This window comes from Lethenteron reissneri, chromosome 47 (assembly GCF_015708825.2).
Source record: "Lethenteron reissneri isolate LAM-NWPU_2019-01 chromosome 47, ASM1570882v1, whole genome shotgun sequence".
Classification (NCBI taxonomy): domain Eukaryota; kingdom Metazoa; phylum Chordata; class Hyperoartia; order Petromyzontiformes; family Petromyzontidae; genus Lethenteron; species Lethenteron reissneri.
In genome coordinates, this window is record NC_083825.1 from 6434019 (window position 1) to 6506107 (window position 72089).

At 50.6% G+C, this 72089-nt stretch overlaps 1 protein-coding gene across 3 annotated transcripts; it reads left to right on the forward strand.

The window, feature by feature from the left end:
• Positions 1-5008: 5008 nt before the first annotated feature.
• On the forward strand, positions 5009-28457 carry LOC133354472 (protein Dok-7-like). Of its 3 annotated transcripts, XM_061571322.1 has the most exons (9): positions 5009-5132; positions 9501-9546; positions 12039-12269; positions 13936-14136; positions 14962-15081; positions 17706-17816; positions 18298-19418; positions 22266-22395; positions 23782-28457. In XM_061571322.1, the coding sequence occupies exons 1-9, from the start codon at positions 5082-5084 to the stop codon at positions 23823-23825; spliced, it is 2055 nt and encodes a 684-aa protein (XP_061427306.1). In that variant the 5' UTR covers positions 5009-5081; the 3' UTR covers positions 23826-28457. The 3 variants fall into 3 exon arrangements, with proteins under 3 accessions (XP_061427306.1, XP_061427307.1, XP_061427308.1); XM_061571323.1 differs by lacking the exon at positions 14962-15081 and having other exon boundaries at positions 5012-5132; XM_061571324.1 differs by lacking the exons at positions 13936-14136; positions 14962-15081 and having other exon boundaries at positions 5012-5132.
• Positions 28458-72089: the final 43632 nt, after the last annotated feature.

Consider the following 72089-nt stretch of genomic DNA (forward strand, 5'->3'; position numbering starts at 1 on the left):
TGATAAGAGTTGGAGACCGATGAGAATTTTTATTTATTCTTTCTAATGAACCGTTTTTAAATTATGAGACTTCCTTTACCAGTGGCAAAATATAGTAATAGGTTTTTACCCTTTCAACTGGTACAAAAACTGACACCTTTATACAAGGGATCATGTTTGCAATAACCACAACACAAGCATTAAAAATGCAAACAAAAAGAAACAACTCTGATAATGATAAGCACTGTACTTGAAGTTGATTGATCCCTTGTATAAAGGTTTCAGTTTTTGTACCAGTTGAAAGGGTTAAAACCTATTACTACGTTTTTAAATTGGCACGCTGATTTAGGATGGTGAAAAACTATGAACGCGTGATGTTGATTCTAAATGTGGAGGGAAAAACCGGAGGACCCGGAGAAAAATCCCCGCGACTACGGCAAGAGAGACACGCAAACTCCAAATATACAGCAGCAGGCGTCAGGGTCGGGATCGAACCCACGACCTCCTGCATATCAGGCGAGGCAGTTAACATCTCGCCACCTTGACGGAGCCGGCCAGAAACTGTCACAGCTGTTCTACACAGGCGGCTCTGTTTCTCGTCTCAGATCAACGTGGTACGAGATGATTTGCCCACCAGCCAGCAAAACTTGTTTTTCTTTTTTCCAACATGAAATTACGTGATAACACAAAGTGAAAGTCAACAATGCACGTGAAGGATCTCATCACGTTTCGAATCTCAACGAGTAATTGCATACGGGGGGTGGTGAATCGGCATCACAAATGGTGAACACTGGTGGGATCGGTCACATATCTTCCCCCAACCCACCCCCTATGGGTTGGGGTGGGTTTCATCTAGCAGTGGATCGATCCTGGTTGCTGCTGAGGATCGTGATGATCGTGATGACGACGAAACGTGGGTGTATTGCGCCCCCACGAGGCGAGTTTGAACATTGACACATCTCATCATCCACAGTCAAATACTGTAATACGGATTTAGGATAGATTTTGTTATTCAGATCAATGTACGTTAAAACACATTCCTGCGGAGGGAGCTGGTAGGAACGTTGGGTTGCTCTGTCAATGGCCAGGATCAACGGCGGCGTGGTTTATTCCGCAAATATGCCCGACTGTGAGGGCGGGCACAAGCCGGCGTGAGTAGGTTAAACGTTGAGTTTTATAAGGGCACCACGGGGTGACCAGCCCCTCCCCACCCAGCCCCACCCCTCCCACCCCCCACCCAGCCCCACCCTTCCCACCCAGCCCCTCCCCACCCAGCCCCTCCCCACCCTCCCCACCCAGCCCCTCCCCACCCTCCCCTCCCTACCCAGCCCCTCCCCACCCAGCCCCTCCCTGCACGACGGACAGACGGACTGACACAATAATCCCCTGTGGGCTGGTGTAACCAGGAGGTTCCTACCAGTATCAAAACGTTTCCACAACCACGATGTTTAAATATAGATTATACTGTGCACAACATCTTCCGATAATTTGATACAGAGACATTCTTCTATCTAAATTGGGATCGAAGCTCACAGAAAATGGGTAAACCCAACACATTTGCAAATACCCATATCCTGAAAGGGTAAATAAAAAAGATGCAATAGGCCGACGTTTCTGGCAATGGACCTTCTTTATAGCAGAGAGACGGTCTCTCCGCCGAGTTTGTTTGTGTGACGTATGCTTCTGCACCACTGCCAACGCAGAACAATAAGTACAAGTTAAATTCCCCACTCCAAAATAATGATCTACGCGTTTGAACACAATTCCATTGTTGGGCACCGCTGCAGTACGTACTTCAGTCTCGTGCATTTGTACAACAGAGATGGAAATACTAGCGCTAATGATAATAATACTTCTGTAGGACTGTTACTGACGCGACAACTTCTTTGTCTTTCTCGTTCCTTTTATTCCGCATATAGTTCACATCTCCGACAGCATCGTTCAATGTTCCTCCGTTCGCTCACTCCGCTTCGCTTCGCTCTTTCTCTCTCTCTCCACTCAGGTCTCTTACTCTGCTGCTCGCTATGCTGTACTCGCTCCGTCCTTGCTACTCTGTCCGTACTCTATATCCACTCTGTCCGTACTCTATATCCACTCTGTCTGTACTCTATATCCACTCTGTCCGTACTCTATATCCACTGCTACCGTATACTGTATTCTGTTTTGTCCACTGCTACCTTGTACTATCCACTGCTACCTTACACTATACACTCTTATTCACTGCTACCTTATACTATACTTTCTTATCCACTGCTACCTTATACTATACACTCTTATTCACTGCTACCTTATACTATACTTTCTTATCCACTGCTACCTTACACTATACACTCTTATTCACTGCTACCTTATACTATACTTTCTTATCCACTGCTACCTTATACTATACACTCTTAGTCACTGCTACCTTATATTATACTTTCTTTTGCTCCGTCTCTGTCCCAGGCACCGTCTCCAGCTCCGACTCCAACACTCCCAAAAGACTCCCATTTCTCCGCTACGCTCTGTCTTTATCCCCGAACCAATCAGCCCCAATTAATTATGTCACCTCCCGCTTCGCTACTCGCCCCCAGGCCCCCAGCCTCACGTGATGTCACGTGATGTTGTTTTCGTAGACACATACTCTCTCGACCAATCACCGGCCTGCGTCCTCAGTTACCCTTAAAACCTGCGGCGTCTCTTAACGACCTCACCCCTTAATTAGCGCAATCAAACGCGCGTCATTTCAAGTCCTACACTTCTACTACAGATGGTAAAAAAAAGTTAAGAACGTTTTGATTTTCTTTTTTAAAATGTTGGAAAATATTATCCAAGACAAAAAGCGCGATTACCAATCAGCCATTCTACAGGGTCGCGCTTAACGGTGTCTCCATATACGGTCTACAATTATTTGTAAATATATAATAGTCGTGACCTGTGGCGGTGTAACTTTTTTAAAGCACACACACATAGAGAACCCCAGCCGTTCGGTGCCTTAACACGTTTTTTATTCTTAACCCATCGGCCTTTTGACATTCCAGACCAATATTCCCCACGCTGTTGTATTCTTGAATGATTGAGAACTCACATTCTCTGTCCTGTCTCTCTCCAAAGGACACCACCACCAATGCCACCACGCTCACAAAACACACACACCGAATGTAACTGGTATCGGCCAAACATTAGCAATAACTGATTCATCTCGTCAACCATCGTCACACGATTTTGGTTGGTCCATCGAACAAAGGCGACAGTCATCACGCGGCGCCTTCACGTGCGCTTCTGCGGCCGTCTGGAACGCTCTTCTCACTGGAGCTATGCACTTTTCAATCATCCAGATTGAAAACGAACTTCTTCAGAACAGATTTTTGTGTTCGGTTTTTGCTGTCCTTCCACCGCAACCGCCGATCCGCGTGGTTGGCTAACGCACGGTGCGAAAGAAGTTCAACGTCCATATAATACAATGCTGATGGGGACAACAACACAACTACACCTGTATACGATTGTTGAATTCGTCCCAAACGCTTCTCTTCTCACGTTTTCCTCTGTGGTGCATGGTCGCCATGTGCTCTTCCCCTTACATCAACAGCAGCCTGCTTCCTCAAATTGTCGGTACCAACGACGAATGCTCTTTGACATTGGCGGATCAATGCCAAAACGCCGTTGAAACGCACGCTGCACCACAATTACGGATTCAGTCTTGCTGAACTGCAGAACGCAAAACGCCCCTTGTGTGTTGTGGGGTCACCGTCTTGCGAATGACTGAGGCTAGGGGCTGTTTGTGCGCTGGGAGAGAAATTCTAGCGGTAATCATTTGAAACTCCATGCCCCGCTCTTTCAAGTAGTAAGAGTTTCATTCACGTGCGGTTCGTGGTTGGCAGAGATATAGCGATTTCAAATCGGGTCCATCTTTTTCAAACACCCTGTAATTATCTCCGTGGGTTTACACGAAGCAATATCGCCCCCTATTGCGGAAACAAAAAACCTGGCAGGATCGTCCCTGAAAACGTCTCAAGTGTTGCCTGCCTGGGTTAAACAGAGTTGTTAATAACTCTCTCTCTCTCTCCTACACTCTCTCTCTCTGTTGCGATCAGTGGAAACAAGAAGATGCTTGGTGTAGTCGGCACTTTGCTTCGTTCATCATTTCGTAATTTTTTTTATAACTTTGCTTTATGTAAACCCCCACCTCTCGCTCACTCTCTCGCTCTCTCTCTCTCCTTTTTTAAAAATCCTTTATATTAAGTTCACTTGCTTGCTTGCTTAGGACCGTGCAAATCTTTCGGTCGTTTTTTAACCCACTTCCCGTGATCCAATCGAGCTGACATTTTCCACACAGACTCGTTGTGCGTGACAATTAATGTTCGTGAAAAATATTTTCCAAAATGTTACACTTTTTAGGACAAAAATATTATATTTAAATACCAATTGCTTAATGCTGTCATGCAATCATCTGACCCATAGGTGGCAGCCATCTCAAGCCAGAGGACGAGAGGACTCTAGCCGCCACGCATATAAAGGATTTATAGTGAAAAACTTTGTTTTTACAGGTTATACTTGTTTCCTCTTTTATTACGATCAGTGGAAACAAGAAGATGCTCGGTGTAGTCGGCACTTTGCTTCGTTCATCATTTCGTAATTGTAAATTTTTAAATGTTTTTTTATAACTTTGCTTTATGTAAACCCCCACCTCTCGCTCCCTCTCTCTCTCTCCCTCTCTCCATCCCTCCCACCATCCCTCTCCTCTCTCTACACACCCCGCCGCCACCCTCTTGCGCTGTCACCAAAATACAACGCTGTTGCGGGACGAGAGAAAGAGTAACTGTGAACAGCTGTTTCCGGATCGAGTCGGGAGCGAAGTATGGATCGTGGAATGGGGGTCTCCGCGTGCGGTGATAGCGGCGGTGGTGGTGGTGGTGTGGGTGGGTGGGGCGTGAGACTGGCGTCGTGGTGAGGGGGTGAGGGGGCTAGGGTGAGGGGGTGAGGGGGCTGGGGTGAGGGGGTGAGGGGGGGTGGGAGGAGCTGTGACCGATATGAGATAGGAAGGAGCAGGCAGGCGGGAGGGAGGGGTGGGCGAGTGCTTTCGGTGGCGTTTGGGAGTGAGTGAGTAGCGGCAGAGAGATGGAATGGACCCGATCATCGCAGAGGGCCCTGTCCGCGTGAGAGACACCAAGAAGGTATGGACCAACATCATCACCAGCAGCAGCATCACCGACATGAACAACAACAACAACAAACGCCATTCGCCACTGAGTGGCGGTGACGACACCAGGGCGCTTGTGCCAGGCTATGTGCACGTTAAGAACTAACATCGCCACCAACATCGTCACCAACATCACCGTCAGGGTCAGCAGCATCGAAGTGGATTTTTGGCTCAGACATCGAACAAAGACCGCGGCGGTCATTGCGCTGCGCTTGCAGACGCGCTTCTGCGGCCGTCTGGAACGTTCTTCGTTCCACTGGAGCTGGGCACTTTTAAATCGTCATCTAGGTTGACAAAAAAAAATAGCACCGCTTTTTGTGTTTAGTTTGTTGTCCTTCCCCCGCATCTCCGATGATCGCGGTTGGCTACGTACGGTGCGAAAGAAGTTCAACGTAACATCATCAACAGCAGCGGGATCAATTGTCATCATCGTCATCATCGGTGGTAACATCGTGAACAGCACAGAGCGCTGATTGCTGTGTGTACTGGTGGCATGTGTGTATATTTGTGGTGTTCTACTGAATATACATTTGCCTGTAGCTGTGTGTTTGTGATGTTCTACTATATCCATTTGCCTGTAGCTGTGTGTTTGTGATGTTCTACTATATACATTTGCCTGTAGCTGTGTGTTTGTGATGTTCTACTATATTCATTTGCCTGTAGCTGTGTGTTTGTGATGTTCTACTATATCCATTTGCCTGTAGCTGTGTGTTTTTGATGTTCTACTATATCTATTTGCCTGTAGCTGTGTGTTTGTGATGTTCTACTATATCCATTTGCCTGTAGCTATGTGTTTGTGATGTTCTACTATATCCATTTGCCTGTAGATGTGTGTTTGTGATGTTCTACTATATCCATTTGCCTGTAGCTGTGTGTTTGTGATGTTTTACTATATCCATTTGCCTGTAGCTATGTGTTTGTGATGTTCTACTATATCAATTTGCCTGTAGCTGTGTGTTTGTGATGTTCTACTATATCCATTTGCCTGTAGCTGCGTGTTTGTGTTGTTCTACTATATCCATTTGCCTGTCGCTGTGTGTTTGTGATGTTCTACTATATCCATTTGCCTGTAGCTGTGTGTTTGTGATGTTCTACTATATCCATTTGCCTGTAGCTATGTGTTTGTGATGTTCTACTATATCAATTTGCCTGTAGCTGTGTGTTTGTGATGTTCTACTATATCCATTTGCCTGTAGCTGCGTGTTTGTGTTGTTCTACTATATCCATTTGCCTGTCGCTGTGTGTTTGTGATGTTCTACTATATCCATTTGCCTGTAGCTGTGTGTTTGTGATGTTCTACTATATCCATTTGTCTGTAGCTGTGTGTTTGTGATGTTCTACTATATCCATTTGCCTGTAGCTGTGTGTTTGTGATGTTCTACTATATCCATTTGCCTGTAGCTGTGTGTTTGTGATGTTCTACTATATCCATTTGCCTGTAGCTGCGTGTGTGGTGGCCCTGTGTGACGATGGTGGGTTTGTGTGTTCCGAGTCATTTATTTAAACATACAAAAAAAAAAACATGTTTACCGTGTGTGTGTGTCTGGACTAACGTTGATAGTGTATGTCAGTAGGCTACAGTAATGATTATTTTGGTTCAGGGTATATCGGGTTGTGTTATTGGTTCGTGTCGCCTGTTAATGATTGCTGTGTATATGCGCGCGTGCTTGTGCGTATCTTTGTATCACAGCCTCAATTGAGTTAACCAGTGCTATGTGTTAAAACATCGCCACTGGGGAGACAAAGGCGGCCGGGCGCGGTGTTAGGCCACCCACCCTCTCGTGTGCTGTTCCGGCCTTCATAGGTTGCTGCTCGCTAACAGCACTTGCCCCCAGTAGGCTGCTAAGGCTATTGGGGCGATCTTTGTCTTTGTATCGCTGGGCCTTTCTATGTGAATGTGTCTCAACATCTCAGTCTATCGGTCATCTCAGTCTGTCAGTCATCTCAGTCTGTCGGTCATCTCAGTCAGTCATCTCAGTCTGTCAGTCATCTCAGTCAGTCATCTCAGTCTGTCAGTCATCTCAGTCTGTCAGTCATCTCAGTCAGTCATCTCAGTTTGTCAGTCATCTCAGTCTATCGGTCATCTCAGTCATCTCAGTCTGTCAGTCATCTCAGTCTGTCATCTCATTCTGTCAGTCATCTCAGTCTGTCAGTCATCTCCGTCAGTCAGTCATCTCAGTCATCTCAGTCAGTCATCTCAGTCTGTCGGTCATCTCAGTCTGTCAGTCATCTCAGTCAGTCATCTCAGTCATCTCAGTCTGTCAGTCATCTCAGTCAGTCATCTCAGTCTGTCGGTCATCTCAGTCTGTCAGTCATCTCAGTCTGTCGGTCATCTCAGTCTGTCAGTCATCTCAGTCTGTCGGTCATCTCAGTCTGTCAGTCATCTCAGTCTGTCGGTCATCTCAGTCTGTCAGTCATCTCAGTCATCTCAGTCAGTCATCTCAGTCTGTCAGTCATCTCAGTCAGTCATCTCAGTCTGTCGGTCATCTCAGTCAGTCATCTCAGTCTGTCCGTCATCTTAGTCTGTCGGTCATCTCAGTCTGTCAGTCATCTCAGTCTGTCAGTCATCTCAGTCGGTCATCTCAGTCTGTCAGTCATCTCAGTCAGTCATCTCAGTCTGTCGGTCATATCAGTCTGTCAGTCATCTCAGTCTGTCAGTCATCTCAGTCTGTCAGTCATCTCAGTCGGTCATCTCAGTCTGTCATTCATCTCAGTCTGTCATTCATCTCAGTCTGTCAGTCATCTCAGTCTGTCGGTCATCTCAGTCATCTCAGTCTGTCAGTCATCTCAGTCTGTCATCTCAGTCTGTCAGTCATCTCAGTCTGTCAGTCATCTCAGTCAGTCATCTCAGTCATCTCAGTCTGCCAGTCATCTCAGTCAGTCATCTTAGTCTGCCGGTCATCTCAGTCTGTCAGTCATCTCAGTCTGTCAGTCATCTCAGTCGGTCAACCCATGCCACCTACCCGGTCTGTTTCGCGATTGCCTCGCCTGGCACATGTGTGTAGTGTGTGTGTATGTAGCGTGTGTGTGTGTTTGTCTTAGAGTCTGTGTTGTGTGTGTGTATTCGTGTCTATGTGTGTAGTGTGTGGGTGTCTGTCCTAGTATCTACGTGTGGAGTGTGTGTGTATTAGTGTCTGTGTGTAGTGTGTGTGTATCTCTAGGTAGGTGTTTGTGTGTGTGTGTCTTAGTGTATGTGTGTATAGTGTGTGTGTATCTCTAAGTAGGTGTTTGTGTGTGTGTGTGTCTTAGTGTCTGTGTGTGTAGTGTGTGTGTATCTCTAGGTAGGTGTTTGTGTGTGTGTCTTAGTGTCTGTGTGTGTAGTGTGTGTTTATCTCTAGGTAGGTGTTTGTGTGTGTGTCTTAGTGTCTGTGTGTAGTGTGTATCTCTAGGTAGGTGTTTGTGTGTGTGTCTTAGCGTCTGTGTGTGTAGTGTGTGTGTATCTCTAGGTAGGTGTTTGTGTGTGTGTGTGTCTTAGTGTCTGTGTGTGTAGTGTGTGTGTATCTCTAGGTAGGTGTTTGTGTGTGTGTGTGTCTTAGTGTCTGTGTGTGTAGTGTGTGTGTATCTCTAGGTAGGTGTTTGTGTGTGTGTCTTAGTGTCTGTGTGTGTAGTGTGTGTTTATCTCTAGGTAGGTGTTTGTGTGTGTGTCTTAGTGTCTGTGTGTGTAGTGTGTGTGTATCTCTAGGTAGGTGTTTGTGTGTGTGGGTGTCTGGCCAGGCGTTGGCGTGTGTGTGCCTACGTGTGGGTAAATGATTGTGCATCTTATTTTAACTGGATGTATGAGTTTGTGGTTGTGTGTGTAGAGGAATGTATATTGACGGGTGTCTATATCCGATTGGTTATGCCATTGTATAGTGACTGGGTGTGAGTTAAAATAGTTCTGTCAATGGATGTGCGTGTGCTTGTGTTTGTGTGTTTGTGTGTGTTTGTGTGTGTATGTTTGTGTGTGTTTGTGTGTTGGTGTGTGTTTGTGTGCGTGTGTTTGTGTGTTTGTGTGTGTGTATGTTTGTGTGTGTGTATGTTTGTGTGTGTTTGTGTGCGTGGGTTTGTGTGTGTTTGTGTGCGTGTGTTTGTGTGTGTTTGTGTGTGTGTTTGTTTGTGTTTGTGTGTGTGTTTGTGTCTGTGCTTGTGTGTGTGTTTGTTTCTGTGTTTGTGTCTGTCTGTGTGTGTGTGTTTGTGTGTGTCTGTCTGTGTGTGTGTGTCTTTGTACATGTGCTGTATGTAAATACAAGGTCTGTGATTTGTACCCAAATCCATGTTGTGTTGATCTTGTGTGGATGTTGTGTACACTGTTCGCTTGGTGCTGACTGCGCAATTGTGTCCCTCGTCTGTCATCTGAGCGTAGTGGAAGTCACGATGGGTGGTGCTGAGCAAACCTTCTCCTGTAGCAGGTGAGACACACACGCAAACATACACACACAAACACACGCTAACAAACACACACACGCAAACACACACAAACACACACACACAAACAAACACACACCAACACACACAAACAAACACACACAAACAAACACACACACACAAACACACACACACAAGCACACACACACAAACACACACACAAACACACACACAAACACACACACAAACACACACACACCAACACACACACAAACACACACACAAACACACACACACAAACACACACCAACACACACAAACACAAACACACACACAAACAAAGATAAAGACACAAACACACACACGCAAACGCACACACACGCACACACACACACACAAACACACAAACACGCAAACACACACACACACACAAACACACACACACAAACACACACACACAAACACACATAAACACACACACAAACACACACAAACACACACACACAAACACACACAAACAAGCGGTGGAGTGGCATGGCCATCAAGAGTGTGCAGGCGGTGCAACTGCACCTGGGTCCCCCAGGCCGGAGGGGGGGGGGTATGAAGCAGGGGTGGATGCTCGAGAGGGGGGGGGGAGGGTTACATTGGACAGGTACCCCCCCCCCCCCATTTAATTCAAAGATTCTCCGATTCTCCGTATAATCTTAACGGACTCTTTCGGCAAGTGCCGTTAGCGAGCACCTCTGTGAAGGCCGGCACGGCACATGAGTGGGTGGGTGGCCAACACTACGGCCGCCCGGATTTGTCTCCCTATTGCGACACCGTACCGGTACTAATTTGAGGCTGAGTCGACCTAGGCGAGGCTCGGGACAGGTTCAAATATGAGCCACTGTTATCGGTCGTGAGCGGGACTCGGGAAGTCGGGTCGGCCGGTTTTGTAGCGCGGCGCGCTAAACAATGCGCCACCGCTCCCCGTACACACAGGCACACACTGACACACACGTACATACACAGGTACAGACACAGACACCCAGTATTAGATCACTCTGCGGCAGTCAAACTAAGACCCCCTCGCTGTGTGTCGGGTCAACATTTTCCAGTGACTCCCAGTGTATTCATTTCTGCTGATGCTCGGACACGCACAGAATCCGACACACACACACATACAGACGAACAGTACATGTACATGCATACACACAGACTTGCTCACGGAGATACACGCCAGACAAATTAATACGTCCACACTCTCTCGCATACAAAAATCCCCCTTATAGCCTTAACAGATGGTCGTGGCAAGTGCTGTTAGCGAGTAGCACCTATGAAGGCCGGCACAGCACACGTGGGGGTGGGTGGCCAGCACCACGCCCGACCGCCTTTGTCTCCTGGGTGCTGACCTTTACACACCGCACCACCGTTCTCATTTGAGGCTGAGTCGACCAAGGGGAGGACCGGTTCGGATAGTCGTCATTGGTGTTTACCGTGAGCAGGAATCGAACTCGGGTCAGCAGGTCCGAGGTACGGCGCGCTAACCACTGCGCCACCGCTCCCCCCACGCACACACATGCACACAAACACACGGACACACGCAGGCGCGCACACGCACACAGGCACCCGGGATTAGATCGCACTGCGGCAGCACCGGTCATAGCTAAGACCCCCTCGCCGTGCGTCAGGTCAACACTTTCCAGTGACTCCCCACGTGTATTCATATCTGCCGATGCCCAGAATGTTCCCCACCCACCCCCGAGCGTGCACCGGACACAGCCAGAAGACCCGGAGGCACGGGATGAATCGAGGGCCTCATTAAGAGATTGCCCACGAGCGGCCCCTTAATTGCTCCAAGCTGATTAACACCCAGCATGCCAGCAAGCGATGCTCTGGGGAAAGTGATGCAACTGGGAGTTGTGGGAGTGTCTGTGTGTGTGTGTCTGTGTGTGTGGGGAGCGGTAGTGTAGCGGTTAGCGCTACGCTGCGCTACGAACCTGGCGACTCGGGTTCAATTCCCCGCTCACGGCCAACACCAGTGACGATTATCTGAACCGGTCCCGGGCCTCCCCTAGGTCGACTAAGCCTCAAATGAGTACCTAGTGCGATGCGTAAACATCGCCGCTAGGGAGACAAAGGCTGCCGGGCGTGGTGTTGGCCACCCACCCCCTCGTGTGCCGTGCCGGCCTTCATAGGTGCTCGCTAAATGTGATGTTGATTCTAAATGTGGAGGGAAAAACCGGAGGACCCGGAGAAAAATCCCTGCGACTACGGCAAGAGAGACACGCAAACTCCAAATATACAGCAGCAGGCGTCAGGGTCGGGATCGAACCCACGACCTCCTGCACACCAGGCGAGGTAGTCAACATCTCCTAGCCACCGTGACATGACCTGCCAGAGACTCCACCAGCTGTTCCACACAGGCGGCTCTATTTCTCATCTCAGCTCAACGTGACACGAGATGATTTGGCCCACCAGCCGGCCGCAACTTGTTTGATCTTTTCCTAACATCTCACCGCCGCGGTGGCGCCCGTCTGCGATGCCGTCGCAGACTGCCTGATGCTGCTCGCGTTCAAGAGCCGCTCCGAGAGGCTCAAGGGCGCACGGCCGCGGACCTGCGCTCGCCTCCAGGATGTGTGCGCCGTGAGCACTGGGCTGACGCTGCACAGCGCCGCTCACGTCCTCGCCGTCAGCTGCCCCTCGCTCTGCCTGCTGCTCGCCTTCGAGCGTCGCGACGTCATGAGCGCCTGGGACGCCCGGCTGCGCTACAGCCTGGGAGAGGGTGAGACGGCTCGGGGGGGGGGGGGGTGCGGGGGGGGCAGCGTGGGGGAGCGGCAGTCGTGGCGGTTGGCGCGCTACGACTACGGACCCGGCGACCCGAGGTCGATTCTCGCTCACGGTCAACGCCGGTGGCGATTTTCTGAACCCGTTTTGGGCCTCCCCTAAGTCTACTCGGTCTCGTCGAAGTAGATGGTGTGAACATCGCCACTGGGGAGACAAAGGCGGCCGGGCGTGGTGCTGGCCACCCACCCCTTCGTGAAGGCTGTACCGGCCTTCATAGGTGCTCACTAACAGCGCTTGCCCCAGCAGTCTGTTTAGACTAGGGGTGGGATCTTTGTCTTTGTGGGTGGTTTACCCGCCGATAGCGTTGCCACTCGCTTGAGATATGAGAAGATAAATGGGGGGGGGGGTTATATACATCGCGCGAAGTAGAACCGTCTCAACGGGTTAATGACGGCATTGAAACTGATAATTGTTTTTTTACCCTTCTATCTGGCAACAAAACTAACACCTTATTTACAAGGAGTTATGTTTGCATAGACCACAATACCTGCAGTCATAATGCAAACAAAAAACATAGGTTGGACCCATGTGAGACTCGGCTCTAAGGAAAGCTGTCTCGGGAGTGGACCAATCAACTTCAAGGACAGTGCATACATTATCAGAGTTATGTTTTTTTTTGCATTATGACTGCAGGTATTGTGGTCTATGCAAACATGACTCCTTGTAAAAAAGGTGTCAGTTTTGTTGCCAGATAGAAGGGTAAATAAAACAATTATCATATTTTTTACTGGCAAATGAGGTTCCAATGGGGCATTGAAACTGTCGACAAGTGAGTGGGCTTTGGGCAGAAGGCGTCAATAGAAGGGATGATTGCTCGACGGTCAAGAATGACGAGGGGGTGGCGGGCAAGGAATGGAACTCGTCTGAGAGGGCGTCTACCGCGGAGGAATCCGTTCGCGTGCAGCTGCTGCGTGAGTTGGTGCCGCGTGGGATCGTGAGAGGTGGCGGCAGTGTTGGGGGAGGCCTTTGTCCAGCAGCGGATTGACCATGGCTGATGACGGTGACCTGCAGAGGGGACAGCAGTGCGTGCTTGAGTCATCTTGGGTACTTGTGTCGTCATTTGTCAAACCGGGACTCCTAACCCTTCCCCCCCTATTCCGATGACGTACGTGGACTTGTACATCATCGGAACGGAACCGGAAGAAAAAGCTAAGATGAAATAGCTTCATCAGTACCGGGGATTCCTAAAGGCCACGTGGGAGGGCGTCTGGTACACTTTGGCGCCAGCTGTCATAGAGTGGCGGTCGTGTCGCTACAGTTCTCTGCGGTGAGTACGATGTCTTTATAAACAGCGGCGCTGCTACGTCTCTCTAAATAAAAATTGACGCCAACTGCCCGCACGGTCCGAGATTCAGCGGTGAACGGGGCACCCCCCCCCCCCCCCCCCCTGCAACTCGCAGTCATCTCGGAACGACGTGAAAGGGTTTAATGTCCCAGTGAGACTCAGACTTCCCAGGAGTCTCTACCAGCCGGGAAATCCAAGACCCGGTGGGCAACCCGAGCTCCGCTCAGTCCCCGTGCCGTCAGCCTCTCCCCGCGCGACTCCTAAATCCGTCGGCTTCTCACCCCCCTCCGACCCTCCGACCCTCCGACCCTCCGAGCAGCGCACAGCTTCGCGGTGACGCTGGCGCCCGGCAGCCGCCTGGAGGAGGGCCCCGGCACCCTGCACTGCGTGAACCAGACGTGCGCGCTCACGAGGGGGGCGCCCCCCCGCCTGCTGGCGCGGTGGAACCTGCCGGAACTGCGGCGCTACGGCGCCGTGCCGGGCGGGTTCGTCTTCGAGGCGGGGTCCCGGTGCGGTGCAGGTGATGCGGGAACGTCGCGGGGGGCGCCCTCTCTCGTGCTGTGCCGTGCCGTGGCTTTTGGGAACGGCTCTCACGGTGTCTCCGTGAAGCGTTTTTGAAAGATGGAGGATTTTTGTCCCCGGGTTGAACATTTTCTGGCTTCACGCACGAGCAGTGGGGCAGTGGGCGGGAGCTACCTGGACAGTGGGCGGGGCTACCTGGACAGTGGGCGGGGCTACCTGGACAGTGGGCGGGGCTACCTGGACAGTGGGCGGGGCTACCTGGACAGTGGGCGGGGCTACCTGGACAGTGGGCGGGGCTACCTGGACAGTGGGCGGGGCTACCTGGACAGTGGGCGGGGCTACCTGGACAGTGGGCGGGGCTACCTGAACAGTGGGCGGGGCTACCTGGACAGTGGGCGGGGCTACCTGGACAGTGGGAGGGGCTACCTGGACAGTGGGAGGGGCTACCTGGGAAGTCTGATGGATTTCACAAAATGTTAGTTTTGATGCCTAGAGGAGGATAGAAAGCTGGTTAATAAGTTTATCTAATTACCCACAATGCTCCATGTAATACATTTTCATTTCTACATCATTGTTGTCCTCCCGGTGACCTCCTGTGCGCAAGGTCAGTGGTACAGCCCGAGTTCGACTCCCAGCCACGGCTCACATCGGTGGCAAGTTGCGTTTAAACCGATACCAGGCCTCCCTCCCCTTGGTTGACTGGAGGACTTTTGGTGCCGTGTGTAAACATCGGGTGTTGTTGCTCTCAGCAGCCGCTCGTCGCTAACAGCACCTGTGACCAACAGTCTGTTCAAGGCTGCACGGGGGATCTTTGTCTTGGTAGGGGCCGGCGTGTACTTCCTGTCGAGCGCCGAGGGCGAGCAGATGCACTTTGTGTTCGACTGCGTGGCCCGGGGCCTCTCTCCGTCGCACGCCCCGTTTGGCATCAAGCCTGCCCTGCCAGGTACGGCGAAACGGTGCGGCAGCGCCTCGCACCAACCCCGTGCCGCACCAAACCACGCCACGTTGAACTTCTTTCGCACCGTACGTAGCCGGCCACGCTAATCGGAGGTGCCGGTGCCATGCCATGCCGCCGTGCGCCGCCGCATCGCACCAAACCACAAAAACCGCTGGAACGTTCCACAACCAGCCGCATCAAACCACGCCACCGATGCACAAGCGGCCGCACGGTCAGGCTCGTCGCCCCAGGCTGCGCCGGGTCGCGCCAAATCGCACCGCCCACACACAGGCGGCCGTGCCAAGCCACGTCACGGCGAACCACGAAACCCACACGGCCGTTACACAACCACGGCACCGCAACTGGCATGGCACGGCCGGCAGGAATTTGAGAAACGCATGGCACGAAAGCCCCACTTGGCGTACGCAGCAACACACACACACAGTGCACATAGCGCACGCACGCACGTTCACACGCGCACAGAGACAAAGATCCCCCATATAGCCTTAACAGGCTCTTGGGGAAAGTGCTGTTGGCGAGTAGCACGTGGTGCTGGATGGCCAGCACCACGCCTGGCTGCCTGTGTCTCGATGTTTACAGACCGCACCAGGTACTGTACTCTGTTGAGGCTGAGTCCACCTATCAGAGGTCCCTTGACCAGTTCAGATAATCGCCGCGAATTGAACTCGGGTCGCCGGGCCCATAGCTCAGTGCGCTGTGCTGCACACGCGCACAAAGACAAACATCCCCCATATAGCCTTGCCGGCCTTCGTATTGCTCACAGCTGAGAGCACAGGCACTGGTTTGGATACCACTCTCAACTCGTGTTAGCCACGGCTGAGAATTTAACTCTCACTCGGCAGGTTCACCGCACGTGCAGCTGCTGTATTAACTGTTAATATATTGGGCGAGCGGACTGGGTGTTGGATCGTCAATAAACCCAGAGCGTGTTGAATTTGATCCAAACATGACAACAGAATTCCACGTTTCTCGCGACTGGGACAGCCTCTGACTCCTCCGTGGCCTCCACCAAAGACAAAGATCCCCCATGTAGCCTCAACAGACTATTTGGGCAAGTGCTGTTAGCGAGCACCTATGAAGGCCGGCATGGTACACGAGGGGGTGGGTGGCCAGCACCACGCCCGACCGACCGCCTTTGTCTCCGCACCAGTTACTAAGTTTTCGGCTGATTCGACCTCGAGGAAGCCCAGGACGAGTTCAGATAATTATCGTCACTGGTGTTGGCCACGAGCTAGAATCAAAATCGTATCCCTGGCGGGTTCATAGCGCAGCACGCTAACCGCTGTGCCACCGCTCCCCACTTGGGCAGCACGCACACACGCGCACCGCGCTCAGACTGGCGGCGCCGGTGCAGCGAGTGGGCCCTGCCGCTGCCTGCACGGAGCCGGGCGACTGCCGTGTTTTTGCCAAACGAGTTGAGCTTCTCCTCTCCGGTTACTGCACCCCAGTGGCTGCCCTTACACGGGCACCACTCCCCACAAGTGCCCCCCCCACCACCACCACCACCCCCACCACCAACCACCGACCCTTCCGCCTGACCTCATCCACCACCAACCACCACCAACCACAAACCACAAACCCGTCCTCACCACATCCACATCCACTGCTCGTCATCCATCACCACCAACCACCGACCCTTCCGCCTGAGCTCATGGCACAAGCACCACGTCCACCGCTGAGTGGCCGCTGAGCCCCTGGGGGTGCTCCCTGCTGCCAATGGCGATGACCCCGCCAAGAAAACTAGCGAGCGGCACGCCCGGTACGCGGCGGCGTGCGCCACGAGGCTTGGAGGGGCAGCGTTGGGCTTGGGGGGGCAGCGCGAGGCTTGGGGGGGCTGGGACGCGGTAGAGGGGCTGGGACACGTCCCCTAGTGGATGCGGCCACCGCCGAGAGACGGAGCGATGAAATCATTTGGTTTGTGGCTGCTTCGGTAGGGTGGGGGGGACGGCAGTGGGTGGGCAGGATCGTGACATCGCAGGGCTGCGAGGGATGGTGGGCGGGAAGCCTTCGTCCGGCAGTGGAGTGAGAAAAGCTGACGAGCGACGTGGCGCTGGCTTGCGGAGTCGCCACCAGCCTGGGCCGCTCCAGTGACACGGGCAACGGCGCTGCTGCTGATGCTGCTGATGCTGATGATGCTGCTGATGCTGCTGCTGCCGCCGCCGCTGCCGCCGCTGTGTATTTCTGATACGGCTATGTTCAGCGCTGATGCTGTTGTCTATTGGTGTCGCAGCTGTTGTGTATTTCTGATACGGCTATGTTCAGCGCTGATGCTGTTGTTTATTGGTGTTGCTGCTGTTGTGTATTTCTGATACGGCTATGTTCAGCGCTGATGCTGTTGTTTATTGTTGTCGCAGCCGTTGTGTATTTCTGATACGGCTTTGTTCAGCGCTGATGCTGTTGTTTATTGGTGTTGCCGCTGCTGCTGCTGTGTACTGCTGCTGCTGTTTCTGCGTGTACTCCGATTAGCACGTTTGGCTGCGTACAGTGCGAAAGAAGTTCAACATCATACATCAACGTGCAGCTGCTACTGCTGCTGTTTCTGCATGTGTTGCTGCTGCTGCTGCTGCTCGTTGCTGTTGCTGACTCTGTCATGGCCCTTGCCGTTGTAGACCTGGGAGGAGGAGGGGAGTCGCGTCGCAGTGACAGCGTCAACAAGGAGACGCAGGAGCTGGAGATGAGACTCAGCCTCCTGTCCCTGGCCAGTGGGGATGGCAGCCCAGGTGTGGGATGACATCATCATCAGCAGCATCATCAGCAGCAGCAGCAGCATGATCGTCATCAGCATCATCAGCATGATCGTCATCAGAAGCAGCAGCGGAATCATCGTCAGCAGCAATAATATCATCACCATCCTCATCAACTGCAAATAGATCATCATGATCATAGTCATCATCATCATCATCAGGAGAAGCCAAATCGTTATCACGCACACTCACGTACACTCGCGTACACTGCACACTCGCGTACACTGCACACGCACACTCGCATACACTGCACACTCGCGTACACTGCACACGCACACTCGCGTACACTCGCGTACACTGCACACTCGGCGTACACTGCACACTCGCGTACACTGCACACGCACACTCGCGTACACTGCACACTCGCGTACACTGCACACTCGGCGTACACGCATTCACAGCGTCGCTGCCTGATGATTGTCTCACCGCCAACCTGACTGACGACGTCGTCCCGCAGCCTCCAGCCTGCCCTCGTCCTCGCCGCTAAGCTCCCAGCCGAGTCTGAGCGAGGGCCGCTCCACCCCCAGCGGCCTCAGCGACGACGCGTCCCTCCCGCCGGCGGGCAGCGCGCTCAGCATCTCCACCACCACCACGACGTCCTCGTCGTCGTCGTCGTCGTACGGCGAGCCGCGCCGGGCGATCGCCGCCCGCCCGTGCGCCGCCGCGGACCGCGACCGCGCCGCCGGAAATCCTGCCGGGGGGCGGTCGCAGAACGATGCCGCCGGCGCGTCGCGGCTGTCGCGGGCGCAGCAGCTCAGCTCGCTGGAGAGCGGCATCGGCAGCGGCAGCCTGGACTCGTCGTCGCGCGGGAGCGTCGCGTCCTCGTCGTCGTCGGGCTCGCGCTGCGTCGCCGGCGCTCCCCGCCACCCCTCCCCGCGTCCCGACGCTTCGGCCGGGGGCAACGCCGCAGCGACCTCCGTCGACGCCCTCGTCGGCGACGGCATCGATGGTGGCGGCGGAGCAGCCGGCGAGCGTTCGCGCGGCGGTGGCGAGAGAGACGACGGGGCTGATGAGCGGGCGACGCTGCGTGACCGCGACTCGCCGCGCGACCCGACCTACAGTTCGCCCCGGCCCCTCGTCGGGCAGGGCTGCAGCTGCCTGCGGTGCTGCGCAAGTGCCGTTGCGGCTACCGCGAGCGCCGCCGCCGCCGCCGCGAGCGATGACAAATCCTCGACGCGACATCGCTGCCGGGCGGACGCGGACAGAGCGCGCCCGTTCCTGCGCCGTCAGCCGCTGGCGGCGTCGTCGTCGCTGGACGTGCCGCCGCGGGAAGCCGCCGATTCGGAGTCGCCGCGAGCGGCCGCGATGCTCCAGACGCGCTCGCTGAGCCACGACGTGCCGCAGTCCAAGATGAGCGCCGAGGAGTTCGATTGGCTCTCGCTGCTGGCCAATCAGGAGGTGCGGCGGGGCCTGGAGCCGCGCGGCGTCGTGGGAGGCGGGCGTGCCGCCACCCTGCCGTCGGACGGCGGCGCCGGGGACCGATCGGCGGCGCGCGCCGCGCCTGGGCCCTACTTGACCTTCGAGCAGTGGCGCAGAGCGACGCTGGAGCCGCAGAGGAGGCCGCAGCGCGACGACGAGGTGAGGGTGTGGCACGGCGGGGTGAGGGTGTGGCACGGCGGGGTGAGGGTGTGGCACGGCGGGGTGAGGGTGTGGCACGGCGGGGTGAGGGTGTGGCACGGCGGGGTGAGGGTGTGGCACGGCGAGGTGAGGGTGTGCTCGGTGGATGTCGAGCTAATCGCCGCCCCGCCACACAGCCACGTACACCACACCACACGCCATACCACACCACCACCACACGCCATACCACACCACCACCATGCTTTACACTTCATACGACCCAGTACTTTTCAATTTCATTCCAGTCTGCCCGAGTCTTGTCGATGGCCCAGAAAACAATCCCCTGCCCGTCGCACCACACCCAGTATGCGTCTCACTATGCCTCTGGCTACCGGGGCAGGTGACATGGCCTACCGATAGTTCGTTCCATCACTTGTTGCAGAGGTTCATGGGTTCGGCTCCAGCGGGCCGCCCTGGTTATCACCGCGGGTGAATTTAACCGTAACATCTAGCGCTGTCTGCTTCAAGGCGGTCGTCAAAGATCCCCTTGAGGTCGTTCCAAACGAGCGTCATGGCTCCAAATTTGCCAAATTGCCAAAAGTTACTCCGCAATTCCTCGATGAGACGGTGATGTGTGGGCAGCTTTGAGTTGCTTCAGTACTTATATATACATGCAAAGATGATGATTATTATTTTCACTACAATTCACCAGCTGCCTCGTCCAGTCCATCAGTGCCCCATTTAAAAACAGATACAAAGATCCCCCATATAGCCTTGAACAGACTGTTGGGGCAAGTGTGGTTAGCGAGTAGGACCTATGAAGGCCAACACGGCACACGAGGGGGGTGGGTGGCCAGCACCACTCCCAGCCGCCTTTATCTCCCAGTGGCGATGTTGACACACCGCACCGGGTACTCATTTGAGGCTGAGCCAACTTAGGGGAGGCCCAGGACAAGGTCATGTAATCGTCGCCGGGTGTTGGTGGCCGTGAGCGGGAATCGAACTCGGGGTCTCTTCCCGGGTTCGTAGCGCGGCGTAGCGCTAACCGCGACGCCACCCCTCGGTGAGAAGGTTATGCCCTGGCTGTAATGATCTGCAATGATTATAACACGCGCGCACACGCGCACGCAGACACCTCCTGCAGTTGTGTTTTATTTGCGGAGGACCTTAATTCCTCGCGTCAAATTTAATGACTTGTTTTACATGTTTGCCTCTTGCTAAGAAGTCGAAATCTTCTAATCCCCAGTTAAGAGTCCCCTAAGCTTTGAGGACCCCCTTCCCAGGAGGGATTAGCGCGGACCGGTGTCCGACGGATGGCTTTGCTCGTTGATACGTTGCCCACTTTCCCCTTCGCCGGCGACGCAACCGCAGTAGCCGCGATGCCAAGACGAAGCCATTGCGTCATCGCGCCGATTGTGCCGAGCAGTCGCGTACGATTACTCGCGTCGCGTGCGGGGGGGGGGCGCCTCGGGGCAACGGAAGTTCGCTGGAACGGCATTTCGCACGGCGAGAGATGAAGGAGCAGGCCTGCAGTTGTTTGCTGACACCGCAGATGGTCGAAAGGCCGCTCTGGAGAGTGGAAGTCCAAGGAGAGAGCTGGTCACTCTTCTCTATTCGTTACTGCCACCTCTTGGGTGTCGAAGTTTATTATTATTATGTATTTTTTACGTCTTCCACCATTTCAATTTAACTCAATGTTCATTTTCTTGGTTCTTTCGGTAAAGTCACGTAGATAGAAAATAAAATGAAAAAATAATCAAATGTGATTTAAATTACAAATAAAATTATGAATTGAAAATAATAAAAGGAAAAACCCACATTTAAATTTTATTTTCTATCACTGTGACTTTACCGAAAGAACCAAGAATATGAATTCCTGCAGTCACGAAAGTTTTAAGTCAAAATTCAATTTTCATTTGTTACAACGGGAAGTCCCCGTGCGGCCAGTTACCCAGATAGTTCCCGTGGTAACAGCTCCATGACCGCCAACAACGGGGTCACTTGGGGTAGAGAGGAGCCCAGCCAGCAGCCAGCCAGGACAATATTATTAATTACAGAATTATTATAAAGAGATTATTTATTAATACTGGTAGGAACCTCCTGGTTACACCAGGCCACAGGGGATTATTGTGTCCGTCCGTCCGTCGTGCAGGGAGGGGCTGGGTGGGGAAGATGGGGTTGGGTGGGGAGGGGAGGGTGGGGTTGGGTGGGGAGGGGAGGGTGGGGAGGGGCTGGGTGGGGAGGGTGGGGATGGTGGGGAGGGGCTGGGTGGGGAAGGTGGGGAGGGGCTGGGTGGGGAAGGTGGGGAGGGGCTGGGTGGGGAGGGTGGGGGGTGGGAGAGGTGGGGCTGGGTGGGGAGGGGCTGGTCACCCCGTGGTGCCCTTATAAAACGCAACGTTTAACCTACTCACGCCGGCTTGTGCCCGCCCTCACAGTCGGCCATATTTGCGGAATACACCACGCCGCCGTTGACCCTGGCCATTGACCGAGCAACCCAACGTTCCTACCAGCTCCCTCTGCAGGAATGTGTTTACAATTACAGAGACTTCTTTACGTATGAACGAGTTAGGTTCTGTTCGTAAGTCCAACTTTACTCCCGTCGATTCAAGACAGTTGTACTGCATGTACGCTAAACACGGGGAATGGCTTTAAAAGTAGTAGCATCTTCTGTAGATGTAGATGCCACTGGTTCTTAATGTTCTGCAGATGTAGGCGCCACCACCACCATCATCTATTGCACGGCGGTTGAGCTTACGACTCTCGGTCCGAGCAGGCAACTGGACATACGGAGCGGTTTGTTCGTATCTCTGAAAGTCCGTAAGTCGAGTGTTCGTAAGTAGAGACGTTGGTGGTGCCGTGTGTGCCCAGACGGGGAGTGTGCCCAGTCCCCTGCGCATTGTGGAGAGATCCGTGGACCCTGGAGACCTGCAGGAGACAAACGCGGGGCTGAGAGATGCGGGGCTGAGAGACGCGGGGCTGAGAGGCGCAGGAGCGCAAGGTAAGCGTCACGCGTGACAATGGTGATGATGACGGTTGATGATATTTGCCTTAGAGGTTTTTCCCTCGCTGTGTGCGGTCGTCGTAGCAGTAGATGCGTTCCAAAAAAAGAAGGGGGCGCACAAAGAGAAAACGCACGAGTGCACACACAGTACACACACAGTACACACACACAGTACACACACAGTACACACACACAGTACACACACAGTACACACACAGTACACACACAGTACACGCACACAGTACACACACAGTACACACACTGTACACACACTGTACACACACAGTTTACACACAGTACACAGTACACACATAGTACACACACAGTACACACACACTACACACAGTGCACACACACTACACACAGTGCACACACAGTACACACACAGTATACACACTACGCACAGTACACACACAGTACACACGCTACACACAGTGCACACACAGTACACACACTACACACAGTGCACACACAGTACACACACTACACACAGTGCACACACAGTACACACACAGTGCACACACAGTACACACACACACAGTACACAGTGCACACACAGTGCACACACAGTATACACAGACACAGTCACAGTACACACACATAGTACACACACAGTGCACACAGTACACACACATAGTACACACACTGCACACAGTACACACACAGTACACACAGTGCACACAGTACACACACAGTACACACACTACACACAGTGCGTACACAGTACACACAGTTTACACACAGTACACACACAGTACACACACTACACACACAACGTTGTGTGTGCACTGCATGCAGAGTCAATTCAAACCGCACAGCGGAGTGCATTTTGTGTATAAATTGGGAAGCTGCACATACAGCGCAAAGTCGCACAAACCGAACCGGCTTAACACGAGGGAAGCCTGCACTTTAAACGTGGGTTTTGACAGCCAATGCAATGATCCATGTTTGGGAGAAGGGGTCAATCGGTCTTGGTCCTCCCCTAGGGCAACTCGGCTTAAAATCAGTACCTGGTGTGATGTGTAAACATCGCAACTGGGGAGACAAAGGCGGCCGGACCCAGCGCTCATCACACACCGCCGCGTGCGCAGTGCCGGCCTTCGTAGCTGCTCACGGCCACCAACACCGGCGACGATTACATGACCTTGTCCTGGGCCTCCCCTAGGTCGGCTCAGCCTCAAATGAGTACCCAGTGCCGATGTGTCAACATCGCCACTGGGGAGATATAGGCGGCTGGGAGTGGTGCTGGCCACCCACCCCCCTCGTGTGCCGTGTTGGCCTTCATAGGTCCTACTCGCTAACCACACTTGCCCCGACAGTCTGTTGAAGGCTACATGGGGGATCTTTGTCTTTGCGCGCGTGTGTGTGTGCGTGCGTGCGTAGGCTCGGATCGAGCATCAACGCTGACTCCAGTCACCCGTCTGTAACCGAGCGGAGCACGGGGCGTCAACACAGGCTCGCGCCGGAGCCGGCGGCACAGCGGGAGATCGCAGAACACAGGAGGACGGGGGGGGGGGCAGGAGGACGAGGAGGAGGAGGGGGGGACTTTGCGGTGGGAGGAAAGAACTTCACGGCTGCGTTGGGCGCACACAATTTTGTTGGGGGCAGGGGGAGGCTGCTGAGGTAGTCGGGGACCAGTGGTGGCTTCTCGTTGGGGGCCGGTTGGGGCCATTTGGGGGGCCGGTGGCGCCAGTTGGGGCCAGTTGGGTTGGGGGGGCGGTTGGAACCGGTTGGGGCCGGTGGGGCGGCTCATCCCCCCCCCCCCACCTCTCATTCGCCTACTCCCCCTCCTCGCCTCCCCGACCTTACGTGACCCCGCCAGTCCAACTGCCCACCAGGAGCAGCCACCGCTTTGGGACATGGGCCGCCTTGGAGACGCGCACGAGGAGGGCTCAGAGGTCGCAAACGGGTTTTGATTCCTTACCCGTACCCGTACCCGGCCGCACCAGGGTCGCAAATGGGTACCCGTACCCGGCCGGGTACGGGTACCCGTTCCCTACCCGTACCCTACCCGAAATGAGTGACAAACGGTTACTCACCAGTGACTCACGGCCTACCCGGCTACCCGTACCCGGCCGGGTACGGGTAGCCAGGTATCGGGTAGGGTACGGGTATCGGGTACCCGGTTGTGACCTCTGGGAGGGCTCCTTGCCGAGAGGGGGCCGCGACGTTGCGTGCTGCCGCAGGTCACGCCAGCGATTCCGCCCGGCCCCTCCGACGCTTCTCTTTCCGCTGTGCAGTTGCCGCAGGAGACAAAGCGGTTGGGTTTCTTTTTTTCCACTGCACAAGCCGAACTGTGCCACTGGCTTCGCAAGCCTCCCACCCCACCCCCCACTGCTTAACGCAAAGCGAAATTCAGGTGTCCCGTGAGGCCGGCGTAGCACGGTTTGGTGTTGGCTCGGCACGGCAAATAACCGGTGGGAAAACACCGCGTACCATGCCATGAGGACCCCCCCCCCCGCCATCCCCCATGGCTCGGCTCTGATGTGCAAGTGGAAAAAGAATGGGGGCGTAATTCCCTCCAAGCACCAGCCTCACCTCTCGCCCGCCGTTGCCTCTCCGCGACCAACAACCAACCAACAACAAACTCTACCTCCCGAGAAACAACACAACACAATCCTCCCGCCGACGACGACGTCAAACTTTCCATTCCCGCCCTCTCCACCGTCGGCATCCACCCCTGGCTTCTGGGCCTTGCCCTTTTCTTTTTTATACCGCGGGTCACGGCCTTGACGTTGCTTGGGCCCCCGTGGGGGAGATGCCAATTGGAGGGGGGGGGGGGCAGGAGGGGGGCGGGGATGGGGGGAGGGGATGGGGGGGGGCGTCTCGCTTTGAAGAGCTCCGGTGACAGAAGCAGCGGAAGCTTTGAGCTCCCCCCCCACCCCCCCACCCCCAAAGTCATGGTTTACGACAAAGGTTCACGTTTCCATTAAACGTGTGTGGGCGGCCGTGTAGTCATGGATGGGTGGATTATAGATATATTCCGTACGTGTGTCACTACGGCTCCAGTCTTCTGTTTTTTTTATTGTTGTGTAAATAAAAACGGGCGCTTTATGCTGCTGCGCTGGCCACGCGTTGTGTGCCGCAGAGGGCAATTGGCAGCACTATCCGTTGCTGTCGTTGTACTCCACTTCTGTGTTTGCCGCATCTCTGCTCCCCAGTAGGGCTCGGTTATTCTCGTGGAATATTTTCCAGGCGCCGCCCCCCGCCCCACGAACGGAGCTCAGCCCCGGACAGCTCCAGCTGAGATGACCCCCGTGCCGCCAAGGTGACCCCTACCACCCAAATGGCTGTGTGTGGGGGGGGGGGGGATACCCTCAATAGCAGCGGTCCTAACCTTTTTGGCACCAGGGACCGGTTTCGTGGAAGACAATTTTTTCACGGAGCGTGGGGGGGTCATCATTGAGTATTTCCCCCTTTTCAAAGAACCTCTCCAGCGACGTTTGTTTTTTACTCATTGTGGCTACCAGGGGTTAGCAGCTTGTGGGCTTACCAACACTGACTGAGACAAGTGTGCAGTGTGGGCAAGAGGCGCGGACGGAAGTGGTAAATAAAATATTGGGGGTGGGCCACGTGCAGACACACCGCTCACCACTATGCGGTGTGTAGAGTGTGTACACGCGCGGACTCACGGCTCACCACGATGCGATGTGTAGAGTGTGTACACGCGCGGACTCACCGCTCACCACGATGCGGTGTGTAGAGTGTGTACACACACGGACTCACCGCTCACCACGATGCGGTGTGTAGAGTGTGTACACACATGGACTCACCGCTCACCACGATGCGGTGTGTAGAGTGTGTACACACACGGACTCACCGCTCACCACGATGCGGTGTGTAGAGTGTGTACACACACGGACTCACCGCTCAACCACGATGCGGTGTGTAGAGTGTGTACACACACGGACTCACCGCTCACCACGATGCGGTGTGTAGAGTGTGTACACACACGGGCTCACGGCTCACCACGATGCGGTGTGTAGAGTGTGTACACACGCGGACTCACCGCTCACCACTATGCGGTGTGTAGAGTGTGTACACACGCGGACTCACCGCTCACCACTATGCGGTGTGTAGAGTGTGTACACACACGGACTCACCGCTCACCACTATGCGGTGTGTGGAGTGTGTACACACACGGACTCACCGCTCTCACCTCCTGCTGCTTTGCGGCCCGGTTCCTAACAGGCCACTGACCGGTACCGGTCCGCTGCCCGGGGGTTGGGAACCCCTGCTCAATAGGGCTGTTCGTGTCAATAACAATAAGTCACAGTAATTTAATTAATCTATTTACCTCCTTTGTCAATCCACTGCTGGATAAAGACGTCTCCAAGCTATCAGTTATGGGTGGGAGTTGCTGGGGGCGGGGGGGGGGGGTGTTTTGACCATACTTCTCCACGCTGGTCAGTTGTCGGGTTCGTGAAGCTGAGAGCACAGGTTTAGATCCCACTCTCAACTCGTGTTAGCCACGGCTGGGAATTGAACTCTCACTGGCCAGGTTCACCGCACGTGCAGCTGCTGTATTAACTATTCATATATTTGGCGAGCGGACTTTGGTGGTGGATCGTCAATAAACCCAGAGCGTGTTGAATTCGATCCAAACATGACAACAGAATTCCACGTTTCTCTCACGACTGGGACTGCCTCTGACTCCTCCGTGGTCTCCACCAAAGACAAAGTTCCCCCATGTAGCCTCAACAGACTGTTAGGGCAAGTGCTGTTAGCGAGCACCTATGAAGGCCGGCACGGCACACGAGGCGGTGGGTGGCTAGCACCACGCCCGGCTGCCTTTGTCTCCCCAGTGGCGATGTTTTACACATCGCACCAGGTACTCATTTGGGGTTGAGTCGACCTCGATGAGGCCCAGGACCGGCTCAGATAATTGTCACTGGTGTTGGCCGTGAGTGGAATTCGTACTTGGGATCGCCACAGTTCGTAGCGTAGCGCGCTAACCGCTTCCTCACCGTTCCTCACCACTACCACAGCCACCACTACCACAGCCACCACGACCACAGCCACCACGACCACAGCCACCACTACCACAGCCACCACTACCACAGCCACCACTACCACAGCCACCACTACCACAGCCACCACCACCACAGCCACCACCACCACAGCCACCACCACCACAGCCACCACCACTACCACAGCCACCACTACTACAGCCACCACCACCACTACCACAGCCACCACTACCACAGCCACCACTACCACAGCCACCACTACCACAGCCACCACCACCACAGCCACCACCACCACAGCCACCACTACCACAGCCACCACTACTACAGCCACCACCACCACTACCACAGCCACCACTACCACAGCCACCACCACCACTACCACAGCCACCACGACCACAGCCACCACGACCACAGCCACCACTACCACAGCCACCACTACCACAGCCACCACTACCACAGCCACCACTACCACAGCCACCACCACCACAGCCACCACCACCACAGCCACCACTACCACAGCCACCACTACTACAGCCACCACCACCACTACCACAGCCACCACTACCACAGCCACCACCACCACTACCACAGCCACCACTACCACAGCCACCACTACCACAGCCACCTCCTGTTCAGATCTGAAGTACCCAACTCTTTATCGTATTGCGAGGCCGACGGACAAATCATTCCTGCGTAACCCTCCGTGTCACAAAACACATTTAGGGAACAGCTACGTCCATAAACCAAAATCACGTTCTGAGAGCATATCGTCTTTAGCTCGGCTATTTTCTATTCAGACGCATTTATTTATTTATTTCTCTTAGATCGTGATGTATTTATTTTTATTACATTTTGTTGGGGTCCGTCAACGTCTTGCTGCTGCTGCTGCATGTCGGGTAACTTTCCATATCCGGTCGCGTCAACGTTTTACGTCGTGTTTATTTTTATTATTATTCCTATTTGTGTCTCGTATACTTTTGAAACATTAATTATACATGTCCTCGCTCTCACGGCGCTCCTATCACACACGTGGGTTTACAAATGCGTAAGTTGTAAATAGTCTGGAGAGCGCAATAAATGCCTCGAGCGTGCCTGTGATGAACTGATCGATCGTGTCTATCTGTCCCGAAGTGTCTCGCCCGTCGGAGGTAGATCATCTTCCCCGAGCAACCCCGGCTGTCCCTCTACGAATGCTCCATTCTCGCGGTCACCCAATAGCCCACTTTGCCCCCGCAAATGAACTGCACAAGCAAGGCCTCGCTTAACGCGTTTTCGCTGTAACGCGTTTTCGCCTGTAACGCGTTTTCACTGTAACGCGGTTCTTCCATTCGGAAAAACACTTTGCGCACAATGCGTGCGCCGTTACGACGCTGTTTCGGAGCGCGAAAGTGGCTCAAGAACTACTTTCAAGAACTACTTTCAAGAACTACTTTCTTGAGCTGTGCAGTACGATACAGTACACAGAACGATACAGCACGTGGCAAAGTACCCTCATCTCAGTTCTTTGTCCGATTGTTAACGTGCAAATGTGATTCAAATTTGCTTTGGTTTATGTATTTATTCCTTGCAATGCCCTGTACATGCGTGCAGTAATTCCTCGCTTATCGCGGCACTTTTCAGGAACGAATCCACGACCGCCTTGTACGAGGACCCACCGTACCCCAGAGGTCGCAAACGGGTTTTGATTCCTTACCCGTACCCGTATCCGGCCGCACCAGGGTCGCAAACGGGTACCCGTACCCTACCCGATACCCGGCTACCCGTACCCGGCCGGGTATCGGGTAGGGTACGGGTACCCGATTGCGACCTCTGGGATGCAGCCATGTTGCAGGCGCGGGTGTGTTGATTCTAGGAACTTGAATTGTGAGAAGAGACAAGACGTTGGGAAAAGAGTGACAAATGGTTACTCACCAGCGACTCACAGCCTACCCGTACCCGTACCCGGCCGCACCAGGGTCGCAAACGGGTACCCGTACCCGTACCCGGCCGGGTACGGGTAGCCGGGTATCGGGTAGGGTATGGGTATCGGGTACCCGATTGCGACCTCTGCCGTACCCTACAAGAGCCATACTACTCGAGGCCAAACTCGGCCACCGCACTTGAATAATTCTCCCCATAGCTCCTCGAGCAAGGGCTCATTCAGGAGCCGAAGGGAACCATGGAGCTGTGGTATTGACGGGGGAGCGATGATTGACCCATTGATGTACCCTGAAAAATCGGCCACGAAGAAAGGGCCAATGCTCAAAACGTTGCCTATTATATGTTCATTACCCTTTTAAAGCCACGGTGTTGTTGACGATTTGCATGAATCGATTATTTGGTTTGTTATACCTACGACCTATGGCATTTGACCTCGACCAGAAAACAACTGTGGTCACCTCGTGCGGAGTTGAGAAATATCTAAAATTGTACGGCTTTCACCGGTAATTTTTTGGTTTCTTATGACCCGAGAGATAGGGTGGTATTTATGATTCAATGCAATGTAGCTTTACTTGTTCATTGCGTTAAGTTGATGAGGTGAAAGGGCAGTCACTCCTACAATGCAGCTGTATCAAGGATTGTAGTTTTAGAGATGTGGCTGGGTGGCCGGGTGGTCAGAGCACCAAGCTTGTGCCGCAGAATATCCCTTGGGTGTGAATCTCGACAGCCGCGTTCTCACTCGCCGAGTTGATAGCCTCGGCCCGCTCACCTAGTGACGGGCTGCAAAGGTTCCGTGCTGAAGTCTGCTAATTCAATTTCAGTTCTGACAATTTTAAACATTTGGTGCGACTATCACGCGACGGACATTCCTCTCCGCATCGGGGCAGGTGGCAAAAGTTCTGCAAGGCGGCCTTGCGGTGTGCAACCTCGACACCGCGGCGAGACAAACGGTGTGCAACCTCGACACCGCGGTGAGACAAACGGTGTGCAACCTCAACACTGTGGCGAGACAAACGGTGTGCAACCTCAACACCGCGGTGAGACAAACGGTGTGCAACCTCGACACCGCGGTGAGACAAACGGTGTGCAACCTCAACACCGCGGTGAGACAAACGGTGTGCAACCTCAACACCACGGCGAGACAAACGGTGTGCAACCTCAACACCGCGGTGAGACAAACGGTGTGCAACCTCAACACCACGGCGAGACAAACGGTGTGCAACCTCAACACCGCGGCGAGACAAACTGTGCAACCTCAACACCGCGGCGAGACAAACGGTGTGCAACCTCAACACCGCGGTGAGACAAACGGTGTGCAACCTCGACACTGCGGCGAGACAAACGGTGTGCAACCTCAACACCGCGGCGAGACAAACGGTGTGCAACCTTGACACCGCGGCGAGACAAACAGTGTGCAACCTCAACACCGCGGCGAGACAAATGGTGTGCAACCTCGACACTGCGGCGAGACAAACGGTGTGCAACCTCAACACCGCGGCGAGACAAACGGTGTGCAACCTCGACACCGCGGCGAGACAAACGGTGTGCAACCTCGACACCGCGGCGAGACAAACGGTGTGCAACCTCGACACCGCGGCGAGACAAACGGTGTGCAACCTCGACACCGCGGTGAGACAAACGGTGTGCAACCTCGACACCGCGGCGAGACAAACGGTGTGCAACCTCGACACCGCGGCGAGACAAACGGTGTGCAACCTCGACACCGCGGCGAGACAAACGGTGTGCAACCTCGACACCGCGGCGAGACAAACGGTGTGCAACCTCGACACCGCGGCGAGACAAACGGTGTGCAACCTTGACACCGCGGCGAGACAAATGGTGTGCAACCTCAACACCGCGGCGAGACAAACGGTGTGCAACCTCGACACCGCGGCGAGACAAACGGTGTGCAACCTCGACACCGCGGCGAGACAAACGGTGTGCAACCTCGACACCGCGGCGAGACAAACGGTGTGCAACCTCGACACCGCGGCGAGACAAACGGTGTGCAACCTCGACACCACGGCGAGACAAACGGTGTGCAACCTCGACACCGCGGCGAGACAAACGGTGTGCAACCTCGACACCGCGGCGAGACAAACGGTGTGCAACCTCGACACCGCGGCGAGACAAACGGTGTGCAACCTCGACACCGCGGCGAGACAAACGGTGTGCAACCTCGACACCGCGGTGAGACAAACGGTGTGCAACCTCGACACCGCGGTGAGACAAACGGTGTGCAACCTCAACACTGCGGCGAGACAAACGGTGTGCAACCTCAACACCGCGGTGAGACAAACGGTGTGCAACCTCAACACTGCGGCGAGATAAACGGTGTGCAACCTCAACACCACGGCGAGACAAACGGTGTGCAACCTCAACACTGCGGCGAGACAAACGGTGTGCAACCTCAACACCACGGCGAGACAAACGGTGTGCAACCTCAACACCGCGGTGAGACAAATGCAAGGGAAGGATGCTGGGGCCGGGGGGCACGAAGGAAGAGAGGCGAGGTCGAGACAGGGAAACATGAAACTAAGCAACGTTTTTATTTTATTTTACCAGGTAAGGGCCCACTGAGCTATATGGCTCTGTTTTTTCAGAAGCGACCTGGCCACAAATGGTAGATAGCTGAATGAAGGTGGCTTTTCATCGCAGTGGCGAAATACTCTTAAGCTCGTGTTTCTAAATGTGGAGGGAAATACCGGAGGACCTGGAGACAAATCCACTTGACCACAGGGAGAGAGACACGCAAACTCCAAATATACAGGCGGCATGGTCGGGATCGAACCCAAGCCCTCCTGTATACCGGGCGAGCTAGTTTCAGTTTCATTTACTAGGTATAACCCTGTGAGCCATGCGGCTCTTGGCTCGGGTGCAACCGCAACAAAACAAAAACATGAACAAGAAACATCTTAAAGTGACTACACGCAACAGAAAAATTCTGGGGAAAAAACAGCAAAGTCTTCCAGGAAAAAACACCGTATTTCAACGGTGGGTGCAAAAAATCCCAGTGGGATGCAAGTCAAACGATGTCTTCGCCGCATGGCGATGAAGAGAGCACAACAACTGGGGCCTACCACCAACAACGCGGCCCCGGTGACCCATCTCCGACGAGTCACGGAGGCCCTCCATCTCCCACGGTTGTCCCGTCCGCCTGCACCAGTTGAACGTGGTCCACCCCTACATCGCATCCAACGCACACGGTCATGGCAGCGGCTACACCCGATGCACAAATGGAAAATTGATAACTGTCCAGTGGGCGACTGTGTCATCCAGAACAGTTTCAAGTTTCATTTATTCGATATAGCCCTGTGAGCCATTCGGCTCTTGAATCGGGTGCAACCGCAACAAACAAAAACATGAACAAGAAAACATCTTAAAGTGACTATGTGCAAACAGAAATCCAATAAAAGACAGAAAAATATTGCAGAAAAAGCACCGTACACCAACACTGTGTGCAAAAATCCCAGTGGGATTCAAGTCAAACAACAACAACCACAAGACAACTTAGATTAAGGCCATCAGTCTAACTCTGTACTACAACAAACAAACATGGCCAAACCAAAAACGTTTCGAAAATCACCAAAATAAAGCCATAAAAGCAATGAAACAGTGATCATAGGAACTGTGACCGAATTTTCACAATAAACGACGTAAACAACATGTACCACCAAACTCTGCAGCCATAACAGAACGCAAAACGACGCAATGCCATGATCCACAGATACGAAGAAGGCATCACGGCGATGATGATGCACTACTCCACTGCTCCCGACGCAGCTATCTTGGCTTGACCACTCGGATGTGAGATTGTAGCTGTCGCTGTGCCTGGACATCAGCCGTACGACAGGAGAAGAAGTGGCACGTGGTGGTTGGCATGGGACCCTACGGAATGAATGGTGCCCCCCCGCTCCCCTGTCCAATTCAACCCCCCCCTCCCCTCCTGTCTCAACGTCGGCCTCGTCGCAGTTGCACCGCATGTACTCTCAACCGAGTACCTGGTGTAGCGGTGCGTAGTGAACATCGCCACTGGGGAGACAAAGGCGGCCGGGCGTGGTGCTGGCCACCCACCTCCTCGTGGTGCCGTTCTGGCCTTCAATCAGTGCTGTTCGCGAATAGCACTTGCCCCAACAGTCTGTTGAGGCTATACGGGGAGGGGAGAATGGGGGAATATTTGTCTTTGTTGTGTGGACACGGGGCGACTGTGAGAATCTCTCTCCTCTCCACCCCCCCCTTCTCTCCAACATTTCTGCTGCCGTCCTTGGCCGAGCGAAAACACGCGCTCGCGTTACATCCCGGGCCCCGTGATCTCAGGGTTGGTTGGAGTGAGAGAACCATAGCGGTGGGGGCGGGCGGGAGGGGGGCTTCGCCCGGGGAGGTCAAACCTCTCCCCCTCCCACACTATCCTTCCCAACCACCACTGTCCCTGCAGCCCATGCAGGATTATTTCGTCCGGCACAGGGTGTCGTATGCGAGGCGAATGCTATCTTTGGCAAGCGCGGCTTGGCCCAGAGCCCTCTGGCAGCAAGCAAGCGAGTGAGAGAGAGAGAGAGATCGGGTTTCGTGTTTGTAAAAAAAACCACGTGGGCAAGGCGCGAACGGCGGTGAAGCATGGGGCTGTTTATCGCATTGGCATCATGGAGACAACTTGTAGGCTTTGCAGGCAACGGGCTACAGGAATACTTGCGTAGCGTGAGCTGCTTCCTTTTTACAACTCATCAGCTTCTTGCAAGAGGCTTAGGGAGCTGGCCCCAGCTTGGCGTGGCCCTGTCCATCACACGATGGCTTAATGTGGGTGGCTGGCTTAATGTGGGTGGCTGGCTTAATGTGGGTGCAATCCTCAAAATACCTCTCGGTATATCCATCCGTTGTATTGGCAAGCCCCGCGTGATTTCCATGAAGACCACATTCATAACATTTTACGGCTTGTTTTATTGTGAAAAACAATGTTTCTAGCATTACTGTAAAAAAATGTCAAAATAACAAAAACGATTCGCTATTGAAAATCACACAGTCTATCCCGACATGCATTCTAGATTTGAAGCTTTCGTGACTGCAAGGATTCATATTCTTAGGTTTTTTCGGTAAAGTCACGTAGATAAAACATTAAAATTAATAAAAGTAAATAAAATAAAAATCACGACGTTTCGGAGGCAACACAAGCTTCCGTCTTCAGGTGGAACCGTCACAGCACGACAGCTGTATCAAGTAAATGAGAGATTGCAGGAGCTACCACTCCGTTTATATAATGGTTGGAGAGGGGGGGGGGGCAAGTACAGCACACTTTTTATTCATATGGTAAGGTGAGGCTTAAGACTAAGAATAGACTGCATAACAAAGGTTGAGCCTTTGTTATGGAGAGGTACAGTTTGTGACTCAACCTGTGACAAGGAGAAAACAACTAAACATGGTAAACCTGTAATAGTTGTCTGTCAAATAAGATTGGCCAAATAAGTGTAGTTAAATATTTTTTGCATGGTTGATCACATCTTTCCAATGATTGCTCAGTTTGTAACCCGACATGCAGTTCAATGCTACGGTAGTTAATTGACAGTGCAGTGTCAAACTGTGTCAAACTGGACAAATTGTTTAAGCTAAACTAAACTCTTTATATATTTATAAACGAAGTGGCTTATCGCGTAGAAATGTCATAGCAGCCAAACATTTTAAACGCGCGTTTCGAACCCACGACCTCTTGTATACTAGGCGAGGCAGCTAACATCTCGCCACCGTGGCATGCTACCTTGCAATGGCAGGCTTGAGCATATTACTAAAGGATATTATTTGTTATAATTATTATAACAGAGGCGAGCACGAGGACATTTAGAATCATAAAGTTTATTTTCTGAGTCAAAACCGTAGAGCTGAAAAGCTCTTTTTCAAGGGGCCGTTCTCGGCCGGCAAGCGAAATCAAAACATTCCACAGTTACAGATTAGAAAAAAAACGTAATCGCAGCAATTATGTTGTGAAATTACATTCCCACTTTAATTGAAGGTCCACAGAGGATCTAAGTAACCACGTGCGCGAATTTGTGTGGGTTGTTGTTTTGCTTTCCCCCCCCTCACCACTCCAAATGTCATCCTGTGACATGGAGTGCAAGTTAAATCCTTCGTAAACCACACTTTAGAAATCACACTTTAGAAACCACACTTCATAAACCACACTTTATAAACCACACTTTATGAACCACACTTTATGAACCACACTTTATGAACCACATTTCATAAATCACACTTTATGAACCACACTTTATGAACCACACTTCATAAACCACACTTCATAAATCACACTTTAGAAACCACACTTCATAAACCACACTTCATAAACCACACTTTATGAATCACACTTTAGAAACCACACTTCATAAACCACACTTCATAAACCACACTTTAGAAACCATACTTCATAAACCACACTTTATGAATCACACTTTATGAATCACACTTCATAAACCACACTTTAGAAACCACACTTCATAAACCACACATTAGAAACCACACTTTTGAAACCACACTTCATAAACCACACTTCATAAAGCACACTTTATGAATCACACTTTATGAATCACACTTCATAAACAACACTTTAGAAAGCACACTTCATAAACCACACTTTATGAATCACACTTTATGAATCACATTTTATTCAATGCAAGCTGCGCCATAGAGAGGGACTTCCTCACAGCCGGCCTGAAGTCATAAATCCTCAAGCGATCGTCAACTCCACATTCCGAAAGACATTGCATCAACACATCAGTGATGTTGATGCTGAAAGATTAAGCCCCAGGGCATTCACACCTCACAAATCTCTTGCATGTGGTGCTCCGTGCAAGTCGTGTCAACGCAAAGGTTGCTTGGATGTCCGTATTATTATTATCGTATCGCGATGACGCTCGTTTGACCAGGAAATAAATCCTCTCCGAGTCTCCTGGACTCGTCTTCAGGAGGGTACGTCTGTGGGAAAAGAGCTTCACAGCTTATCGGATTTCTCCGGGATAGATATTCTGATTCTGACACTGCCGTGTTTCAGCGGCAGGGGGCGATGTTGCGCCTCGCAATGCCAGTCGAGTCATTTGAAGGCAACTTTTCAGCACGTGGTTGTTTGGTCAATTCGAGTTAACGCTGTGTGTTTCTTTAGCTATGGGATGGAACCAGAGATCCAGGAGGAATCACCTACAGAACATGGGGGGGGGGGGGGGGGGGATAACATGCAAACGCCACCTAGTAATGCGCTCGGATTCGGAATTCAATCCAGCCACTTCATGTTGCGAGGCGCAAGAGGTGACCACTTTCGTTTAAACGCGTCAAATATGTCACGAGATAATCAACCGAAAGTATGAAACATACTAAGCTTATACGGAATGGTTGGAATCATTCCGAGATCTGTAGTTGGCTCTTGGGAGGGGAGGGCGGGAGGGGGCCCCCGAAGCCTTCAAACTAAACCGGAATGTTTACATCAGACACCGTGACGTTGAAGGTGCACCCCCCCCCCACTCCAACCCCCCAAAGCACGGGGCCCGGGGCGGTTGCCCCCCCATTCGCCGTACCCCAGGGACGGCTCCGTTGGTGTTGTTGCTGTCACCTGGGGTATGGTTTGATCAGGAAACCCATAGCTGTCTATAAAATATGGGACTTCTAGACCAGGGCCGTATTATTCAACAGGCACAGTCGGCTCTGGGCATAGTGCCTACGAAAACGATAGGGCCTACGACATTCTTTGTGCCCATGGTTTATCTTGTATGTATGATACAACACTTTAACCAAGATATCTTCTTGAATACATATATTTAAACAGAAAGGACAGGCACGGTGTATATACAAACAGGCAGAGTCTCGTCTTGCTTTATTTTTTATTCTCAATAATATCAAATTAAATCCGCTTATCTGCGGCGCATGGCGCGCTCCCGTCGAACGGGGACACGGACGAAGCAATGAAATTGTCGGCAGGAGCGACGTCTGTCCAGCGGCTGGATGAAGTCCAAGTGAGAAACGAGCGGAGTGACAGTGGCGGGAGCAGTGACATGGGGCAGCAGCAGCAGCTGTTGGGAAGTTATCAATGAAGGCGAACAGAAATGCCGAGGGTTTACAGGATCCTTAATCCGGCCTTGCCCGAGACAACCCTTTTACTCCATGAGACACCCCCCCACCCCCACTGGCTCCCTACAACATGCAGACATGTTGTAGGGGGGAGGGGTGATGACTTGAAGGTGTAGACAGTTTGAAACATCGTAAAATAAAGGAATGATTTAGATGGCAGGGGCGTGCAAGGGACGAGGAGTGGGGTGGCCAGCATAGAGGGGGTGCGTAGGGGTTCGGGGAGGGACGGGAAATAGTGGATGGGGCTGGGGGAGGGAAGAGAATGGGGGAAATGTAACTGTGTTGAACTTCTTTTGCACCGTACGTAGCCAACCCCGCTAATCGGAGGTGCGGGGGAGGACAAGAAACTCGGCACAAAAAAGCAGACCGACACAAATGATTTTTTACTGGTAGTAACCTCCTGGTTGCACCAGCCCACGGGGGATTATTGTGTCCGTCCGTCGTGCAACCAAAAATGGGAGGGGTGGGGCTGGGTGGAGAGGGGAGGGTGGGGAGGGGCTGGGTGGGGAGGGTGGGGCTGGGTGGGGGTGGGAGGGGTTGGGCTGGGTGGGGAGGGGCTGGTCACCCCGTGGTGCCCTTATACAACTCAACGTTTAACCTACTCACGCCGGCTTGTGCATTTTTGCGGAATACACCACGCCGCCGTTGACCCTGGCCGTTGACCGAGCAACCCAACGTTACTACCAGCTCCCTCCGCAGGAGGAATGTGTTCATTCGGATTTAAACGTGCAAAGCTCCAGAAGCTTCCTAATAAAATTTTAAGGAATAAAAAAAACTCAATTCAGACAGTCAGAGCTTACTATCTCACCGACAGCTGTCTCTTATCTTCTCTTCTCAACTCGCGATTCTACTAATAACACCTCGCAGCCCTTTGCCAATCCACTGCCAGATGAAGGCCTCCTCCCCACGCCGTCTCCATCGTGGGCGCTGTTTGGCCGATACTTTACCGCGCCGCTCAAAGCGGATTGGCGAATCGGGGCAGAAGAGGAGCAGGTTTGGATGACGCCCTAGCCATGGAGAAGAGGCGAGGAGGCTTTGAGAGAGGCACGGAAGGAGGTTAAGGATGGGGGGGGGGGGGGTGCTGCTTTAAATGGCACGCGTTAACTTGCTCCTACATTTGCCTTCAAATTGATTAAATGTCATTTGCATTTTGCTTTTGCCTGCACCAGGCGTACGCGTGCACTGATACGTTTCGGCCCATTAAGCCCGCATTAACCTCGTGAACAGCAGTGCGCGAAACAAAGTGTGTTGGTAAATAACTTGACTGACACGTGAACAGCTGACTGGAGATGACTCTTGCAAACGAGGCCCCATCCTGGTCTCTCGCGTTCGATCCCCTGGTCACACGAAACACACACTTGACGGGCTTTGTGGATTTATTTTTCACATTTCACGAGAGAGTTCCACGTTCACGGTCACGCTTCGTGGACCATATTTTGAGCAGCAGAAATAATAAAACAGCGAGTAGCATCGCCGGGCAGGTAGCTCAGAGGCTGTATTCAACGCCTCATTATCGTGGTTGAAGTACTGTGCGAACCGACCTTAACCGATAATTGGGTTTTTACCCTTTTATCTGGCAACAAAACTGACACCTTTTTTACAAGGAGTCATGTTTGCATAGACCACAATACCTGCAGTCGGAATGCAAACAAAAAACATAACTCTGATAATGTATGCACTGTCCTTGAAGTTGATTGGTCCACACCCGAGACAGCTTTCCTTAGAGCCTAGTCTCACATGGTGTTGGACCAGATGACACCAAAAGGCGCACAACTCAAGGACAATGAACCATCAGAGTATGAGAGCTCTGGTAAGCATTTACACCATTGGAACCTCATTTGCCAGTAACAAAATATGATAATTGTTTTTTTTTACCCTTTTATCTGGCAACAAAACTGACACCTTTTTTACAAGGAGTCATGTTTGCATAGACCACAATACCTGCAGTCGGAATGCAAACAAAAAACACAACTCTGATAATGTATGCACTGTCCTTGAAGTTGATTGGTCCACTACCCGTGACAGCTTTCCTTAGAGCCTAGTCTCACATGGTGTTGGACCAGATGACGCCAAAAGGCGACCTTAACCGATCAACATTGTGTGTGGATTCATATTCTTAGGGTTTTTTTTCAGTAAAGTCACGTAGGTAAAAAATAAAAAATAAAATTAATAAAAGTAAAATAAAAAATAGAATAAAATAAAATCACGACGTTTCGGAGGCAACACAAGCTTCCGTCTTCAGGTTTCTTGGAATTTCTCTCACTTGATACAGCTATCGTGCTGTGACGGTTCCACCTGAAGACGGAAGCTTGTGTTGCCTCCGAAACGTCGTGATTTTTATTTTATTCTATTTTTATTTTACTTTGATTAATTTTATTTTTTTATTTTTTACCTAGGTGACTTTACCGAAAAAACCTAAGAATATGAATCCTAGCAGTCACGAAAGCTTCAAATCTAGAATTGTGTGTGGAGGCCTTCATCCAGCAGTGGATTGACAAAGGGCGGTATGTATTGGATGGCGCGATCGTTGGCGATGCGTCTGATGGGTTCAGCGATTCCTTCTCTGATGCGACATCTGTGAATGGTATAGGTCCACTCGGCTGCCACGTTGAGCTCCAACTCTGCTTCCCGTGACTTGCTTGGGCAGGCGGGAGTATCAGAATCTGAATATTTATTTATACCGCAGGAGGAATCCGATGAGCTATGAAGCTCTTGAGCACAGATGTTGGGGGCGGGTCAGAACGTTACAACGGCAAACAATGCAGACACACGATCGGAGTGCAAAGTGTAGGTACGCAAATAATTTTAGAAAATACAAATATATCTTCTTGGTTCTTTCGGTAAAGTCACATAGAAGGGAAATAATAAAATAATACAAATAAAACATAATAAAATACAATTCTCACGACGTTTCGGCCACAACGGAAGCAGCCATCCTCAGGTGAAGGTCGTGAGAATTGTATTTTATTATGTTTAATTCATAATATTTTATTTTTAAATCCTTTATATTAAGTTCGCTTGCTTGCTTGCGTGCGTGCTTGCTTGCTTGCTTGCGTGCTTGCTTGCTTGCTTACGACCGTGCAAATCTTTCGGTCGTTTTTTAACCCACTTCCCGTGATCCAATCGAGCTGACATTTTCCACATAGACTCGTTGTGCGAGACAATTAATGTTCGTGAAAAATTTTTATTTTTTTTACACTTTTTAGGCAATAATTTTTTTTTTACATTTATTCAAATAGAACTCATTCATGGCTTTGGCTGAACGTCACAGTGTAGGAGCTCAGAGCGTAAGCCCTCCACAGGCCGTGGCGGAGTAGCGCAGTTGGTAGTGCCCTCGCTTCCCATGCCAAAGGTCGCGGGATCGATCCCCGCGTCCTCCACAGGCGAATATATTTTTAAATCCTTTATATTAAGTTCGCTTGCTTGCTTAGGACCGTGCAAATATTTCGCTCGTTGTTTAACCCACTTCCCGTGATCCAATCGAGCTGACATTTTCCACACAGACTCGTTGTGCGTGACAATTAATGTTCGTGAAAAAAATTCACAAAATTTGACACTGTTTAGGGAAAACAAATTAAATATTTAATTACCAATTGCTTAATACTGGCAGACAATCATCTGACCCAGGGGTTGGGAACCTTTTTGACTGGGAGAGCCATAAAAGCCAAATATTTCTAAATATATTGCATTGAGAAGGCATATAGTATTTTTAACGTATAATAAATTAAATATGTCTTACTTTTAATGCGACTTCTGGTGCTGCATGGTTTTGCTGATGGCCTTGTAGTCTGGTTCGTACGTGGTGAGGTTGAGCTTCGTGCAGGCGTTGAGGCACCGTGACCCGTGAAATTTATCTTCAAAACTAATTTGTGTTTACTTTAAAATGACACGGTATTATTAAGCAATATCACAAGTATTTTAAAATCAGTTCGAAACTGATTTTTTATTTTATTTTTTTCAACTCAAAATTGTCTGGGAGCCATATGCCGTCACCGGAAGAGCCATATATGGCTCGCGAGCCATAGGTTCCCGACCGCTGATCTGACCCATAGGTGGCAGCCATCTCAAGCCAGAGGACGAGAAGACTCTAGCCGCCACGCATATAAAGGATGTATAGTGAAAAACTTTGTTTTTACGGGTTATACTTATTTCCCTTCTACGTGACTTTACCGAAAGAACCAAGAAGATGATTCCCTGCAGTCACGAAAGCTTTAAATCTAAACACAAATAAAAGAAACAATTTTAATTTTTTTTGGTTCTTTAGGTAAAGTCACGTATAAAGAACCAAAGAGTAATTCCTGCAGTCACGAACGCTCCAAATTAAGTATTTTTTATTTGACCAGGTAAAGCCCAACTGACTGGGGCGATCACCCGTCCATACAGGTGCCCTATGGGGTCTCCCAGGGAGTCAAATTAAGTGGGGCACCATATTCGTGGGGGGGGGGGGGACCCATGAATAAAATAACGAAGATGTCATTATTTCAATTCCCGTGCGTGTACAGAGGGAATATGAATTATCATTAATTTCTCAACGTTTCTGAGAATTTACACTATGAGACATCTCCTTTACCAGTGGCAAAATATAGTAGTAGGTTTTTACCCGTTCGACTGGTACAAAAACTGACACCTTTATACAAGGCATCATGTTTGCAATAACCACAACATAAGCAGTCAACATGCAAACAAAAAGAAACAACTCTGATGATGATAATGATATGCACTGTCCTTGAAGTTGATTGGTCCACACCCGAGACAGCTTTTCTTAGAGCCTAGTCTCCATTGGTGTTGGACCAGATGACCAGTTGAAAGGGTAAAAACCTACCACTATGTTTCTGAGAATATTTTGGTTGGACAGACGGACGGACGAACAAGCCGAATAATAATGCCTACATTTAAAAAAAAACAATACGCTTAAAAACATGAAACGTAAAATAGGAGCAAAATGTTTCCCAGTTTACCAAAAACCTCAGCCTCGATATGCCCTTTGATGGTGAGGGCGCCGATGGTTCGCCGAGAGCGCCAGTTGCTGGCAGAGAGTTGAGTGCCTGTCCCTGCCCATTGAGCTATATTCGCTTCTGTTTTCAGAAGCGACCTGGCCACATGTGATAGCTCAACGAAGTGGCTTATCGCGTGGAAATTAATAGCAGCCCAAAAAAATCTGAACGATCTGAACGCATACTCTTAGTTTTTTCGGTAAAGTCAAAAATTTAATTAATTAAAATAAAACAATAAAAATCACGACGTTTCGGAGGCAACACAAGTCTCCGTCATCAGGTGAGACCGTCACAGCCAGATTTGCTGCATCAAGTTACGGTTCCACCTGAAGACGGAAGCTTGTGTTGCCTCCGAAACGTCGTGATTTTTATTTTATTCTATTTTTATTTTATTTTTATTAATTTTAATTTCATTTTTTACCTATGTGACTTTACCTAAAAAACTAAGAGTATGAATCCTTGCAGTCACGAAAGCTTCAAATCTAGGATCTGAACGCATGTTTCTAAATGTGGAGGGGAAAAAACCCACGAGACTAATCCGCGCAGAATAACATCCTGTCCCTGCACGTGTGGTCAGCGAGCACCTATTGAGTCGGGCACGGCGCATCGGGCCCCTGATGTTGTCACGGCAATCTCACAGCCACACCTCGTGAATACGCATCCCCAGCATCGCGATTTGCGTGGTGTCTCATTGTTTGAAACACCGACGGGTACGGTGATTACGTGTAATATTTGATATAAAATGACCGCGTAAGTGGAGTATCCGTGGAAGGAAGATAATGCAATTTTTTTTAAATCACTCTTATTACGGAGTTTTTTTCAAAATTATATTTTACTTAACAAAACACACAACCGTGCAAATCTCCGTGGGCTCATGTCAAGCGCCGGAGTCGTTATCGTTATTAGCGTCACGCTGGGCTTATTGGCTGGGAGGTGGCGCGGTTATTAATTCGGCGAAGTGGCTGTAGGTCGTTAAGCGCTCGGGAGGGAATTCTGCCGGCAGTGACATCTCTCTCATCAGGTGCGCGCGCGGTGATTAAAGTCAAGCGCGGTGCCCGCCCGCAGATCATCACTAAACGCGTGGGAGCGACAGACTACGCGAGGTGAAAGCATAAAAAAAGTCGAGTGGGCCCCAAGTGACATTGAGAGCGGGGTTGGCTCGCGGATTCGGGGAGCCGTGGTGGCTCGGTCAGATCGCGTGAATAATGAACGTTTTCGTGACTGCAGGGATTCATCTTCTTGGTTCTTTCGGTAAAGTCACGTAGAAGGGAAATAATAAAATAATAAAAATAAAACATAATAAAATACTATTCTCACGACGTTTCGGCCACAACGCAAGCAGCCGTCCTCAGGTGAAGAACAGGTGAAGAACAGGTCTGTCGGAAAGACAGCGTCTGTCAGACTGTCAGACTGTACAGCGTCTTACAGTCTGACAGACGCTGTCTTTCCGACAGACCTGTTCTTCACCTGAGGACGGCTGCGTGCGTTGTGGCCGAAACGTCGTGAGAATTATTTTATTATGTTTTATTTGTATTCTTCGTTTTTTCGGTAAAGTCACGTAGGTAAAAAATTAAAGTAAATTAAATCACGACGTTTCGGAGGAAACACAAGCTTCCGTCTTCAGGTGGGACCGTCACAGCAATTACTGTGTCAAAATTTTGCTATGCAAACATGACTCCTTGTAAAAAAGGTGTCAGTTTTGTTGCCAGATAAAAAGGTAAAAAAACAATTATCATATTTTTTACTGGAAAATGAGGTTCCAATGGTGTAAATGCTTATCCTGAGCTCTCATACTCTGATGGTGCATTGTCTTTGAGTTGTGCGCCTTTTGGCATCATCTGGTCCAACACCATGTGAGACTAGGCTCTAAGGAAAGCTGTCTCGGGTGTGGACCAATCAACTTCAAGGACAGTGCACATTATCAGAGTTATGTTTTTTGTTTGCATTATGATTGCAGGTATTGTGGTCTATGCAAACATGACTCCTTGTAAAAAAAATGTCAGTTTTGTTGCAGATAAAAGGGTAAAAAAACAATTAACAGCGTTCCAGACGGCCGCGGGAGCGCATCTGAAAGCGCACGATGCATTGACCACAGTCTTTGTTCGATGGCTATCCCAACCAGCACGTGAGAGCAACGTGCCGACAACGTTCGGAGCATAACCATCGCATAAGCACCGTTGTTATAGCGACCGTAGTGTTCTCGGCATCACAGCAGTAGCCTTGCACTAACGCCATACACACACACACCGTGAAAAAACACTCCAATAGAAGAATAACAACTCGTGTCGTACCAATGTAGTGTGGTATATTACAATAAAATCGTCGTGATAATACGCAACACGATAGGTTAACAGTGATTTCCTGCATAATGTACATGCATATGCAGTACTAATCACATTCCTGCATTTCCCATAAATATGATAAATTCCTCTTGATATGCAAATTCCTTTGTCAAGGCGCCCAGCTTATATATATGCTCCAAGCTCGTGTGCTGTTTCATTCAGACTCTGTCGCCTCGACGGACCTGGTTTTCACCTGAGGACGGCTGCTTGCGTTGTGGCCGAAACGTCGTGAGAATAATTTTATTATGTTTTATTTTTATTATTTTATTACTTCCCTTCTACGTGACTCTACCGAAAGAACCAAGAAGAAGAAAAAAGTGATATCGAATTATAACCGTGAGGGTATCGCAATGTAGTGGAATGCTTCATTCGCGGTTCGGGTTGAGTACACACTGCAACTTGCAGTTCAGTTCGATCTCCGGGCGCGGCAGTTAACCAGCCACCGTCACCGGCCTCTCTGTCGACCCCGCAGTCCACTCTGGTGCAAGGTTCGTACCGCAGTGCTCTAACCACTGCACCACCGCTCCGACGAGCCACACACAATTACCATAACAAACAAAAACGCAACGCAATAATTGGTAATGCACAAACACACACAGCCACACCAACATCAAACTGTATATATATATGTAAAATAACTAATATATATATTTTTAAAACTATTTAATTACGAAAAAGTCGTGTTGCATCGTAACCATATCAATCGCTGTGTGCCCAGCACGGCGCAAGGGAAGCGTTGACTGTGGGGGGTGGTGAACGTCAGTGGGTGGTTCAAGGGGTGGGGGGCTGGGTGGGTGGTGTTGGGGGGCTGGGTGGGTGGTGTGGGGGGGCTGGGTGGTGTTGGGGGGCTGTGCAGGCAGCGGAGGGGTTAGCAAGCGCGCCAAATGCGTGCGCACGGCTATAAAAAATAATAATTCCCCTATACATAATTTTCTGCTCGAGCCGCGTTTGTATAAAACTCCAGCCCTTAACAAGGTGTAAATTTAATAAAAGTTCGCCCGAGACAATTTCTCGCCGCATAATGGCATCTCCCCATCTCTCGCCACCGCCCCTCCCGTCTCTCCACTCTCCCCGAACTCTCCCCTTCCACCCCAACGCGCGCTCTCTCTCTCTCTCTCCCTCTCCTCGCCTCTCGCTCTCTCGCTCTCCCTGTGTGAAGGTTAGGCCTTTATTTGCATGGAGAAGACACCATCACAGGCGGCGAGACGGAACGAAGTGGTACGGGCGACACGGGCGGGCCAGCTCTCTCTCTCTCTCCTCTCTCTCATTTCCATAGGCAGCCAAGTGGAGCCGCGGCACCCCCACCCCCCCAGCCCCTCCCCTCCTATCCCCCTCCTCCCCCGCAGCCCCTCCCCTCCCACCGCCCCCCACCAACTCACCCCACTCACCCCTCCTACCAACCCATACGGAGTGGCCCCTACATCTCCCGTTGTCTCCTGAGCCTCGTGAGACGGACGCGGATGAGTGAGTGATGTGTGCGCGAGCGGTGGCGCAGTGGTTAGCGCGCGACCCATTAACAGTGGCGAATATTTGAACCGGTCCTGGGCCTCCCCTAGATCGACTCAGCCTTGAAAGGGGTCGCTGCTGCGGTAAGCATCGCCACTTGGGGTACAAAGGCGGCCGGGCGTGGTGCTGGCCACTCATCCCCTCGTTTTTCCGTCCCAGCTTTCACAGGTGCCACTCGCTAACGGCACTTTCCCCAGCAGCATGTTAAGGCTATACGGGGGATCTTTGTATTTGATGTGGTGGTGGTGATGATGCCGGACATTTAACTGCACGTGGTACAAGCTCGCTTCTGAAAACAAAATGTCACGTGAAGCGAAACGTCGAACATATCGAACAACACGTGGTACAAGCTGAAATCAACATCGCTTTAAAGGGGGTGTGTGTCAGTCCCAGGTCCGGTCCCCTGCATCATCTACACTCACAACACAAACATTACTTACCCAAACAATGACAACAACATCATCATCATTACAAGTCCTTTATTCAACTCGGAAAGCTTCTCTGAGTCTCGATACTTTTTTTTTCAGGAGGATCCTGCAGAGGAATGTTCGACTATTTGCATTAATTATTCTTGAGACTCATCAAATATTGTTTTTTTATATTGGAATCGTAGACACTATACTCTTTGGTTTTTTCGGTAAAGTCACGTAGGTAAAACATTAAAATAAATTAAATTAAATCACGACGTTTCGGAAGCAACACAAGCAACCGTCATCAGGTGTTGACTGCTCCAGCAATTTTTTAACCTACGTGACTTTACCGAAAAAACCAAAAGAGTATGAACCCTTGCAGTCACGAAAACTTCAAATCTAGAACATAGTAGACACTGCAATTATTGTTAAAACGATACAAAGACAATCTCGTGGATGGCATTGTGCACTGGTGAACAATGCGGAGCGATGGGGAACAATGGCGTTGTGCGTTCCGACGAGAACAATAGAACAACTCAACGTTGCGCGCTCGACTCGATGCCAAAGAAAAATCAATTTCACGATAGCGACGCCCGTGATCGACCCGGTTCATTGCGGCCGCGCGGGCGGGGTGGGGGGGTGGGGGGGGTGAGGGGATGGGGGTATGGGGGGGTGGGGGGATGTGGGGGGAGTTCGGGGGGGTGGGTGGGGGGGGGGGTAAGTTCGGGTGGGGGGATGGGGGAAGTTTGGGGTGGGTGGGGAGTTCGGGGTGGGGGGATGGGGGGAGTTCAGGGGGGGGGGGTGAAGTTCGGGGGGGTGGGGGGGAAGTTCGGGGTGGGTGGGTGGGGGGGTTCGAGGTGGGGGGGGGGGTCGCGTTGTATCTCGTAGACGCCGCTGTCACTGCTCCCCTGTCCACGCTGCTCTCTTCCTCGATGGCTGTGCCCCCCCCCCCCCCCCCCGTGTGTCCCACGCGTTCCTCGTTTAACACGCACGGGCTTTTGACGCTCACCGGCGATTCGAACACCAAATATTAAGACAAATGCCGCCCCCCTCTCCGCGTTTCGCCTTTGACAGGATGTTGGGGGGGAAGTGCTGTTCGCTAGCACCTGGATGAGTGGGTGCTGGGTCGTGAATAAACCCAGAGCGTCTTGAATTCGATCCAAACACGACGACGGAACGCCACTAAACGTTTCTCTCGCGTCTGGGACTGCCTCTGGCAACCCCCTCGGGCTCCACCAAAGACAAAGATCCCCCGTGTAGCCTTCACAGATTGTTGGGGCAAGTGCAGTTAGCTAACGCCTCGGTGTTCAGGCCGGCAACGGCGCACGATGAGGTGGGTGGCCAACACCACGCCCGGCCGCCTTTGTCACCCCAGTGCTGCTATTTTACACACCGCACCCATGACGTACCCATTTAAGGCTAAGTTGACCTAGGGGAAGGCCAGGAACGGTTCACACATTTGCCACTGTAATCGGTCTGTGAGCCAGAATTGAACCCGCCATCATCACCGCAATAATCACCACTACTCGCATCACCATTAGAATAAGAACCACCATCATCATCATCAACTGGGCACCACGACCACGTAGATCGTCTCCACCATCACTCCTAGTGCCCCCACACCACCACCACCACGAACAAAAACCCCCGTATCGCCAAGGGGTTGGTAGCGAGTGGCGATGTTATACACACCGCACAAGGATACTAATTTGAGGCTGAGTCGTCCTAGGGGAGGCCCAGGACCGGTTCAGATCATCGGCACCGGTGTTGGCCGTGAGCAGGAATCGAACTCGTGTGGTTGGGTTCGTAGCTCAGCGCGCTAACCGCTACACTACCGCTCCACCACGACCATCACCATTACCACCGTCATCAAAGCGAAACCAGCACCATCAACATTTTCGCCATCGCATAGCGCCAAACAACACCACCACCTCCCCCTCGTCTCCCCCCCCCCCCACTTCATCCCCCTGCCCCCCCCCCACTTCATCCCCCTGTCCCCCCCCACTCCATCCCCCAACACCCCTCCCCTTCCCTCCTCCCCCCTCCTCCCCCTTCTCCCCCCTCCTCCCTCTCCTTTGCTCCAAAACGGCCTCCCATAAACCTGCGCTTAATGTCGCATATCCGGCCTCTGATTTCGCGTAAAAATCCCATCCCGACACTCTCATTACGGCCATCATTGCAGCGGCCGAGGCGGAACGGTGCCGCGTGTGAGGGCCGCATGCAAAAGCAGAGGGGAGGAGTGGGGGGTCCGAGGGAGGGGTGGGAGGGGGTAGGGATGGATGAGAGGGGTAGAGGAGTTGAAAACAAAACTTCGGGCGTGGTGACAAAGTCAAAGTGATCTCGGGGCCGTCCATAAATGACGTCACGCACCTGGGAGGGGGGGGGGGTTCAGACATTTCTGACGATTTGTGACGAGGGGTGGGGGGGTGTTGAGAAATGTGACGTCACATCAAAATGCGCAACTTTAAATAAATGTAGAATTGTTATAACAACACTCCTACAACATCAGAGTGCAACGCCATATTAAATACGCACTACAATGACAATAGTTTAAAGCGATTTGAAGAGTGTTAAATTTTCAAAATGGAAATATGGTTTGGGGGGGGGCAGAGCTTTGTGACATTATATTTTAGGGGGGGTCTGACTTTTTGTGACGCCGTGTGACGAGGGGGGGTCAAAAATCTTCAAAGTCGCGTGACGTCATTTATGATCGACCCCCTAATGCCGAGACGAGCTTCGAGAAGCGGCGCTCTTCTCCTTGTTTAGCGTCCTGAGCCGCTGGTGGGAAATTCCACGATCATGCGGCGGGGCAAGTCTCTCCACGTGATTTGAACTCGCACTCACGGCTCAACCAGCCGACAGGAAGGTTGCACGTGACTGCGGGCAGCCGTGATGCCGATTGTCCATCGTGATGGAGTTCATCACTCATTTCATAGTCGGGTCATGCGTTCGCGAACGCCGTCTTGATAATGAGAAGAAAAAACAACAACGTAAAATGTGGAGGCTATCGAGTAAAGTGTTTCAATGGGGGTAGGGGGGCGTTTGTGTCGGTGGTGGCCACATTCGGATGGGGCCCGTGAAAGTTCGTCAGGGGACGATGGCTCGGGGCTTCAGAGTCACGGCCACGTGGCGTGTGTGTCCGTGACGCATTGTGCGCTTTACAAATGGTGTTGTGATTGTTGTTGTGATTATCGTTGTTTTCTTGGTTCTTTCGGTAAAGTCACGTAGAAGGGAAGAAATAAAATAATAAAAATGAAACATAATAAAATAGACCTAGTCTTCACCTGAGGACGGCTGCTTGCGTTGTGGCCGAAACATCGTGAGAATTGTATTTTATTATGTTTTATTTGTATTATTGTATTACTTCCCTTCTACGTGACTTTACCGAAAGAACCAAGAAGATGAATCCCTGCAGTCACGAAAGCTTTAAATTGCTCAGATAATCGTCACTGGTATTGGCCGTGAGCGAGGAATCCAACTTGGGGCTATGGCTTCGTAGCGCGTGCGACACCACGTGGCCATGCCATGCACAGGTAGAGAGGGGACCGGCAAACAACAGCCAGGTGAGCTCTCGAAAACGCAGGTGCTCGCGTCACCACGTGGGACGGACCCGACTCGAAGCGGACGAGGTCTCGGTTCGATTCCAGACTCGGGTGAGAGGTTACGGAGATGATTACACTGGTAAAAAAAACACATTTCTGGCCTGGACTTTTGCAACTGTTTTAGACTAATTTCAGGGTGCTGATTCCAAATCTGATCTCAGATTTGCTCTATCACATCTCATTTGTATGCTATCGGCATACCCCATTTTCATTTATTTTACCCGAAATTAACTCTGTCACTTATGATTGCAAGTTGTTGCGAGTCAGTGACTGCTTTAGTGTTAAAATATGGTGCTGTATTTTTAGGATAGTGTGTTAATATTATCATTTTATGTAGATATCCACATTTATTTAATATTTTTCTTCTGCAGTTTTTATTGAAAATGCAATATTTGATATCTCAAAAAACCTGATGTGATAGACAAAAACTGATGCCAGATTTGAAATCAGCACCCCAAAATTACCTTAAAACCGTTGGAATACCTTATGCCAGAAAAAGTGTGTTGACCAGTGTTATGGGAAGTTCCCCGTACCGCAGATGCGTCCTCACGTGGTGTCTCCGGCACGTGATTTGTAGGGCAGTCGCCGCAATGCGCATGCAGCCACTGAGATGGGAGATTCACATGCACGCGGTGCGGGAGTGGCGTAGAATTGAATGGAGAGACGGCCAAGGCGACGCAGTTCCCTGCATACAACGTCTCAAGACGCTGCTACTGGAGACCTCGTACCTGGAGCCTGGAGACACTGCACCTGGAGCCGTATCAGTCGTGAGTTTCCGCCTCCCTGGGGCTGATGTCTCCGTGTTGGTTCACTGCTGAGTGACGCTTTGATGTCGGGATGTGAATGAATGGGAGAGTCGGGGAGGATGTGTGAGGCTCGGAATGGGGGTCTCGTGGTGAGTCAGGCAGATTTCAAGCCCTTAGCCTCCTTAAAGCCCATGCACTGGGCTCTATTCGTCAAGCGGAAGCCTATTTTGTTCACGGAACTTGAATCTAGTTCAGTGTGTTTTTTGGCGTCATCTGGTCCAACACCATGTGAGACTAGGCTCTAAGGAAAGCTGTCTCGGGTGTGGACCAATCAACTTCAAGGACAGTGCATACATTATCAGAGTTGTGTTTTTTTTGTTTGCATTACGACTGCAGGTATTGTGGTCTATGCAAACATGGCTCCTTGTAAAAAAGGTGTCAGTTTTGTTGCCAGATAAAAGGGTAAAAAAACCAATTATCACATTTTGTTACTGGCAAATGAGGTTCCAATGGTGTAAATTCTTACCCCGAGCTCTCATACTCTGATGGTTCATTGTCCTTGAGTTGTGCGCCTTTTGGCGTCATCTGGTCCAACCCCATGTGAGACTAGGCTCTAAAGAAAGCTGTCTCGGGTGTGGACCAATCAATTTCAAGGACAGTGCATACATTATCAGAGTTATGTTTTTTTTGTTTGCATTCCGACTGCAGGTATTGTGGTCTATGCAAACATGACTCCTTGTAAAAAAAGGTGTCAGTTTTGTTCCCAGATAAAAGGGTAAAAAATACAATTATCATAGTTCAGTGTTCTTCACGAATTTTCAGCGGAGGCCACTTTTGCCGATCATCATCAGTGTGAGGGCCGCCACACACCGCCTGCAAGACGAAACAATCCTGAATGCAATTACGTTACATAACAGCTCGGTTAACCGAATAGAAATCTGCATGTGCAATGGTACAATATAGGCTTAGTGTGAAGGCACGTACTTGTTGTAAGCAGGTACTTGTTTAAAGCAAAATATCACAGATACTTTTCAATTCAAAGCTTTCGTGACTGCAGGGATTCAGATACTATTACGATCAGAAGAAGAATACTGCCACCTAATGGTGTCGTTGCGGAACTGTTATTGTTCGCGTTGGAGCAGGCATTTAAAACCATTAAATCACGACTTAAAGCTTTCGTGACTGCAGGCATTCATATTGAACCTATCTACGTGACTTTACCGAAAGACCCAAAGAATTTGAAACCGTTGTTGGCTTTGACAGCAGCACGATGATGATGATGGGGGGGGGGGGCGGTGTTCTCACGATTTGTAAATTGTCGGGGGCCGCACTAAAGGCCACCAGGGGCCGTCAGCGGCCCGTGGGCCTTGCACTGAAGACCGCCGCTGTAATTCGACTCAGTAGTTAGACAGATGTAGTTGGACAGCAGTATATGTGCTACTGGGAATACGAGAGTGTATGAGTAATGGGGGACAAGGATTTATTTGAATGCGCTGCGAACCCGGCGACACGGGTTTCGATTCCCGCTCACGGCCAACACCAGAGACGATTATCTGAACCGGTCCTGGGCCTCCCCTAGGTCGACTCAGCCTCAAATGAGTACCTGGCGAGTTGTGTAAACATTACGACTGGGAACGCACCCCTTCCCCCTCGTCACACGGCGTCACAAAAATCAGACCCCGCCCTCAAATATGACGTCACAAAGCTCTGCCCCCCTCCAAAAAAATAAAACATGCTTCAAATTGCTTTAAACTATTGTCATTGTAGTGCGTATGTAATGTGGCGCTGCATTTTGATGTTTTAGGAGAAAACATTTATTAAAACGTCTATTTAATTAAGTAGAACGTGTTGTCTATATTTATTGAAAGTTGAGCATTTTGATGTGACGTCACATTTCTCAACACCCCCCCCCCCCCTCGTCACACATCGTCACAAATGTCTGACACCCCCCCCCCAGGTGCGTGACGTCATTTATGGACGGCCCCTTAAGCCAGCGGAAGGGTAAGGGAGCGTGCAGCGTAGACGGACGGGCGTGAGAGACGGAGTTTCAGACAGAGGGAGCAGCAGCAGCAGAGGAGGAGAAGGAGCGCGACTTCCCATTGAGCGAACAGATGTATCGGCTGCTGGAGCGAGAGCATGGGGAGAGGGAGTGTGGAGCGAGATGAGAGGGGAGCGACGGGGGGAGTGGAGTGAGATGAGAGGGGGAGATTTTGTAGGGAATGGTTTCTTAATAACTGTTTAATTGAGTTTCCCCACTGATGTTCATGATGGGATTTCAGACGTAACGTTGCGTGCTGTATTTTCTACACCCTACGTGTTTTCATGATAAATGTTTTTAGTCGTATTTTGCTGTAACCAAAGTAACGTTATCAGTGGATGTTAATGGTGTTAAAGGTTAACTCTGTTGTATCCCTTTACTGGTTGCTGTTTGTCAATCCGCTGTTCATTCGGCCCTTCGTCTGTGTAAGTCATGGGGTTAATGTGACCACTGGTTACTGTTTTTGGAGATTTTAAATATTTCATGGGGCCAGTTTCAGTTGGTTTTGTAATATTTCACGATATTTTACGTAAAATTGTGCTTTTGGTCGCATTTTATTGAAAACAAAGGACCTTTCGATCGTCAAAACGGCAGTTTGAGGCCAAATTCTAGCAAACAAACAGCCTTCATCGTGATTAAAAATGCTTTTTGACCATTTTGTGCACATTTTTGAGCTTGAGAGGCAGATTTCACCGTAATTTCGCGAAAAACGGCTTACAAAAGCTGCAATACCTTGAAAAAATGACTAAAATTACGTTTTTTGCAAGAAAATGACGCTTCCAATGGGCGTGTAAATGAAACAGCGCCCCCTAGCGGTCAATTTGTTTTCATTGATGCCATGCAAAAAAATGTTTTCCATCACCCTTCAAGGCCACCTTCTCTCCCTCGTCACTCCAGGAGGTCTCCTTCATGTCTTGTCCAAGTCCCCACCACCCCAGACAGAGGTCTCAGCCGTTCAACAATCTTGGTATTGGCTATCTTCTTCTGTATCTCCAATCACTTTTCCATGCACCACAGGAAGATTCGTGTGTGGCCAGGTCGCTTCTGAAAAACAGCAATATAGCTCGGTGGACTTTAGCTGGTGAAATAAAAAAAACGTTTCAATTGTTTAGATAGAACCCAGCAACCCACGGATTTGTGTTTCCATTGAGTCTCTACTCGGCCTGAGACGCGTAGCTTGGCGCGGTGCGTAGCGGTGGATCATCAGCAGCGCCAGCCCCAACGGTGTATCACGATACACGGGGGATCACAGTGTGTGTGTGTAGGCTGTGTGTGTGTGTAGGCTGTGTGTGTGTAGGATGTGTATCTATGTTGATGGTCACCCACTGCCCTATAGTGCCGTGCCGGCCTTCATAGGTCCTCGCTCACAGAACTTGCCAAGAAATTGTGTTAAAGCTATACGGGGGATCTTTGTCTTTGTGTGTGGGGGGGGGGGGAGCGGTCTTGTAACCCGAATTCGATTCCCGCTCACGGTCAACACCGGTGACGATTATCTGAACCGGTCCTGCGCCTCCCCTAGGTCGACTCAGCCTCTAATGAGCACCTAGTGCGGTGTGTAGTAAACATCGCCACTGGGGAGACAAAGGCGGCCGGGCGTGGTGCTGGCCACCCACCTCATGTGCCGTGCCGGCCTTCATAGGTCCTCGCTCTCAGCTATACGGGGGATCTTTGTCTTTGTGTGTGTGGGCGGGGGAGCGAGGAAGGGTGGAGAGGTTGATCGTTGCTAAATGACATATTAATGGCTGAACAGATGGTCGTCAGGATACGCTTCCCCAACTCGGTTCGCCCCCGTGTGCAGTGACCCCTCAGCTCCAAAGGGGTTCGGACACACACACACACAAAGACAAAGACAGCCCCGTATAGCCTCAACAGACTTACGGGGCAAGTGCTTTTCGCGAGCACCTGTGATGGCCGGCACGGTACACGAGGGGGTGGGTGGGCAACACCACGCCCGGCCGCCTTTGTCTCCCCGGCGGCGATGTTTACACGCCACACCGGGTACTCATATGAGGCTGCATCGACTTTAATAGGGGAGGCTCAAGACCACGTTTAGACGTCACTCGGCCACCACCGATGTTGACCGGGAATCCATGGACGTTCGCCTCCAAGTTCGTAGCGCAGCGATGCTAACCGCTGCGCCACCGCTCCTCCGCAACCGACCCACCGACATCATCTCCCCACTCACACTACACCTCGCCACCCTTGCCCGCTAACCACATCTGGCTTCGACACCTGCAAGCGACACGTTCACAAAGAACAACGATCAGAGCCCCCGCCATAGCCTGAACCAGAGGTCGCAAACGGGTTTTGATTCCTTACCCCTACCCGGCCGCACCAGGGTCGCAAACGGGTACCCGTACCCGGCCGGGTACGGTACGGGTATCGGGTACCTGATTGTGTCGATGTATGCGCAGTACATGCACCACAGGAAGGGTCGGGATCGAACCCACGACTCCCTGTATACCAGGCGATGTAGTTAACATATCCTAGCCACCGTGATGATGATGAAAGAGACACGCACACTCCTAATAGAAAACAGGCGTCAGGGTCGGGATCGAACCCACGATCTCCTGTACACCAGGCGAGGTAGTTAACATCTCCCATAGCCACCGTGATGATGAGATAGAGACACGCACACTCCTAATAGATAACAGGCGTCAGGGTCGGAATCGAACCCACGACCTCCTGTACACCAGGCGAGGTAGTTAACATCTCCTAGCCACCGTGGCATCAAAGTAAACTGAATGTAGCTGCTGCCTCGATGTGTTTGGAACCGCCAAGTTAATTCTTTTTGCATCTTCCTTGTCTGTCATCTCTGTCCTCGTTTGAACTGACGCTTTTAATTAAATTACTAAACGTGAAGTGTCAATGTAAATGACCAACACAACTGCTATTTTCGTGATGTTTTTAATATGCTATTGTGGAATGCTTTGATGTTGTCTTCCCGGCCGAGTCGCTGTTCACAAAGCTTCTTAGCTCTACGAGCTTTACTCCGCAGAAATAAACTTCCGACTTGTGATTGTGTTCTACGTACTATTAACATTCCTTCCCTTTATTAATGCTACCCCTATCCCCTCCCTTTGATGCTGCTAATCCTGCATAATGCACGGGCATAATGACTTTAAACCCCCCGCCAAACCTCCTACGCATTTCACAAGTAGTACTAATGGCATATCTGCATTTCCCATAAATATGCTAAATTCCTCTTGATATGCAAATTATTTTGTCAAGGCGCTCTTCCCTCCTCCATCCCAGCTTAAATAGTCGCTCCAAGACTGGGGTGTGTCATTCAAACTCTGTCTTCTCGACAGACCTGTTCTCCACCTGAGGACGGCTGCTTGCGTTGTGGCCGAAACGTCGTGAGAATTATTTTATTATGTTTTATTTTTATTATTTTATTATTTTCATTCTACGTGACTTTTCCGAAAAAACCAAGAAGATGAATCCCTGCAGTCACGAAAGGTTTAAATCGAAATTCTGTTCTAGTTGAGGCTGCGAGGCGATGAGTTGCGTGAGCAGCAGAGGATATAGTGCAACAGAATACAATGTTGTACTGTACTATGCTGCAACGTCTATGGCTCCCGCCTTTATCAACTCGGTGTAACACGTCGGCTTTCGCTGACCAATTTTATCCTTAATTGTATTCACGCGATCGAACCCAACAACAATTATTCTGGCTTCATCACCTCGCGTTGACCAGCATGGTGAAGTAAGGTCAAAGTACTCCCACGACGCGTAGATTGACAAAAGGGGACTAGTATGTAGAGTACAACAAGACAAAGACCCCCCGTATAGTCTTTACACACGGTTAGGGCAAGTGCGGTGTTTAGGGGCCGTCCATAAATGACGTCACGCGATTTTGGACGATTTTTGACGCCCCCCCCCCCTCGTCACACGGCGTCACAGGTGGGTGACCAACACCACGTCCGGCCGCCTTTGTCTCCCTAGTGACGATGTTTACACATCGCACCAGGTACTGATTTGAGGCTGAGTCGACCTAAGGAAAGGCCTGTGACCTGTTCAGATAATCGTCACTGGTGTTGGCCGTGAGCGGGAATCGAACCCGGGTCGCTAGGTTCATAGCGCAGCGCGCTAACCGCTACACGACCGCTCCCCACACACACACACACAGACTCACACAGACACACACAGACACACACAGACACACACACAGACACACATAGACACACAGACACACACACACGCAGTACAGACTTTTCTCTAATTGCAATTGGGAGTCGGGTCATCAAGACCGCGGTCGAACGAGCTTTGCCGAATTCAGACAGCGCGACAACTTCAATGGAGCGCTAATTGCCGGGGCAGATTTGCTAACCCCGGACCAATTAAAGTCAGCTGCGGCTCCAGTCTCTTCACTAAGCGGCCGGGGGTTGTTTGCGTCAACTCCCAAATGGGGCAAACACCGGGCAAAGCAACATCCTGGCATCCTCCACCCCCCAATTACTCTCAGACTCTCTGTCCGAGATGTGCGATGCTTGCTGCACGCCTTCAGTGCGTTGTATATTCGTTAACACTTCACGCTGCTGGTCCCTTTAGCGGTGTGTGTGTGTGAAATGTGCCTGTGTAAGTGTTTATGCGTACTCTTAAGGTTTTTCGGTAAAGTCACGTAGGTAAAAAATAAATGAATAATAAAAATAAATAATAAAAGTAAATAATAATACATATTAATAGAAATAAAATAATAAATCACGTTTCGGAGGCAACACAAGCTTCCTTGATCAGGTGTAAAAAGGCACAGTAAAATAACTACAGTTATTAACTACAGTTATTTTACAACAGTTATTTTGCTGTGCCTTTTTACACCTGATGAAGGAAGCTTGTTGTTGCCTCCGAAACGTCGTGATTTATTATTTTATTTATATTAGTATGATTTATTATTTATTTGTATTATTCATTTATTTTTTACCTACGTGACTTTACCGAAAAAACCTAAGAGTATGAATCCTTGCAGTCACGAAAGCTTCAAATCTAGAATGTTTATGCGTATTTATGTCTGTGCGTGTGTGTACATGTGGCATTGTGTTTGTGTGGATGTATCTATGTATGCGTAGGTCGACTCAGCCTCAAATGAGTACCTAGTGCGGTGTGTAAACATCGCCGCTGGGGAGACAAAGGCGGTCGGGCGTGGTGCTGGCCACCCACCCTCTCATATACCGTGCCGGCCTTCATAGGTGCTACTCGCTGACAGCACTTGCCCTAACAGTATGTTGAGGCTATACGGGGGATCTTTGTTTTCGGCGATGGTGTTTTTGGGGAGGGTGGAGAGGGTTGGGCTGGGTGGGGAGGGAGGTGGGGAGGGTGGGGAGGGGATTGTGCCCGCCCTCACAGTCGGGCATATTTGCGGAATACACCACGCCGCCGTTGACCCTGGCCATTGACCGAGCAACCCAACGTTCCTACCAGCTCCCTCCGCAGGAATGTGATTACATCACGACGTTTCGATTGCAACACAAGCAATCATCATCAGGTGGGAAAACCACCCATTTCAGCAAAAACATTTCTTGCTGTGGTTTTCCCACCTACTGATGATTGCTTGTGTTGCAATCAAAACGTCGTGATTTAATTTATGTTTATTTGATACCTACGTGACTTTACCGAAAGAACCAAAGAGTATGGACCTTTATCTTGTTTTTTGTCATATCTTTAGCGGCGAGCGACGCCACTGTGATGAGCTCCATTGCGCTACGAACCCGGCGGATCGAGTTCGAATCCAGCTCACGGCCAACATCGGTGACGAATATCTGAACCGGTGCTGGGCCTCCCCTAGGTCAACTCAGCCTGAAATGAGCACTTGACGCGGAGGTACGGACCCACACGCGCACGAGTGGACAACCGCTCTAAGGGCAGTGACGCAGAGCGTGACGTGAACGACGAACCCATTTAGTGAGACTGCATTGTCAGGGGCGCACAAACACTGTACAAAGGGGCCGGCCATAAATGACGTCACGCGATTTTGGATGATTTTTGACCCCCCCCCCCCCTCGTCACACGGCGTTACAAAAAAAACAGACCCCCCCTCGAATATGACGTCACAAAGCTCTGCCCCCCCCCCAAACCATATTTCCATTTTGAAAATAAGACCTGCTTCAAATCGCTTTAAACTATTGTCATTGTAGTGCGTATTTAATGTGGCGCTGCACTCTGATGTTGTAGGAGAAAACATTGAATTAAGTAGAACGTGTTTTCTATATTTATTTAAAGTTGCGCATTTTGGTGTGACGTCACATTTCTTAACACCCCCCCCCCCCTCGTCACACATCGTCACAAATGTCTGACCCCCCCCCCCCCAGATGCGTGACGTCATTTATGGACGGCCGCTTACCTATACCTGTACCTCGCTTATTTTCACGTTACACTTGCACAGTTTTATTTTATTCGGGCGCGTTTCATTCACGGCCGTCAAATACCTCGTGCGTTGGTCGTTCCGTCTGTATGTGTTGTATGTTGAACTTCTTTCGCACCGTACCAATCGTAGGTACAGGGGAAGGACAACACACTAAACACAAAAAGCAGTTTTAAGAAGTGAGTTTGTCAACCGAGATGATGATTGAAAAGTGCACAGCCTCCAGTGGCTTCCTAATATCGGAAGGAAGAGCGTTCCAGACGGCCGCAGAAGCGCATCTGAAAGCGCAGCGCGATGATGATGATGATGCGGTTATCGCGATGATGATGATGCGGTTATCGCCGTCTTTATTCCATGGCCAGTCAAGAGCCACCACCGCCGCTGCTGCTTCTGCGAGGATGACGAGCGGAGTGTCACGTGGTGAAGATTCATGCTCCATCCAGGAGCCTGCCTGACTCGTTCTCTACAATGTTGACGTTTTTGTATTTTTAAATCCTTTATATTAAGTTCACTTGCTTGCTTGCTTGCGTGCTTGCGTGCTTGCTTGCTTGCTTACGACCGTGCAAATCTTTCGGTCGTTTTTTAACCCACTTCCCGTGATCCAATCGAGCTGACATTTTGCACACAGACTCGTTGTGCGTGACAATTAATGTTCGTGAAAAAAATCCTAAATTTTACATTGTTTAGGGAAAACAAATTAAATATTTAATTACCAATTGCTTAATACTGGCAGACAATCATCTGACCCATAGGTGGCAGCCATCTCAAGCCAGAGGACGAGAGGACTCTAGCCGCCACGCATATAAAGGATTTATAGTGAAAAACTTTGTTTTTACGGGTTATACTTATTTGTTGTTGTTGTTGTTGCTGCTGCTCTGTTTCCGCAGCACAATGGATCTCCCGGGTGGAATAGGGATCGTCCGTGTAACAAATAAAATAAACTTCAACTGTGAAGAGAAGTGAACTAATTATTCGGTGGTGATGCTGCTGCTGATGCTGCGTTTGTGAATGGTGCACGAGAGTACAATTAGCTAAACAACATCAACAACAACAACCTCAAACACATTCGTCAATAATACCACTGTGTGGCCTTACAAATAACAACGGAAATAATAGACGACGTTTCGGGCTACGGCCTTCTGCACCGCAGCGCATAGAGAGAGAGAGAGGCCAAAGTGGCAGTGTTGTTGTTGATGAATGCTGAGCGAGTTTTTTGTTACTTTTTAAGGAGTTTATTTTTGTGTTCCTGTTGTTTTTGTTCTGTCAATGTTGATGCGCAGTGTGCAAGGTGAAGGATAGAGGGCACCACGCCACCGCCAATCAACAGCGAGACCCAACAACGACAGCTCTCGGGAAGTGTTCTTCACTCTTTTTTAAAGGGGGCCCCCACTTTGGCACGATGAGACATCAACTTTAAAACTCAACTCTTTGTTTTTGTATTTTACCCGGTAAGGCCCACTACCAAGCTGCCATGTCGCTCCTCTTTCAGAAGCCACCTGCTGGTCATCACAAATGATAGCTCAACCAAGTGAAAGTGACTTCAGCATTTTCTTGCTGTGGTTGTTCCACCCGACGAAGATCGCTGGTGTTGCGATGGAAACGTCGTGATTTGTTTGATTTTATTTCTACCTACGTGACTTTACCGAAAGAACCAAAAAACATTGTTGGGTTTGACAGCAGCACGATGAAGATGATGGGGGTGGGGGGTGTTCTCAGAGGGCGTCGGCAGAAAGAAAATGGAAAAAAATTAACCCGTAAAAACAAAGTTTTTCACTCTAAATCCTTTATATGCGTGGCGGCTAGAGTCCTCTCGTCCTCTGGCTTGAGATGGCTGCCACCTATGGGTCAGATGATTGTCTGCCATCATTAAGCAATTGGTAATTAAATATTTATTTATTTTTCCCTAAACAGTGTAAAATTTTGGGGAAAAAATTCTTACGGAAATTAATTGTCACGCACAACGAGTCTGTGTGCAAAATGTCAGCTCGATTGGATCACGGGAAGTGGGTTAAAAAACGACCGAAAGATTTGCACGGTCGTAAGCAAGCAAGCAAGCACGCAAGCACGCAAGCAAGCAAGCAACCAAGCGAACTTAATATAAAGGATTTAACAACATTCTTACCAAGAGAATATATAATTTAAAACAATACCACCATTCGCATGTCGTGGTATTGTTTGGAGATTAAAACGGGGCCCGAACACTCGAAGACGTTTGGGAGCCGCTGCTCTAAGCTACAGCGACGACGACGACGGCCGAATCTTGACTTAAAGCTTCCGTGACTGCAGGAATTCATAGTCTTTGGGTCGTTCGGTAAAGTCACGTAGATAGGTTCGTTGAAAATAACAGGAAAAATAACAAAAAACTACGACGTTTCGATCGCAACACAAGCGGTCGTCATCGATCGAAAAAAATTACAAAAAACGTCGTACAGTTTTGATCTTTTATTTGTTCTTTTCTTTTAACCCATCTACGTGACCTTCCAGAAAGACCCAAAGAATTTCGACGACTGCCATTCGCCACAAAGTGGCGGCGACGTCACCACGGCGCTTGTACCAGGCTAGGTGCACTTTAAGACCGCGTGAAGTGTCGAACGCCCGCTGGCAGGAGGTTCCGAGTCAAACCCAGGTGCCATGGGTTGACCGACTGAGATGGCTGTCAGACGCACCACCTGTGCCCCCCCCCCCCCCCCCCCCCCCCACTATGCTTTAAGCCAACCATCCTCACTCACGACACCGGTAGTATCACTCGGTAACAGCTTAGGGAAGAGTTTCCCGAACTCCCGAACTCCATGACCCGCGGACGATCATACACCACCACCACGCTCCCTCTTTCGACGTTCATCAATTTACTGCCCCCCATTAAACTCGTTCCGTGCACGCTGCACGCGCCAGACGATTGTTAAACTCGTCCCACGTGACGCGCTAAGCAATTAACGCTGCCTGCCTCACGTGAAACACAAAGACAAAGACACCCACTTATCGTCTTAACAGTCCATTGGGGCAAGTGCTGTTAGTGAGTAGCACCGATGAAGGTCGGCACGGCGCACGAGGGAGTGGGTGGCCGGCCGCCTTTGTCTCCCCAAGTGGCGATGTTTACACACCGCACCAGGCAACTCATTTGAGGCTGAGTCGACCTAGGGGAGGCCCAGGACCGGTTCCGATATAATTGTAACATTCTGTGGTTCTTTCGGTAAAGTCACGTATAAAGATAAAATAATAAATTAAATAATAGCAAACGACGTTTCGATTGCAACACAAGCAATCATCATCAGGTATAAATGAAATAGCGACATAAAATCTAACCAGAAAAATGTATAGATAGACATATAAGCAGACAGATATCACCAAGATACACAGAGCGGGCAACACAGGTACAGGGAGGGGTGATCGTCTCTGTGGGGTGGCCTTAAATAGACAGAGGGGGGGCGGAGGCAGAGAGAGGGAGGGGTTAGAGAAAAAATTTGCATGTCAATGAGTACGAAGAGACGCGTAGTAAAGTACGCAGGCAATCGAAACGTAGTATGGTATTATTTAATTTATTATTTTATCTTTATACGTGACTTTACCGAAAAAAACAAAGAATAATTCCTGCAGTCACGAAAGCTCCAAAAATTAAGATAATCATAACATGTTGGCCCTAAAGCGGGAATCGAACTCGGATGACCGCAAACAAAAACCCTCAGCGCATTAGCCAAGGGGCCGTCCATAAATGACGTCACGCAACTAGCGGGGGGAGGGGGTCAGACATTTGTGACGATGTGTAACGAGGGGAGGGGGGGTTTGAGAAATGTGACGTCATATCAAAATGCGCAACTTTAAATAAATATATACAACACGTTCTACTTAATGAAATTTACTTTTTTATAAATGTTTTCTCCTACAACATCAGAGTGCAGCGCCACATTAAATACGCACTACAATGACAATAGTTTAAAGCGATTTGAAGCATGTTTATTTATTATTTGGGGGGGGGGCAGAGTTTTGTGACGTCATATTTGAGGGGGGGTCTGACTTTTTGTGACGCCGTGTGACGACGGGGGGGGGGGGGGGTAAAAAAATCGTCCGAAATTGTGTGACGTCATTTATGGACGCCCCCTTGAGCAGACTGTTGGTGCAAATGCTGTTCGCGAGTAGCACCTATGAAGGCCGGAACGGCACACGAGGAGGTGGGTGGCCAGCACCACGCCCGACCAACTTTGTCTCAGCAGTTGCGATGTGTACACACCGCACCAGGTACTCATTTGAGGCTGAGTCGACGTAGGGGAGGCCCATGACCAGTTCAGATAATCGTCGCTGGTGGTGGTGGCCGTGAGTGGGAATCAAACTCGGGTCGCAGGGTTCGTAGCGCAGCGCGCTAACCGCTACACTACGGCTCCCCAAACAACAACAACCGCTATTCGCCACTAAGTGGCGGTGACGTCACCACGACGTTTGTGCCAGGCCATGTGCACCTTGAGGCCACGTGAAGTGTCGAACGCCCGCTGGCAGGAGGTCACGGGGCAGACCCATGTGCCACGGGTCGACTGACTGAGATGACTGGCTGATGCACCACCTATGCCCCCTACTGTGCCAACTTGCTGTGCTTTAGCCACCCGGCGCTCCGCTCGTTGTTGTGAGCGTCGCTCCTCCCCCCTCCGTTGTTGTTGGAGGACGACTGCCTCCAACTGCCAGTAGCAGCGTCCTTCACGAGCCTCCTCCACAGAGGCCAATCTTGACACCGTTGGTACCAGTCATCGGCAAGTCCACTCAGCTCCACATCCACCGCCCTTTCCTGAAACCACATTGGGGCTCCGCAAGCCTCTCCTCAGCGTGCCTGACAAGGCGATGTTGAATAATCCTTACCAGGACCTTTCCTGGCCCCTGTAGTTGTTACAGTCTGTGCGGTCCCCTTTCTTAAAGAGCGGGACCACCAGGGCATATTTCCAATCCTGCGGAACCCGTCCAGTGGTCCAGACTGTTGTTATGATGTCATGTATGGCAGTATGTGCACAAACGCTACCCTCAGCATTTCTTTTGGGAGATCATCTCTGCCCGGTGCCTTTCTTGGTCTCAGGCTCTGGATCGCCATCAGCACTTCCTCAACAGATAGCACCTCAGACAGCCACTGAAAGGGGGTGGCTTCTTCCTCCAATATTTGAGACACCGCAGCCTCACCATAGTCATCCCCACTTTGTCCCACAATGTTTTCCAGGCTGAGGGATTTCCCCTTCCCCAGGACCTCAGCAAACCTGCAAACCTGTTCCTGGGGTCGGAGATTGGATCACCATTTTTTCCCCTAATGATGGTAATAGGTGTGGCACTGCAGGTTACTTTTCTATGGAAAAAATCTAGCAGCCTCCTGCTGTTGTTATTGAGCTGATCTGGCCCATGTCTTCCAATCACTCCAGACCAGGTGCCAGCATCATGACCAACTGGGGCATTGAAGTCACCCAACAAGATGACTCTATCCCGAGGGACCACTTTAACCAGCACCTGTGACAGGAGGTCATAGAAGGCATCGAACTCATCGGCCTTGCCTGCATCCCTCCACGGATGTTCGTCTTCAGTGGGAAGGCGAGCCCAAAGTAGCCTGGGGCTTACAGCTTCCCACACCTCACTGCCAAGCTCCCACGCCCCCTTCATTTTTGTTCAGAGGAAGAGCCACTCCCTGTGTTTAATAAATGTATTACCTCGTAGTTTAGTGGTAGTTAATTGAAGGTGGAGGGGTTACTAGCCCCTCGCACCCGTCCAGAGTCCCCATTTGGCCGCTGTGGTGGTTACAAACGCCATGAAGGGAAAGGCCAATCGGAATTGGCCCTCCCACCACGGCACTGCGCACCACAACGTTGCCCTCCGGCACCACGAGGAGGTAGGGGGTTGTTTTTGCCGGACACACACATACAAAAAGATAAAGATCCCCCGTATATCCTTAACAGACTGTAGGGGCAAGTGCTGTTAGCGAGCACCTATGAAGGCCGGAACGGTACACTAGGGGGTGGGTGGCCAGCTCCACGCCCGACCGCCTTTGTCTCCCCAGTGGTGATGTTTACACACCTCACCAGGTACTCATTTGAGGCTGAGTCGACCTAGGGGAGGCCCAGGACCGGTTCAGATAATCGTCACTGGGTGTTGGCCGTGAGCGGGAATCGAACCCGTGTCGCCGGGTTCATAGCGCAGCGCGCAAACCGCTTCACTATCGCTCCCCACACACACACATACACACACATACATACACATATACGCATACATACACACATACACACACACACGGGATAGCTCGGCGTGGGGGGTGTGGGGCTGGAGTCGACTGCATTGGTAGAAAATTAGCTGCTCTCCATATAAATGCTAATGACTGGCGTAGCGCCCGGCTGCTTGGGAGGTGCGCGCGTCGGTTTGGTTGTTCATCAGGGGGCGGGGTGGGGGGGCAGGGGGCGGTGGGGGGGGGCGCAGGTGGGGGGGGGGGCATCGGATGCGCATGAGGGCACAGATACAAGCCCTGCACCCTTCACCACCATCGCCACCACTCGCAGCCTCACATCACCACCACCAAAAATCACCACCGCTCAGGTTCGCATCATCACCACCACCGTCATCACCACCACCCCGATCACCAGTCTCACATCATTACCATCACCATCACCACCACCGTCACCTCTACCATCACCACCACCACCACTGAGGCTCACATCATCACCAACATCGTCACCACCACCGTCACCTCTACCATCACCACCACCACCACCAAAAATCACCCCTTTCATCAACACCACTACCATAACCCCTATCATCACCACCATCATCAGGACCACCACTCACCCAGCCTCACATTACCCCCATCACACAACAACCATCACACCTTGTCATTAGCACTATTGCCATCACCCCCATCACCATCATCACCACCTCCCCCAACCTCGCATCATCACCATCACCCCCCCGGGCTCACGATCCTTACCACCGCACACCCTGAACCCTAATCCCCTCGCTCTCTCACCCTCTCTCGTCACGTGCTCCCCCGTTACCACCCCACACGCTTTGCCCCACTTTACTCGTAAACAAAGGAACACTCATAAAGTGTTACATTTCGATTTAAAGCTTTCGTGACTGCAGGGATTCATCTTCTTGGTTCTTTCGGTAAAGTCACGTAGAAGGGAAGTAATGTGAGAATTATTTTATTGTGTTTTATTTTTATTATTTTATTATTTCCCTTCTACGCGACTTTACCAGTGTGAATTATTTTATGTTTTGTTTTGTTATTTTATTATTTCCCTTCTACGTGACTTTACCAGTGAGATTTTTCTCCCATACATTATTATATTATATTATTATATAATATTATTTTATTATGCTTTATTTGTATTATTTTATTATTTCCCTTCTACGTGACTTTACAGAAAGAACCAAGAAGCAGAGGTGTGGACTCGAGTCATGTGACTTGGACTCGAGTCAGACTCGAGTCATGAATTTGATGACTTCAGACTCGACTTGGACTTGCATAACAATGACTTTGTCCCACCTCTGAGGTGTGGACTCGAGTCATGTGACTTGGACTCGAGTCAGACTCGAGTCATGAATTTGATGACTTCAGACTCGACTTGGACTTGCATAACAATGACTTTGTCCCACCTCTGAGGTGTGGACTCGAGTCATGTGACTTGGACTCGAGTCAGACTCGAGTCATGAATTTGATGACTTCAGACTCGACTTGGACTTGCATAACAATGACTTTGTCCACCTCTGAGGTGTGGACTCGAGTCATGTGACTTGGACTCGAGTCAGACTCGAGTCATGAATTTGATGACTTCAGACTCGACTTGGACTTGCATAACAATGACTTTGTCCCACCTCTGCCAAGAAGACTCATAAAGTGTGTGAAGTTGTATCGTCCACGTCATCACCATCATCATCATCACCACCGTCATCAACATCGCCATCATCAGCATCATCATCTACCATCATAACCATAATCATCATCATTAGCATCAGCGCCAAATGATTCATCATCATCATCATCCACAAAGCATGACTACGCCACGATTTCACGATTTATATTATAATCATGATCATCGGCGTCATCGTCATCGTAGTATTGAAGTCCTTGATAATGTTCAATTCCCTTATCGTAATTCTAACCATGAGTGTTCCCAAACAAAGGATCGTAATAATTGGTCATTGTTAAACGTTGTCAATATCGTCAATTAGCATCGTCATCATGATCAACAAAAGACAACAAAAACAATCTTCTTTAGAATTACATCATTTTTCGTGATTATTTTCAAGCATTTTTCTAAGAGTTTAACGCATTTGTCAATAACTGCACTAAAATGAGCATTTTACGTGCTATGAAGAAGAGCCAATGCTCGAAACTTATTATTGATATAGTTTTCCCCTTCTAAGTCCACAGCGTTATTGACCAACGTGTTGAATTTATGAAATATATTAATAATTATTATTAATTTACGTGTGCTTTTGCACGACTGTCACGACAACAGTAGCGTCATCAAAGAACACATTTATTGAATTTAGCATCAAACTAATTCCAATGTCTCGTCAACTTGCTGCCAAATGAAAACATTGTATCATCATCAGCAGCAGCGTAGACGCATGACTAAATAACGGACATCAATAACAAGACATCGTCAGACCCTAGATTTGAAGCTTTCGTGACTGCAAAGATTCATACTCTTAGTTTTATCGGTAAAGTCACGTAGGTAAAAAAAAACAGCAAATCTGGCTGTGACGGTCCCACCTGATGACGGAGACTTGTGTTGCCTCCGAAACGTCGTGATTTTTTATTATTTTATTTTTATTAATTTTAAAAAATTTACCTACGTGACTTTACCGAAAAAAATAAGAGTATCGTCAGACCTAATAAAAAAAACACTTTGACTAAAAACACGTTTGACTCAAATGAACGGCTCTGCCACGGCGCTCACGCGGCAAACGTGCGTTCGACCACGTCCCTCGGCGCGTCTTCACAACCAAAGCAGCCATTGCAGCTGCGTGAGCCACAGTCCGAAACCTCGCCCATTTCCCGTCGACAACAGGAGGAATGGGGGACGATGGCAACCCCAGCCGCAAGCGATGATGAAATTCTCGCTTGCAACTTTCATCAGCTAGCTGAGACCAGGCCACTATGGGTATAAATGGGGTCCTGGGTGTACACCCACCACCGGAGTGGAATAATGGCAGGCATCTTTACACCCACCACCGGAGTGGAATAATGGCAGGCATCTTACAGATGACAAGTCGATGGTCAGTGGGTAGATCAGCTCCATGGTAGGTCCTAGTGTCGAGGGCATGGGGCCGCATCCGCTGTTCCGTCACTATGTAGTCCAGCAGATGTTCTTGCTTGGACCCGGCATGCGTCTTCACAACCAACTGATAGAATAACGATGATGATAATGACGATGGTCACCATCGATTCTCACGAGTATCTTGCTTAACCACAGACGGGGAACTCACAAGCTCTCCACGAGTCTCGATTGCGAGGTAGGGTGCCCGGGAAGGGGCGGGGGGGGGGGGGGGCACCAGGCTACCAGGAGGGGGAGCAGTGCGATGATTGCTGCTGGATGTCGACTCAAAGTCGAGTCGTCGTTTTCAAGTTGAACTACAAATGTGTCTCTGTCCGGTCATTTTGGCGCGGCCAATCATCTCTCCGCGGTCGATACATTTGCTGTATTATGGTCACACCCAGCACCCATCCCCCGCCATATGAATGTGGACTTTCCATCACTGCTGCCTCTGCAAGGCGGTAAACAGGAGATAAACAGCAAGGACTCAAAGCTCATTCATTTCAGCAGGGTATCACTTTCACTCTGATCTGTCTGCCGGCTCCTGAATAAAGCAGAGCTTACTGCTATGGACATGACAGAACTCCAATCGCCCCGGCATTCACGTCCCATATCCCGCAACGAAATATCCTCACAACGGGAAGTGCGCTTCTAACGACGACGACAAAAATAAATCGGCAAAACGAAACGGGACGTGGTTGTCGACAAACTGAGCTCACCAACCCTCGCTGCGGCTGCTGCGTCCACAGTGCTGGAGCACGGACAAGCCCTCGTGCCTGTGCCAGACCCAATATTTTACTTGGTATCACATCACCGTCGGGCGCCACGGTGTCCAGGTGATGTTAACTCCCTCGCCTGGTATACAGGAGGTCGTGGCTGCGATCCGGACCATGATGCCTGCTGTATATTTGGAGTTTGCGTGTGTCTCTCTCTCGTCATCATCACGGTGGCCAGGAGATGTTAACTCCCTCGCCCGGTATACAGGAGGTCGTGGCTGCGATCCGGACCATGATGCCTGCTGTACATTTGTAGTTTGCGTGTGTGTCTCTCTCGTCATCATCACGGTGGCCAGGAGATGTTAACTCCCTCGCCCGGTATACAGGAGGTCGTGGCTGCGATCCGGACCATGACGACTGCTGTATATTTGTAGTTTGTGTGTGTGTCTCTCTCGTCATCATCACGGTGGCCAGGAGATGTTAACTCCCTCGCCTGGTATACAGGAGGTCGTGGCTGCGATCGGGATCATGACGCCTGCTATATGGTCGCGTGGATTTTTCTCCGGGTCCTCCAGTTTTTCCCTCCACATGAAGAAACAACGTGCATTAAGAGAATGTGTCTGCTATACATTTCCACGTGGTAAGCCGCTTCGTTGGGCTATCATTTGTGATAGCCAGATCGCTTCTGAAAATGAGCTATACAGCTCAGTGGACCTTACCTGGTAATAACTTAAAAAAATACTGTCGCTTTAAAAGGAGAAAACATACATAAGGCGACGTTTTTGGCAACGGCGCTTCGTCATTGCACATGGTGTCGTACGTGAACGTGAAGTGTCGCATGTGCAATGAAGAAGGGCAATTGCCCGAAACGTCGCGTATTTGTTTAACCCCCCTTTAACGCGGTGCTACTGACGAACGCGTTGAGATTAGCACCGACTCGGTATTCGTACAATTAGTTGCCACTTGAGCGGGTACCGAATTATGCACTGGCAGCCCATTGACTACGAAGTGTCGTTTCGCGTTACATCGAACGCGCGTTCTCCACCACGGTGGTGGAGGGTGGGAGGTAGGTGGGGGGTAGGTGTATGTGTGGGTGTGGGGGGGGGCTAAAGAGGAAGAGCCTGCCGGCCCCTGTCTCTCTATTGTTCATTATTGATTGTGCGATGCCTCCACTTAACTCCGCAATCAGTTCATTAGCCACCCTGCTCCTTCTCCGTAGCGTTCCCGCTAACGCTGGGGCTTGCCTGATCGTACGTGGTGTGTGTGTGTGTATTGAGTGTGTATTCGTGTGTGTGTGTTGAGTGTGTATTCGTGTGTATGTATTGAGTGTGTATGAGTGTGTGTGTGTATTGAGTGTGTATTAGTGTGTGTGTATTGAGTGTGTATTTGTGTGTGTATTGAGTGTGTATTAGTGTGTGTGTATTGAGTGTGTATTAGTGTGTGTGTATTGAGTGTGTATTTGTGTGTGTATTGAGTGTGTATTAGTGTTTGTGTGTGTGTATTGAGTGTGTATTCGTGTGTGTGTGTGTGTTCAGTGTGCATTCGTGTGTATGTGTGTGTGTATTGAGTGTGTATTCGTGTGTGTGTGTGTATTGAGTGTGTATGAGTGTGTGTGTGTGTGTATTGAGTGTGTATTAGTGTGTGTGTGTGTGTGTATTGAGTGTGTATTAGTGTGTGTGTATTGAGTGTGTATTAGTGTGTGTATTGAGTGTGTATTCGTGTGTGTGTGTATTGAGTGTGTATGTGTGTGTGTGTATTGAGTGTGTATTAGTGTGTGTGTGTATTGAGTGTGTATTAGTGTGTGTGTGTGTGTATTGAGTGTGTATTAGTGTGTGTGTGTATTGAGTGTGTATTAGTGTGTGTGTGTATTGAGTGTGTATTAGTGTGTGTGTGTATTTAGTGTGTATTCGTGTGTGTGTGTGTGTTGAGTGTGTATTCGTGTGTGTGTGTGTGTGTATTGAGTGTGTATGAGTGTGTGTGTGTGTATTGAGTGTGTATTCGTGTGTGTGTATTGAGTGTGTATTCGTGTGTGTGTGTGTATTGAGTGTGTATTCGTGTGTGTGTATTCGTGTGTGTGTGTGTATTGAGTGTGTATTAGTGTGTATGTCCAGCAAAACAAGGAACGGTGATCCAATCTCTGACCCCCAGGAACAGGTTTGTAGATTTGCTGAGCATTTCTGTGAGATCCTAGGGGAGGGGACATCCCTCAGCCTGGATCACAGCGTGGGACAAAGTGGGGATGACCCTGCCGAGGCTGTGGTGCCTCAAATATTGGAAGAAGTCACCCCCTGTGAGTGGCTGGCTGAGATGCCATCTGTTGTGGAAGTACTGATGGCGATCCAGAGTCTGAGACCAGGAAAGGCACCGGACAGAGATGATCTCCCAAGCAAAACGCTGAGGGAGGGTGGCGTTTGTGCACAGACTGTCCTACATGACATCATAACAACAGTCTGGACCACAGGACGGGTTCCGCAGGACTGGAAGGATGCCCTGGTGATCCATCTCTTTAAGAAGGGGGACCGCACACACTGTAACAGTGTGTCAGGAAAGGTCTTGGCAAGGATTATTCAACATCGCCTTTCTAGGCACGCTGAGGAGAGGCTTGTGGAGCCCCAATGCGGTTTCAGGAAAGGGCGGTCCTTGGATTGCACCCGTTGGGTTGCACTCATTCGTTTGGATTGCACCACTCTTCGATTTCACATTAACATGCGAAT

Coding starts and splice junctions, on each gene's coding strand:
- LOC133354472 (XM_061571322.1), top strand. CDS start 5,082: ATGGACCCGATCATCGCAGAGGGCCCTGTCCGCGTGAGAGACACCAAG. Junction 5,133..9,500: donor GCGTGAGAGACACCAAGAAG/GTATGGACCAAC, acceptor ATCTGAGCGTAG/TGGAAGTCACGATGGGTGGT. Junction 15,082..17,705: donor CATCAAGCCTGCCCTGCCAG/GTACGGCGAAAC, acceptor TTGCCGTTGTAG/ACCTGGGAGGAGGAGGGGAG.